Source organism: Oncorhynchus mykiss, chromosome 20 (assembly GCF_057628025.1).
Source record: "Oncorhynchus mykiss isolate SJ-2025 chromosome 20, ASM5762802v1, whole genome shotgun sequence".
In the NCBI taxonomy this organism is placed as follows: domain Eukaryota; kingdom Metazoa; phylum Chordata; class Actinopteri; order Salmoniformes; family Salmonidae; genus Oncorhynchus; species Oncorhynchus mykiss.
This window is the reverse complement of record NC_143041.1, coordinates 6,931,394-7,003,482: the sequence shown is the minus strand read 5'-3', so window position 1 is coordinate 7,003,482 and position 72,089 is coordinate 6,931,394. Positions and strand designations below refer to the sequence as shown.

Genomic DNA, 72,089 nt, shown 5'->3' with positions numbered 1-72,089 from the left:
CAGCTGTACAGTGGGAATAGAGGAATGATGGATGGAGGCACATCGAGAGAGATGGATTACACCACTGGTGACTTGAGGAATGGGTGGATGGGAGTAGCGGGCACTGAGCCCCGCTACTGATGTTAAGAAAGTATCATGCAGATTCACTTGGTAGCATACCGAGTGAGCCTGTCCCTAACCACATCAGTAGGACTACTCAGCTGTCCATATTACTAGTTACTATGGCACAGTTTTTCCTTGTCAGGAAAATACTCCTGGCGCTACGACAGATTAACTTTACCCTTCATATCGTCACTACGTCACTAGTGACATGAACTTTAAATGAACTCTGGTGTTGGCTGATGTTCTTGAGCACTCCATAAACGTCAAACTCCTAGGACGATGTATGGTTATTAGCACTTAGCCCTTATGGATTCTGGCAGCCATTACAAAAGCACACATGAAACATCCCATAATATTCCATCTTGTGAATCGTACCTACTGTCTTTTTATACGGTTGTATACCTCTCAAAGACAAGAGAGCATTATGGGAGATTTACAATATATGAATTGCATGATGTTTATATGGTTTGAATTACCTTGGATATAGCCAGATTATGTTTTACACTAACATATAGGCTTTTAAATTGGCTTTTCTATCGATTATATAATGACTACTTTCAGTCTCGTTTACCTCAGTTTTTTCATGTTTGATTACAACTCATCCAAAAACCTTCTTCTACTTCTTCTACTCTGCCAACAGATGAAGGCTTGTGGGATATCTTGATCAAGGACATCCCAAAGGAAGTGACATCATACACCTTCAACATGGACATTCTGAAGCAAGGGGTTAGTTATGACTTCCGGGTCATTGGTGTGAACGACTACGGCTACGGATCTCCTAGTCCACCCTCAGCCTCCATATCTGGTGAGTTATTTCATATATCTATGTCCCAAATGTCACCCTATTCCCTTGTGCACTGCTTTTGACCAGGGTCCATAGGGGGGACATTTGGGACACAATGATAATTGAGCGTTGGGTTTTCATGTTAATCAATGACAAAATCTTACCTAGTTTTATAGAATTTAAGAATAATCAGTGTAACAGAAAATATATGGTTTTCAGAAGCGACCTTTTTCGTCAGTGCTCCCTGCTCTGTCCTTGTGTTTAGTCCAGTTGTTATATTGCCTGTGTTCTTCTCCTCCAGCCAAAAAGGTAGCACCGTTCTATGAGGAGTGGTGGTTCCTTGTGGTGGTGGCTCTCGTGGGACTCATCTTCATCCTTCTACTGGTCTTCATCCTTATCATCAGAGGACAGAGCAAGAAGTACGCCAAGAAGTCTGAATCAGGTGAGAGGTCGAGCGGAAGACATGATCAGCATCCTATTACTAGACAACAAGGTCTTTGTTATGTTGCTTTTTATCTCAAAGATTCTGTATTTCTATTCTACAGTGGTCTACTTCTGGCATATAGCCTACGGGGGGGAGTAAAGGGGAGAGAGAGGGAGAAGTGGTGGATAGAGAGAGAGACAGGGAGAAATGAGAGAAAGAGACAGTGATCTGTAGAGGAGGAGCATAGTAGGGGGCCTATCTAGTTGTGCAGTCTGCTCCTCTCTGACATCAGCAGGTATTTCCTCTGCCTCAGCACTTCTCTCTGCAGTGTGGCGCTGCCAGTGCCAGGCTGCCAGGCTGGGGCAACCCACGGGTCTGAAACACAAGAGGTCCTTTCTTCTCTTCTCTCCCTTCTCTCTCGTCTCTCGCTTCCCTCCCTTCTCTGCTCTCTAACACAGAGATACTCTCACATGCCCCCTGTAACCCCCCTCATGGAATACTGGACTGGTGCAAGTTTACAAACCAGCTCGTTATAGTGACTAAATGTTTGCAGAACGGCAGCTTTGCCGCCAGATGCCCTTGGAGGGGTCTGCTGTGTAAGGGGGGTAGTATATGTTTGGACCCTTGGAATCTATGTTTAGATGCCTGGCTAAACTCACCTAATATACTGGTGATGACATCATTGTGGTATTTCCAGTCACTCTAGTTTCTATAGAACTCAGCAGTAACAGTAGTAGTGGTAGAGTACATAACATAGCATATGCATAACATCCATTCATGAGCCATCTTCTTGTGTTTCTATAGAACTCAAAGTGTGTGTCCCAAATGGCACTCTATTCCATATGTAGTGCACTACTTTTGATCAGGACCCATAGGGTGCCATTTGGGACACAATCATACATTAGTAACAGTACTAAAGCTGATCCACCCCCTAAAAATGTTTTTTTTTTTAAACAGTACTAGAGTGGGCTACTGTACATGACATACATAATACAACATCCCTGCATCCTCTTCACAGCATCACTAACCCCCACCTGCCTGTTCGTCCATCCCTCTGGCCTGTGGTCACACAGTGTCTCCCTATGTGTGTTCATCAGGGAACAACTCTAACTGTAATGCCCTGACCCATGGAGATATGGTCAGCCTGGACGAGGGACGCTTCCCCGCCCTCGAACTCAACAACCGCCGGCTGTCCGTCAAGAACTCTTTCTGCCGTAAGAACGGCGTCTACACCAGGTCAGTAACTAGTATGCTAGCTGTTCTAGTAGACTTCCAGGCATTGCGCTAACGCTAGTTAGCTATGGTTCGCAAAACTACCTTCAACTACCTTCAAACTGCACGCAAACATGAAAATGGTATCCATGAGTTCATCTGACTTATTGTCAAAATCCCATTAAATTGACTGGTTTGAATATGTTTATGGTACTGTATAGATACAGAATACTAATGATTATGGTTCTGTGTTTGTCATTATTGAGGAACACTATGACCTCATGCCTTGAGAAGTCCAACTGAGGCTGATGGCTGGATGGAAAGGACTTTATGCTGTGATGGATTGGAATGGATACTCCTATAAATCTCTGTTTCCACTGTAAAACAGTACACACAGAGAACTGCTGCTTTTTCTAATGAGGCAGTATATTACAGACCTGGGTTCAAGTACTATTTAAAATCTTTCAAAAACATTAAGCATTTGCTTTAGCTTGCCTAGTTTGCCAGATGGGCAGGATCTGTACTTGTGTGACTATTCTATTGGTTCCATTGCACCAGGCAAGCTCAATCAAGCCAAGCAAAAGTATATGAAATGATTTTTAAATAGTATTTGAACCCAGGTCTGGAATATTCCACTGTCCACAGCTTAACTGTTGATGAGTTCATTACCTTGTCTCTGTTAATCTCATTGTCTGGCACCTTGGACCAGTGATCTGAATGGCAACTGACCAAACTCACCAGGAGGGACTGAATATGGATTGAGTCACTGTTATAAACCCATGACCCTTTATTTTCCATTATATGATCACCCCAGTTGCAAAGCTGCTGTTAATTTACCAAAGTTACCAGAAATGTCTATAATTTTGGTAATTGATGGTAATTTTTACTTGGAAAGCATTCAAAAATAGTTTTTTTTTTAAAGAATATATATATATATATATATATATATGGATATCTGTGTCCATGAGTTTCTAGTGGACAGACCAACCATATGGTTCAAGAGAAAATAGACAAATTCATTTAAAAAGCATCTAATCAACAATGGTATTGATATTAACTCTGCAACTCTTCCAACTATCGACTTTTTTCACAATTGCCATCAGTTTGGCGCCAAAACATTTACATCAAAGACATAGTAACATAGTCAAAAAAGGGTTTAATAAAATATATAAAGGATAATTTCATGCTGAAACCCTCATATTAAACACCAATGGTATTCACTAATCTCGTGGTTTATATTTAGGATCATGTTTTACAGCTTTGTCAGTATTCTAAAATCATCTTATTTGATTATTTGCTGTATTTTACATGTGATAAGGCCCCACAGAGGGCCAGAGATAATTAAAGACACCTGTGACCATCTGAAGTACCCAACAAGGTACAAGTTACCAAAATCCTGGTAGTTTACTGGTAATGTTAGAAAGTTTCCAGCAGTAATATACCCTCCCTTTGCAACCGTACCCAGTGTGTACCCATATTGCCTTGCCATATTATGAGTGATCCCAACATTGCCACTATTGAAATTTGTCTTTTCACTGTTTCTTTCTGTGTTTTATCAGTACGTTAGGAATGACCACCACATTGCAGGCTCTGTGTGGAGTGTGTAATTGTGTGTGTAGCATTGCCAGCGCGATGGTATTAGGTTAGAGGAGATAGTATTAAGATGAGTGTGACTGACTGACTGTGAGCATCCCAAGTAGAGCACTAAATAGGGAATAGGGCTCCATTTGGGACTGACGGCGAGCGAGCTCACAACAACCAGCTGGAGAGCCAGGTGCCCTCTGCTCCGATGCTCTGATGCTCTGATGCTGTGCCCGGGGGAATTAGCCCTGTCCTTGATCCCCGGGAGGTGTGTGTGTGTTTGCCCTTGGGAAAGGATCAAAGGTGCCCTGGCCTTTGAGGAGCAGCCAGCTAGCCAAGTGAGAGGAGGGTTGAGAAGAATGGTGAGAAGAAGGAGTGAGAGGAGGGGTGAGAGGAGGAATGCTCAGATGTACCTCTGCTATCTTTGAACTCCCCATAGCTGAGGTGTAAGGAAGGGAATAACTGGTAATTGTCCTCTCGAGCTGCTAGATGTTTTTTTACCATTCGGCCATCAGATTTGCCACCAATGCTCCTTATAGAACACTCTATGCTCCTCTGTAAACTGGTCATCTCTGTATACCCATTGCAAGACCCACTGGTTGATGCTTATTTATAAAACCCTCTTAGGCCTCACTCCCTCCTATCTGAGATATCTACTGCAGCCCTCATCCTTCACATACAACACCAGTCAGATTCTGTTAAAGGTCCCCAAAACACACACATCCCTGGGTCGCTCCTCTTTTCAGTTCGCTGCAGCTAACGACTGGAATGAGCTGCAACAAACACATAAACTGGACAGTTTTATCTCAATCTCTTCATTCAAAGGCTCGATCATGGACACTCTTACTGACAGTTGTGGCTGCTTTGCGTGATGTATTGTTGTCTCTACCTTTTTGCCCTCTGTTCTGTTGTCTGTGCCCAATAATGTTTGTACCATGTTTTGTGCTGCTACCATGTTGGGCTGCTGCCATGTTGTGTTGCTACCATGTTGTTGTCATGTTGTGTTGCTACCATGCTGTGTTGTCATGTGTTGCTGCCTTGCTATGATGTTGTTTTAGGTTCCTCTTTGTGTAGTGTTGTCTCTCTTGTCGTGATGTGTGTTTTGTCCTATATATATATTTTTTTAACATTTTTAATCCCAGCCCCCATCTCCGTAGGAGGCCTTTTGCCTTTTGGTCGGCCGTCATTGTAAATAAGAATTTGTTCTTAATTGACTTGCCTAGTTTAATAAAGGATAAATAATGTTCATTTATTTTGGTGGTTTACGAGAGGGTAAAGAGTGTGCTACTACCCCTCTCTACATTTGAGAACTGTTAAATATTTCACACCTCACTCACTCAACAGTGGATGAGCGTCTGAGTGATGGGGGAAGAGAGAGAGAGAGGGAGGGAGGGAGGGAGGGAGGGAGGGAGGGAGGAGTGGGCCTGTTGAGCAGAGCTTCCTCTGAATTGTTAAACAGGCAGTTTATCATAATCTCCCACAGGGCCGACAATAACATTTCTTCACATTCACTCCTTAACCCTGTCTGCTCATAGCAGGGCTATCCCAGCCATGACTAATCTTGTGGAACTAGTCCTTTCTCACAGAAGAGACTATTGTGGAACCAGCCCAATGTGTATCTGCATCTTGTTGTAACATCTAGTGCGTGAGATTAGCCCAGGACCAATAAGCAATTTGAATTAGTAGTGGAGATTTGTATAGATCTACTGCAGAGGGGAGAATGTGATGGGACAAAGTTACAGGTTTGTCATTGAGAGTTTGTGTTGACATTTTATTACACAGTGAACTTCTTTTTATCTAAATGATGAAGGGAGACTTGTCTTGTCTATGTCAGTCTGGGGACTTTAAGGTCAACAGCAGACAGCCATCAGACTTGGGCCGGGCTGGGATAGGCTCTGATCCAACAGCAGACAGACATCAGACTTGGGCCGGGCTGGGATAGGTTCTGATCCAACAGCAGACAGACATCAGACTTTGGGCCGGGCTGGGATAGGTTCTGATCCAACAGCAGACAGACATCAGACTTGGGCCGGGCTGGGATAGGTTCTGATCCAACAGCAGACAGACATCAGACTTGGGCCGGGCTGGGATAGGTTCTGATCCAACAGCAGACAGATATCAGACTTGGGCTGGGATAGGTTCTGATCCAACAGCAGACAGACATCAGACTTGGGCCGGGCTGGGATAGGTTCTGATCCAACAGCGGACAGATATCAGACTTGGGCCGGGCTGGGATAGGCTCTGATCCAACAGCAAATGGACAGCAGACTTGCTCAGCAATTCCTCCAACGGCTCCAGGAAGATGGATGTTAGCGTTGTCCAGGTTCCAGACAGCTGGGATGTGACAGGGGAGACTTGAGCTAGCTCAACATGATCCGGACCTTATCTGGAGGAGCAAGGAGAATGTTGCAACTTATGTTGCAACTTGTATCGCTTATCAAGCGGTGCAGTCCTTCATTAGTGACTGTGTGTCCTCCTCTATCTAACAGGGCTGTCAGCAAGGTCACAGTGTTGGAGGTTATAGGATCAAGGATCTACTAACAGCCATTTATGGGCCAAAATTAAAGGTCATGAACTCCCCTTTCTGAAAAGTACTTTTACTCTCATGGCTAACTACCAGGAAGTTTGAAAAGACAGGCTGAGTTGGCGGGAGCTTATGTTCATGACAGCTCTTGTTAAACAACTTGGAGGCAGTGAGCGGTGTTGGAGTAAAATCATCTCAAGCAAATTTGGTGATACACAAAGCAACTCAAACAACATGGAAATTGCACGAATTATATCCTTTTTTTAAATGATTTTTTATATACATTTCACATTTTGCATGTCTCTTGTGATGCAGTTCACAGCAGCACTGACGGATGTGTTGACTTGACAACTGCCTCAGAGTTTTCAATGACCCTTCCCCCCTTTTGTTCCATGCTGGCTGAAGACCTAGCTAGCTAGTAACACCAGACACAGATGAAAGAGATGAAAGAGTAAACATTGAAGTATCTTTACCATAGATGAATGGGGTAAACTTGTAATTATATTTGCTGACAACTTAGTCAGATATTGGAGAGTAGAGTATCTAGCTATATAAACCACAACCCTCTGCAAACACGCCTTCTGTGATGTTGGTTATAAGGCTGTACTTATTTAAATTAGGGAAGAGATTATATCTTGTTACCGTTGGTGTATTCCAATGAGAGTTAAGGTGATGTCACCTTGTCCCCTTAATAATGAATGCAAGTGTTTGACATGCGGGAGGAGACCAGTAACTTTATGATCAAACTTTATCAATGTAGAAGCAACAGTCATTTTATATACTTTGATCTGGTTTCCTTCAAATATCATTCAATTTCAAGAAAAACATTATTTGGACTGTTCATGACCTTTAACTTATAGAAAATGTCAATAATACATGAATAGATTTCCATTGTGCTCATTTCACTCCTGTATCCAAGTGTATTAAATGTAATCTTGTTACAAATTATTAACAGTATTAGATGGAATTGAATTGCAGCTCTCTCCGTGATTTCTCCAAAGGGTTGGGATTTAGTTCAAATTTGTTAGCACCACGCTCGTGATTACCCCCCTCCCCCCTCCCCACGCGCACACACACACACACACACACACACACAATGTGTCAATTACAGAGCCCCTGATACAGAAGGACAAAAAATAAATAAATGTACATTGCTTTTCCGGGAGGGGGGGGGGCTCCCCAATTGTCAAATGTTGGGGAATAAGAGATTTGAAAGTCTAGGTTTCAAAGTTTGGTTTTGGGAATGCAATCAACCTCTAAACAAAATATTTGTGGAATAAATACTTATGCAAAATAAGGTTGATTTTGGACTGTAAAACTGAACAGTTTGGTGTGGCCTGAGGGAGAGAGAGAGACAGACAGCGAGGGAGAGAGAGAGTGAGAGAGGCTGTCCCGGCCAAACCAACCAGGGCCAGTCAACAAAAACAGATGTCTGATTGTTTAACAGGCTTAGGGACAGAGGGAGGACAATGTGGAGGAATTTATGCAGAACGCAAAGCCATCTTTTTTTCACCGAATTTTAAGAAGAACCCTTGAGTGTTTTGAGAGAGCTGTTCTGAGGGCACCACTTGTGGGTGTTGTGAGGTCTCTCTCTCTCCCCTTCTCGCTCTCATAACAAGCATTCTCAATACCCTCCCCTTGACCCTATCCACTACACTTATTCACTCACTCCACTGCTCATAAAGATCCCTCACTCCATACTCATAAATTGTGCCCTTGTAAACCTCCACTCCACACTTATCTATGAATAGAGAGGTTTTTAAAGTGTCACCCATGCTCCTTGAAACATGGCTGTTGACTCGTACATGGATTCATTTGGATGATAACTTTTACAAGAGAGCGAACAATAACCCAACCTACACATCCTGAGCCTTCCTATGTGAGACTGCATGGGGATTTCTGCCTATGCAGTGAGCTCCTCCACTCCATAAGGGTTCAATTCATGAGTTGGTCACAAGGCTAACTGTGCCTGCCATTGCAGCCCACAGTGTTTAATCAGAAGAGATGATTCATACTGAATGCAGGCAGGCTGGGATCTAATGGCTGTCCCATGATCCTGATAATAAACAACCCCACCATACCCCCCTGCCCCCTACCCACCACTACCCAAACAAAAAGTGAATGTAGTGTCTCCATCAGATATTAGAGGGAACAGTATTTTTATCCCTTGAAAGTAGACTATTAGTGTTAAGTGCCTGGAGACAGTTCAGTATATTTCACTGATCATCAGTGTGTATCCTTCAACTGTTTCCCTGGTTCCTTTCATGCAGTTTCTCTGTGCCATGTCACTCTGATGTGTGAACAGGATTTTTTTTGTGATTTAATACAAGTTGCTTAAGAGGATGGAACTTTCTGTTTCCAAAACGCTATATATCAATTTTCAGAAATGTTGGTAAATTAGCTGGTATTGTTTAAAAACTTATGAAAGAGATTGGTGTGTTTTTTCACTATCTAATCATGGCATGGGGTTATTCTATGACAGCATGTATTTGTTTAAAATCGATTACTTGATGGTTTCATTTTACGGTATATATATATAATATATATATGGTGGAAAATAAGTATTTGGTCAATAACAAAAGTTTATCTCAATACTTTGTTATATACCCTTTGTTGGCAATGACAGAGGTCAAACGTTTTCTGTAAGTCTTCACAAGGTTTTCACACACTGTTGCTGGTATTTTGGCCCATTCCTCCATGCAGATCTCCTCTAGAGCAGTGATGTTTTGGGGCTGTTGCTGGGCAACACGGACTTTCAACTCCATCCAAAGATTTTCTATGGGGTTGAGATCTGGAGACTGGCTAGGCCACTCCAGGACCTTGAAATGCTTCTTACGAAGCCACTCCTTCGTTGCCCGGGTGGTGTGTTTGGGATCATTGTTATGCTTCACAGTAGGTATGGTGTTCTTTGGATGCAACTCAGCATTCTTTGTCCTCCAAACACAACGAGTTGAGTTTTTACCAAAAATATCTATTTTGGTTTCATCTGACCATATGACATTCTCCCAATCTTCTTCTGGATCATCCATTGCTCTCTAGCAAACTTCAGACGGGCCTGGACATGTACTGGCTTAAGCAGGGGGACACGTCTGGCACTGCAGGATTTGAGTCCCTGGCGGCGTAGTGTGTTACTGATGGTAGGCTTTGTTACTTTGGTCCCAGCTCTCTGCAGGTCATTCACTAGGTCCCCCCGTGTGGTTCTGGGATTTTTGCTCACCGTTCTTGTGATCATTTTGACCCCACGGGGTGAGATCTTGCGTGGAGCCCCAGATCAAGGGAGATTATCAGTGGTCTTGTATGTCTTCCATTTCCTAATAATTGCTCCCACAGTTGATTTCTTCAAACCAAGCTGCTTACCTATTGCAGATTCAGTCTTCCCAGGCTGGTGCAGGTCTACAATTTTGTTTCTGGTGTCCTTTGACAGCTCTTTGGTCTTGGCCATAGTGGAGTTTGGAGTGTGACTGTTTGAGGTTGTGGACAGGTGTCTTTTATACTGATAACAAGTTCAAACAGGTGCCATTAATACAGGTAACGAGTGGAGGACAGAGGAGCCACTTAAAGAAGAAGTTACAGATCTGTGAGAGCCAGAACTCTTGCTTGTTTGTAGGTGACAAAATACTTATTTTCCACCATAATTTGCAAATAAATTCATTAAAAATCCTACAATGTGATTTTCTGGATTTTTTTTCCTCATTTTGTCTGTCATAGTTGAAGTGTACCTATGATGAAAATTACAGGCCTCTCTCATCTTTTTAAGTGGGAGAACTTGCACAATTGGTGGCTGACTAAATACTTTTTTGCCCCACGGTGTATATATATATATATATATAAATATGGTCCTGTCTCCTCAGGTCTCCTCCTCGGCCCAGCCCAGGCAGTCTAAACTACTCTGATGAGGATTTAAGCACCACCAAGTACAACGATCTGATCCCAGCTGAGACCAGCAGCCTGACCGAGAAACCATCTGAGATATCAGACTCTCAGGTACCAACAGTATGTACTACTACTCTTAACGTCTCCCATCTCACTGTCTGTCACACTGTCTGTCTGTCAATATATTGAATCCCTCTGCACCTCACCTTCACATTGATGCTATGCCCCTAGATGTGGATCTAGGGGTGGGGCATCAGAATTTCCCCCACTAATGGTTAAGATTAGGCCTGGGGGAGGAGCAGCTATATCCTAGATTTGTACCTAGAGGAAACAGCACGCCGGAGTGATTGGCTCAGTGCATTATCCAGGCGCCTGGTTGTGATCTAATGTAACCTTGTCTGTGAGCACACTCAGGGCATTGATAGGTTTGGATGTGAAATGTGTCCCATGTCTCTCCTGGTCTCTATGGGGCTGTCAGTCTGAGCTGGAGGCAGGTTCTGGGAGTAGGGCCAGTGGCCAGTGCCCAGCGCTGGTGGTGGTCGGAATCAAGCACAGAGGATGCACATGCACACATACACACACAGACTGGAGTGTCGGCTGCGTTCTCAGGCCCAGACTGGATTCCTTCCACAGCCCTGTCCTCGTCTTGGGCAACCGTTACCCATAATGCCCTTCAATACCGGTCCCAGTCTGCTGTTGGCATCTGCTGAATCAGAGGGACAGACAGGGCTGGGGCCCAATGAACAGCTTTCATCAATGGACTGGATGTCTCTCTCGCTTCCTCTCTCTCATCTTTCTCTCTCTCTCTGCTTCTCCTCTCTCTCTTTATCTCACTCTCTCTTTATCTCCCTCTCTCTTTATCCCTCAGATCTCAAATTACATTTTTATCTCGCTTTTCATTTTGATCTTTTTCCTGGCTGGCTCGTTTTCCCCTGTGTCTATACTGATCCCCTTGTTGCTGTTTTTGTTCACGCTCTTTCCCACCTGTACTCTGCTCTTGTAGTTTTATGAAAACCCTGTGGTCGGTAGTCTGGTTTTGATGGCAGTCAGATGAAAGTGACTGGGAAGCGGTTCTAAATTCCCCTGGTATCAGCCTTCCTTCTATGTTTTCTTTCATCTTGGAATTTTTTACTCTAGCTTTCCCAAATGATCTAGGATTCTATTCCCTATATAGTGCACTCCTTTTGACCAGAGCTCTATGTAGTAGTGCACTATAAAGAGAATAGGTTGCCATTTGGGATTCCGTTTCTACGAAATCCATTCCAGTGTGAATTCCAAAGAGCCAGAAGTCTCTCTCCACCTTATCAAGAGCTTAGCTTCTTTCACATCAATGGAGAAATCTCCCACCCAATGAACTGCTACGGACAGGATCTTTCCCTACAACCAAAACATCCTCCAATGTGAGCCATTTTTACATGTCATCATCGGGCTGACATATCTACTGTTCCACACCCCTGTATTGTCAAACAAGTTCAAATACAGTAGCCATATCTAGCCCTCCAGCCCTCCAACAACCCCTGCCACCACCCCAGACTTAAGGGGGCCAGACAGGAGTCACATTTGATGGGATTGGAGAGCCTGTTCCTCTTAGCCCCGCGGTTCCCCTGCCATCCCCTCTGACAGCATATCATCACCCAGATGACCAGGAATGTGATGCTCCTTTTGAAGTTTTATTGAGCGGATAACTCCAGGCCATCAGCTTACACACACACACACACACACAAACACAGACGCACACACACACACGCACACACACACACACACACACACACACACACACACACACACACACACACACACACACACACACACACACACACACAACCCCAGGCTATCAGCTCTGTTCAGTGTTGGGTTGGGGTTGGGGCTGTCTCCATTGAGCCCTATGGGCCTCCAGTGGCAGGTATAAGTTGGCTATTGTCTTCTTCTTAAGAAGGGATTTGGAAGAAGAAGAAGTTAATGTGGGGTTGTCGTGGCAACCAGGCCACCACAACTGTGCCTGGACTGTCTGCAGGTAGACAAGACAAACAGTCTCCAGAAGCCAGGAGACCGTGTTGACTTAGGCGGTTTGTTCAGTCAAGTGTCACCGTCTCTCTGTGTGTTTGTGTGTGTGACACTCTGGATAGAGACCAGCGGTAGAGAATGGAATGAGCTCATCTCTGAGGCGATGGGAGATGGTTTGAAGATAAGGGTTGCATCCCAAATGGCACCCTATTCCTTTTGTAGTGCCTTATTGCCCCATTTCAAAAGTAGTGCACTATAGAGGGAATAGAGTGCCATTTGGAACTCAGCCAGTGTGATGCTTCATCATGGGAGAGGAAAGAAAATATCTGTGTGTTCTCCACCCATAGACGTTGTGTGTTACTGGAGCTGAGACATAGACACCACATTGAAAAACGTCTGCTGTGTTATGATTGTCTCCCATAACAACGCAGATGATTGTTTTGACTACTCCGAGGGTTCGTCTGTAGCATTATTAAAATGCTATTAAGTCATATGATGTCACTTCCTGGAACCAAACAAAAATAGAATAGGATGTGAGTATGCTAGAGTCACTAAAACATAAAAAGATAGAGAAAGATTATATTAATTAAATGCAGTTTTGTGTCTTCTCACTTTTGTTTTGTATTTCACTTGCTTTGGCAATGTAAACACGTTTCCATGCCAATAACGCCCCTTTGAATTAAATTGAGAGAGAGAGAGAAAGAAACAGAGAAAATACTTGACAATAAAATACTATAATTCCTTACATATATTTCTGATGTTAAGACATTTATACTGAGACAGCAATGTTACATTTTCAGACAATAGCCCAGAGCCAAATCTGTCAGTACTCTCTGATGAATTATGTGCATCCTAAACAACAGCAGTGTGTGTGCAGAGGGGGATTAAAACTCTGTAGTCACGCTAAATCCCTGTCTCAAATGATGTACAGCTGGATTTTAGGGGATTCCGGAATCAACTTTTTATAATCATACACACACACGGACACACACTTATACGAGCGCATAAACACACACAAACATACCTCATCCTCCTCCCTCTGTACTGTCCTAGTGTTTGTCTGCTGCCCGGGGTTCCTGCTGTGCTCACTGTAACAGTGATGAGAGGGAAATAGTACACCCCCCATCCTCCCTTTCTGTTATCATCCATAACTACAGGACAAAGGGTGGTTACACGTGGTCTGCGGTTGTGAGGCCGGTTGGACGTATTGAGAAATTCTCTAAGACGAAGTTGGAGGTGGATATGGAAGAGCAATTAACATTCAATTATCTGGCAATAGTTCTGGTGGACATTCCTGCAGTCAGCATGCCAACTGCACACTCCGTCATTACATGAAACATCTGTGGCATTGTGTTGTGTGACAAAATTTCACATTTTAGAGTGGCCTTATTGTCCCCAGAACAGGTACACATGGAATAAACAAACGTACAGTCAATAACACAATAGAAAAAATTGATATACAGTGTGTGCAAATGAGGTAAGATTAGGGAGGTAAGGTAATAAATAGGCTGTAGTGGCGAAGTAATTACAATTTAACAATTAAACACTGGAGAGATAGATGTGCAGACGATGAATGTGCAAGTAGAGATACTGGGGTGCAAAGGAGCAAAAAAACAAAAACAATATGGGGATGAGGTATGGGCTTTTTACAGATGGGCTATGTACAGGTGCAATGATCTGTGAGCTTTTGATATTTGTTCCAGTCATTGGCAGCAGAGAACTGGAAGGAAAGGCAGCCAAAGGAGGAATTGGCTATGGGGTTGACCAGTAAAATATACCTGCTGGAGAGTGTGCTATGGGTGGGTGCTGCTATGGTGACCAGTGAGCTGAGATAAGGCGGGGTTTACCTAGCAAAGACTTATAGATGACCTGGAGCCAGTGGGTTTACAGTCTAACCAGACACCTAGGTATTTGTAATTGTCCACATACAGTGGGGCAAAAAAGTATTTAGTCAGCCACCAATTGTGCAAGTTCTCCCACTTAAAAAGATGAGAGAGGCCTGTCATTTTCATCATAGGTACACTTCAACTATGACAGACAAAATGAGAAAAAAAATCCAGAAAATCACATTGTAGGATTTTTTATTTATTTATTTGCAAATTATGGTGGCAGGCAGCGATCGGTTGAAGAGCATGCATTTAGTTTTACTTGCATTTAAGAGCAGTTGGAGGCCATGGAAGGAGAGTTGTATGGCATTGAAGCTCGTCTGGAGGTTAGTTAACACAGTGTACAAAGAAGGGCCAGAAGTATACAGATGATGTCGACAGCAGCATATTTTAGCCATTCATCAGCATAAAATGTCAACCTTATGTTGCTGTCAACGTGAAAATGAAAAACACCCCCCGCCAAAGAAAACGTCAGTCAGAAATATTCCACATGTTAATGAGATGAAGTCTTAATCTCTCTAGATACTCTAGTTACTTAACATAATAATTATGCAAAGAGCAGTCTTGGATCTGCCACTGGCTGGTATGGTGTCTCTCTCTTTTCCTTAGATAGAAGGGTAACTCCCCTGGGGACTGTGTAGAGCTGAGTTGCATGCCTAAAGCCTTGGCCCATTCATAGCATCTCCCCTAATTAGCCTTTAATGTGTTCGAATGACTCACCATTTCACAGGCTGTACCACCTCAAGGCATAATTTAACGCATCTTATTTTAGTGTAGATTCCACAATAGGACCCTTTAGTTTCTTTTGGACAAGGATGTGGAAAAGAGAGAATGAGGAAGGGAAAGGAGGGAGGGTGGAAGAGAGGGAGTGAGGAAGGGAAAGGAGGGAGGGTGGAAGAGAGGGAGGGAGGAAGAGAGGGAGGGTGGAAGAGAGGGAGGGTGGAAGAGAGGGAGTGAGGAAGGGAAAGGAGGGAGGGTGGAAGAGAGGGAGGGAGGAAGAGAGGGAGGGTGGAAGAGAGGGAGGGTGGAAGAGAGGGAGTGAGGAAGGGAAAGGAGGGAGGGTGGAAGAGAGGGAGGGAGGAAGAGAGGGAGGGTGGAAGAGAGGGAGGGTGGAAGAGAGGGAGTGAGGAAGGGAAAGGAGGGAGGGTGGAAGAGAGGGAGGGAGGAAGAGAGGGAGGGTGGAAGAGAGGGAGGGTGGAAGAGAGGGAGTGAGGAAGGGAAAGGAGGGAGGGTGGAAGAGAGGGAGGGAGGAAGAGAGGGAGGGTGGAAGAGAGGGAGGGTGGAAGAGAGGGAGTGAGGAAGGGAAAGGAGGGAGGGTGGAAGAGAGGGAGGGTGGAAGAGAGGGAGGGTGGAAGAGAGGGAGTGAGGAAGGGAAAGGAGGGAGGGTGGAAAAGAGGAAGTTAGGAAGGGAAAGGAGGGAGGGTGGAAGAGAGGGAGGGAGGAAGGGAAAGAAGGGAGGGTGGAAGAGAGGGAATGAGGAAGGGAAAGGAGAGAGGGTGGAAGAGAGGGAGTGAGGAAGGGAATGGAGGGAGGGTGGAAGAGAGGGAGTGAGGAAGGGAATGGAGGGAGGGTGGAAGAGAGGGAATGAGGAAGGGAAAGGAGGGAGGGTGGAAGAGAGGGAATGAGGAAGGGAAAGGAGGGAGGGTGGAAGAGAGGGAATGAGGAAGGGAAAGGAGGGAGGGTGGAAGAGAGGGAGTGAGGAAGGGAAAGGATGGAGGGTGGAAGAGAGGGAGTGAGGAAGGGAAAGGAGGGATGGTGGAAGAAACGGAATGAGGAAGGGAAAGGAGGGAGGGTGGAAGAGAGGGAGTGAGGAAGGGAAAGGAGGGAGGGTGGAAGAGAGGGAGGGTGGAAGAGAGGGAGTGAGGAAGGGAAAGGAGGGAGGGTGGAAGAGAGGGAGGGAGGGAGGGTGGAAGAGAGGGAGGGTGGAAGAGAGGGAGTGAGGAAGGGAAAGGAGGGTGAGTGGAAAAGAGGGAGTTAGGAAGGGAAAGGAGGGAGGGTGGAAGAGAGGGAGGGAGGGAGGGTGGAAGAGAGGGAGGGTGGAAGAGAGGGAGTGAGGAAGGGAAAGGAGGGAGGGTGGAAAAGAGGGAGTTAGGAAGGGAAAGGAGGGAGGGTGGAAGAGAGGGAGTGAGGAAGGGAAAGGAGGGAGGGTGGAAAAGAGGGAGTTAGGAAGGGAAAGGAGGGAGGGTGGAAGAGAGGGAGTGAGGAAGGGAAAGGAGGGAGGGTGGAAGAGAGGGAGGGAGGAAGAGAGGGAGGGTGGAAGAGAGGGAGGGTGGAAGAGAGGGAGGGTGGAAGAGAGGGAGGGTGGAAGAGAGGGAGTGAGGAAGGGAAAGGAGGGAGGGTGGAAGAGAGGGAGGGTGGAAGAGAGGGAGGGTGGAAGAGAGGGAGTGAGGAAGGGAAAGGAGGGAGGGTGGAAGAGAGGGAGGGAGGGAGGGTGGAAGAGAGGGAGGGTGGAAGAGAGGGAGTGAGGAAGGGAAAGGAGGGTGAGTGGAAAAGAGGGAGTTAGGAAGGGAAAGGAGGGAGGGTGGAAGAGAGGGAGGGAGGGTGGAAGAGAGGGAGGGTGGAAGAGAGGGAGTGAGGAAGGGAAAGGAGGGAGGGTGGAAAAGAGGGAGTTAGGAAGGGAAAGGAGGGAGGGTGGAAGAGAGGGAGGGAGGAAGGGAAAGAAGGGAGGGTGGAAGAGAGGGAATGAGGAAGGGAAAGGAGAGAGGGTGGAAGAGAGGGAGTGAGGAAGGGAATGGAGGGAGGGTGGAAGAGAGGGAGGGAGGAAGGGAAAGGAGGGAGGGTGGAAGAGAGGGAATGAGGAAGGGAAAGGAGGGAGGGTGGAAGAGAGGGAATGAGGAAGGGAAAGGAGGGAGGGTGGAAGAGAGGGAATGAGGAAGGGAAAGGAGGGAGGGTGGAAGAGAGGGAGTGAGGAAGGGAAAGGATGGAGGGTGGAAGAGAGGGAGTGAGGAAGGGAAAGGAGGGATGGTGGAAGAAACGGAATGAGGAAGGGAAAGGAGGGAGGGTGGAAGAGAGGGAGTGAGGAAGGGAAAGGAGGGAGGGTGGAAGAGAGGGAGGGTGGAAGAGAGGGAGTGAGGAAGGGAAAGGAGGGAGGGTGGAAGAGAGAGAGGTGGAAGAGAGGGAGGGTGGATGGTAACATTTCAGGAGAACGAAACATCTGTTCCCCACACACTCCAAAGCCCTAGTGAGGGTTTGCCGGAGTGGGATGCAATCCAGTGTGTCAACCAGCTACACACACACACATGCACATAACACAAACTTCCCACGCTCAAAGTCTGTACACAAACATGCACAGCAGCAGCATTTCAGGACACAGCATTAGCTAATACTTCTGGAGTGAGGTAATGTCACTTGACTTAGAGAGGCTTAATCTGTTCTGAGATCAGTGTGAGGGCTGCTTTGCTTGTTTGTCTCTTGTTGTGTTGCTGAAAGTGGAGGAAGCATGACAAGAATGCCTTTCATTCGGTCCCATCGCTGCCTAGTGGGGTTGAAGTGCTTACAATGAAGCTACAATGCTATAACGGGACACTCAGAGACCATTGATACTTCACATTGGATGATGCAAAACTTTTTATCGGGAATTTCCTCACTAGAGAGAAAAATGTTAATGTAACTAATAATATTACCACAAGATTTATTCGCTAAGCAACTCAAATTAAGTTGGGAAACTGTTAAACAGTGTGCTTTATTTTAAGCATCCCCCTCTACTGAAGTGGTTAAAAGCTGAGGACTTTTCTGTATGCAATATCTGTTTTTGATTCACTGTAGAAAGAAAAGAAGAGGAGAAAGAGAGCACAGAGGAGGAGGGGGATTTTTCTAGGAATCAGATAGCCGTGGCCTTTTACTGTGATTTATCGCTGTCGTCAGCTCCTCTGGCTGTTCTAAATTCTTTTGACATACATTAATATGGTAGTTTGGCATGAAAGCTGTAGTGGATGATGAGAGGTGGGGTATTGGGGGGCGATGAGGGGGCGGGGGCAGGGGAGGATGGAATATGAGCGTGGCCATGTGTAGCACAGGTGCAGTAGTACAATAGCATGAGAGCTGAGTGTGCTCTCTGCTTTGTCTGTGGAACATCAGGGGCCAATGCCAGTGCCCTGGGGGGAGGGGGGAGGGGGCAGGAGGACGGAGTAAAAGAGAGAGAGAGGAACATTTGTGAGTGTAATGTTTACTGTTTTTTATTGTTTATTTCACTTCTGTTTATTATCTATTTCGCTTACTTTGGAGTGTGAACATATGTTCCCAATGCCAATAAAGCCCTTAAATGTAATTTAATAGAGAGAGAGAGAGAGAGAGAGAGAGAGAGAGAGTACACAGTGGCAAAATACCTGACCACTGTGACTGACTCAAAATTACTATAAGCTTTGACTACGTACAGACTCAGTGAGCATAGCCTTGCTATTGAGAAAGGTCGCCGTAGACAGACTTGGCCCTCAAGAGAAGACAGGCACACTGCCTACAAAATGAGGTGAAAACTGAGCTGCACTTCCTAACCTCCTGCCAAATGTATGTATGAATTTGAAAACAAATCCAATTTTGATAAAGTCCCACATCTATTGGCTGAAATACCAGTATGCCATCACAGAAACAGTATTTGTGACCCGTTGCCACAAGAAAATGAGAGAGAGAGAGAGAGAGAGAGACTTAAACCACTCCAAATCAGCACCACCATCCCTGGGCTGCTGAAAGCTGACACTATCTGGAAAAGAAAAACTCTTTGTTACACTGTCTTTTGTTATATGCTGCCTTAACATTTTAGCTGAACATGATGAAAGCTCCTGCCTTTGGTATGAGATAGCATTTTTGTGAACCAGCTCATCAATCTTTGGCTGTGATTGGTCGATTGGCAGCTTTCTTTAGGGCCGATTGGGTGATCATGAACAGACCCCACAGAGTGGTAAAAGAGTTGTTTCTTGTTTGTTCATCTGGAATGTTGGGTGTCACGAAACAAAGGAGCATAGGCCACGCATCTAGCAAAGACACATGAAGGGTTCAGCGACTAGAATGTGCCTATTGGAAATACTCAAATCCCTGTTGTGATTGTTTGAATGAAATGGAGAGGAACATTGGGTGGCAGCCTACATCCTAAGGTTGGGCAGGAAGTTCACAGAATACATTCTATAATAATAATATCATTCTGTGGGTGTTTATAGTTGTCCTATTTCACACACGTACAAGTGTGTATCACACGCATGTAAATTGGAAATGTGTTTTTTGCATATCCCAACTCCCCAGACACCCTCGGAGAGTGGGGCCACAGGCTTGTTTGTCAGATCAGTTTTAGGTGGTGTGTGTCAGGTATGGCTGGTAGAACAAGGCTCAAGTGGTCCTCAGTTAGTAGAGCGTGACGCTTGCCAGTCTGGGTTGTGGTTTCGGTTCCCGCTAGGGTTACCAATCCGGAAATTGGATGCACACACTGCTGTACGTTGAGTTGGATAAAAGCGTCTCCTAAATGGCATATTTGATTCTGTTATTAAGGGAGGTGAGTTGACCGGTGTAGCGTCTCTGGAAGTGGGGGTGATGATGGTCCCGAAGAGGGATCTGAACCAAAGAGGTGTCATGGTGGCCGTCATACTGTACTGTGGTGTTTTAAACCATGCATGTCTTTGTCCATGTCACCCATAGGAGGCCCTCGTGTTCTCGTATGGGACGGGTGGTCTGCGTGTGCTTCCACTGAATTGGGTGAGGATATGTGGCTTTCTGCCTGCTTGTGTGTCTGTAGACTGGTAGTAGGAGACTGACTTATCCCTAGCCCCCATCCCCCTTGCTCCTCTCTTCCTCTTCTCCTCTCTTCTCCTTCCGTTAAACTCCTCTAGGATCCTCTCCTGTGTCTTCTTGGTGTCGTACTGTGTATGGTGGATGCCCATAGTCGATGTTAGCTCAACATGTGGCTGTTGTAGTGATGATGGTTAATGTAACGTGAAACCCAGTCAATCAACCCTTGTGTTAATGATCCGATTACTCTGCACGTCCAGTAACGAGTCACTTTCCTCTCCAATCATGATCATGCATAGACAACCTTGTGTGTTTGGTGGTGGGTGGGTGGGTGGGTGTGGGGGCGTGGGTGTTTGGTGGTGGGTGTGTATGTTATCGAAAGACACTTTGCTCTGAACATCCCAATAACACACATTGTCACATCTCTAACTTCTCAGGGAAATACAATGTCATCATAAAGTATTCACACCCCTTTTTCCACATTTTGTTGTATTACAGCCTGAATTGAAAATGAATTAAATTGAGATTTGTTTTGTCACTGATCTACACACAATAGCCCATAATGTCAAAGTGGAATTATGTTTTTTGAAATTTGTACAAATTAATACAAATGAAAAGCTGAAATGTCTTGAGTCAATAAGCATTTGCTGAACAAGTCAGATAATAAGACTTATGGACTCACTCTGTGTGCAATATTGGTGTTTAACATGGTTTTTGAATTACTACCCAATCTCTATATCCCACACATACAATTGCAGTGCCTTCGGAAAGTATTTAGACCTCTTCACTTTTTGCACATTTGGTTACATTTCAGCCTTATTCTAAAATGTATTAAATAAAAAAGATCCTAACCATCTACACACAAAACCCAATTATTACAAAGCACATTTTTGTTTTTTTTGCAAATGTATAAAAAAACAGAACAGAAATAGCTTATTCAGACCCTTTGATATTAGACTCAAAAATGAGCTCAGGTGCATCCTGTTTCCATGAGATGTTTCTACAACTTGATTGGAAACAACCTGTGGTAAATTCAATTGATTGGACATTATTTGGAAAAGCACACACCTGTCTATATAAGGCTCCACAGTTGTCAGAGCAAAAACCAAGCCCTGAGGTCGCAGGAATTTTCCGTAGAGCTCAGAGACAGAATTGTGTCGAGGCACAGATCTGGGGTTGGGTACCAAAAATTGTCTGCAGCATTTAAGGTCCCCAAGAACATAGTGGCCTCCATCATTCTTAAATGGAAGAAGGCAGGGACTGCAAGACTAATTAGGATCGAAGTGAAAGATGAATGGAGGAAAGTATAGAGAGAGATCCTTGATGAAAACCTGCTCTAGAGCGCTCAGGACCTCAGACTGGGGCGAAGGTTCACCTTCCAACAGGACAACGACCCTAAGCACACAGCCAAGACAGCGCAGGAGTTACTTTCTGGACAAATCTCTGAATGTCCTTGAGTGGCCCAACCAGAGCCTGGACTTCAACCCGATCGAACATCATTGACCTGAAAATAGCTGTGCAGCGACGTTCCCCATCCAACCTGACAGCGCTTGACAGGACCTGCAGAGAAGAATGGGAGAAACTCCCCAAATACGGTTGTGCCAAGCTTGTAGCGTCACACCCCAGAAGACTCGAGGCTGTAATCGCTGCCAAAGGTGCTTCAACAAAGTACTGAGTAAATGTGATATTTCAGTTATTTTTTAAAATTTGCAAACATTTCTAAAAAACAGTTTTTGCTTTGTCATTATGGGGTATTGTGTGTAGATTGATGGGGAAAAAACTATTTAATCATTTTTAGAACATGGCTGTAGCGTAACAAAATGTGGAATAAGTCAAGGGGTCTGATTATTTTCCAAATGCACTGTATCTGTAAGGTCCCTCAGTTGAGCTTGTCAATTTCAAGCACAAATTCAACGACAAAGACCAGGGAGGTTTTCCAGTGGCTCGCAAAGAAGGGAACCTATTGGTAGGGGGAAAAAAGCAGACATTGAATACCCTTTTGAGCATGGGGAAGTTATTAATTACACTTTGTATGGTGTATCAATACACCCAGTCACTCTAAAGATACAGGCGCCCTTACTCAGTTGATGGAGAGGAAGGAAACCGCCCAGATATTTCACCACAAGGCCATTTTGTTCTTGTCTCATTGCTACAACTCCCCAACGTGCTCGGGAGGCGAAGGTCGATTCATGCATCCTCTGAAACATGACCTGCTAAGCACCTGCCCGCTTAAACCAGAAGCCAGCCGCACCAATGTGTGCCCAGAAGCCAGCCTGCAGGTGCCCAGCGTTCCACAAGGAGTCGCTAGAGCGAGATGAGCCAAGTAAAGCCCCCGGCCAAACCCTCCCCTAACCTGGACGACCCTGGGCCAATTGTGCACCGCCCTATGGGACTCCCGATCACAGCCGGTTGGATACAGCCCGGGATCGAAAACCGGTCTGTAGTGATGCCTCTAGCACTGGGATGCAGTGCCTTAGACCGCTGTGCCACTCGGGAGACCCGCCTATGGTGATTTTAAACCAGTTACATAGTTAAATGGCTGTGGTAGGAGAAAACTGAGGATGGATTAACAACATTGTAGTTACTCCACATTACTAACCTAAATGATGGAGTGAGAAGAAGGAAGCCTATACAGAATAAAAAATATTCCAAAACATGCATCCTGTTTGCAATAAGGCACTAAAGTAATACTGCAAAGAAATGTGTCAAAGGAATTTACTTTTAGTCCTGAATACAAAGCATTATGTTTGGGGTAAATCCAAACAATACACATTTTGAAGGATGGTGGTGGTTGCATCATGTTATGGGTATGCTTGTCATCCACAAGGGCTAGGGAGTTGTTTAGGATACAAATAAATGGAATAGAGCTGAGCACAGGCAATGTCTTAGAGCAAAACCTGGTTCAGTCTGCTTTCCAACAGACACTGGGAGATAAATCCACCTTTCAGCAGGACTATAACCTAAAACACAAGGCCAAAATGTAATATACAATGGATTTACATACCAAGACGACATTGAATGTTCCTGAGGGGCCTAGTTACAGTTTTGACTTAAATTCGCTTGAAAATCTATGACAATACATGACAAAGCTTGAATACATTTTTTTTATCATGGGCAAAGAAAGACGTTGCTGTAATCACTGCCAAAGGTGATTCTCACATGTATTGATTCAGGGTGTTGAATACTCATCTAATCAAAATATATTAGTGTTTTATTTTCCATTTAAAAAATGATATTGTAATTTTAATTCCACTTTGACATTACAGAGTATTTTATGTAGATCGTTGACGAAAAAAACGACAATTAAAATATTTTAATTTCACTTTGTAACACAACAAAATGTGGAAAAGGTCAAGGGGTTTTAATTTTTTCTGAAGGCATTGTATGTGCTAGTATTCTGATAATAACTCCTCTCTTGCTCTTTTCCTCCCCCTGTCCCATCACCCCCACTCCTCTCCCCCTCTCCCCTCTCAGGGCAGTGACAGTGAGTATGAGGTGGACCAGAACAGACAGAAGACCCACTCTTTCGTGAGCCACTACATCAGTGACCCAACCTACTACAACTCCTGGCGCCGCCAACAGAAAGGCATTTCCAGGGCTCAAGCCTACAGCTACACTGAGTCAGAGTCGGGCGACCCAGAGCCCTGCGCCCCGCCACCACCCCTGCCCCCATTGCCACCCCAGCTCACCTCCACCACCCCTCCGCTTAAGCTCCAGACCCAGGGTCAAGCCCAGGGCCAACCCCAGGGCCTCCCACCCCAGGGCCAAGGTAGTCTCTTCAGGCCTAAAGGCAGCCGGACTCCCACCCCCTCTCAGCAGCTCTCCACCTCCAACCCCTCCAGCCATTCCAACACCCTGTCCTACTGGCCCCCCAGCAGCCCCAGCCCCGCCCCTGGATCTCGGGCCCCAATTGCCGGGTTCTCTTCCTTCGTTTGATGCAAAGAGAGGGATCCGTGCTCCCTTCTGAAAACAAAGCCCACCCCGCCGCCCAATGTGTGTTTGTTTAGAGAGTAAACACAAAACACACAACAAACAAACCCTCAAAGTCTATCATTTTCATTTTGGTTTCTGTCATGGCTGGTGTTATTCAAAACAATTCTTGCTTGTATTTCTATTTTCTTTTTATTGCTGAGTTATGTTTTAACGAACATACTGTATACAGACAGGACAGAAGTTACATACTTTCTTTCAGTACTTTTTTCCTCTTGTGTGCGTGTGCTGGTATAGTTTTATTTTCATTTTTTAATCACGACAGCTACTGAGACAGCTCCTTAGAACATGATAGTATCTATTCGCTTTTCTGTTAGTGTTGCTGCTTGATCAAGTTGCATGAGTTTTAAAAAAAATATTATTTATTTTTATTTTTCATTGTTACACTTCTACACACATTCAACAAGAGAATAATCTAGTTAGGTTCTGTAAAAAGTCAAGATATTCTTGTAAAAAAATATCTAGAAGACGATAAAAGTGTCATGGCGTCGATCCACACTCGGATAACAAGCACCAAGTGGGATCCCAAAATGGAGCCATACTAGCGAATTTGAATGATAGAGAGAGGCACAGGGTATAGAAAGGACAAAGTGATGAAAGTGAAAAACGAGGAGATGGGAAATTGAGGCTGAAATGAGCCCACCATTATTCTGGCGGTTTTGAGATGCCGGGGCCTGTCCAATTTGGCCAAAGGAAGTTTCTGTCTTCATGTGAGACATGTTAGTGACCTCTGCCCAAAGATCTATGGACCATGACCCTCCTTGGAATCAGCTCTCTGGCGTGGCATAGCCTATAGCACATGCACAATTGAGTCTGACAGCATTTCGATGTCACAGGCAAGTCACATCTCTGTGCCTCTGTGCTGTACGTACTATACAAGGGCCGGTCACCTGGCCAGGGAGGAGATGGGAAAGGAAGTGAAATGTACTATATGTCTAAAGAGAAAATGTTCAGGTTGGTCTTCAAGTTTTGTTTTTCAATGTCCTTCAGTGTATCAGACATGCATTGATTGATTATAACTAGGGATTAATATTTTCCGTAAAATCTACCACTTTTCCTTCCCGACAAAATTACAAGCCCTTCCCGGGAATCCTGTTATTCCCGTTCAAACCAGAAATGCTATTTTAAAGCATATATTACCAGCAAAAAAAATCTGACGGAGTTATACCACTGTAAATGGATAAATATACACAGGAATCTAACAGTTACTTGTTGTATTTGTCGCAATTAAACAAGTTCTCAGTCAATACACTATGTATGTGAACCCTTTGGAATGACCTGGATTTCTGCATAAATTGGTCTTAACATTTGATCTGATCTTCATCTAAATCACAACAATAGACAAACACAGCCTGCTTAAACTAATAACACACAAACAATTACACGTTTTAATGCCTTTATTGAACACACCGTGTAAACATTCAAATCCTTTGGCAACAATAAACTCAACCAAACGTTTTCTGTAGTTGCGGATCAGATCTGCACAACGGTCAGAAGACATCTTGGACCATTCCTCTTCACAAAACTGTTTCAGTTCAGCAATATTCTTGGGATGTCTGGTGTGAACCGCTCTCTTGAGGTCATGCCACATCATCTCAATCAGGTTGAGGTCAGGACTCTGACTGTGCCACTCCAGAAGGCTTATTTTCCTCTGTTGAAGCCATTCTGTTGTTGATTTACTTCTGTGTTTTGGGTCGTTGTCCTGTTGCATCACCCAACTTATGTTGAGCTTCAATTGGCGGACAAATAGCCTTACAATCTCCTGCAAAATGTCTTGATAAACTTGGGAATTCATTTTTCTGTCGATGATAGCAAGTTGTCCAGGCTCTGAGGCAGCAAAGCAGCCCCAAACCCTGATGCTCCCTCCACCATACTTTACAGTTGGGATGAGGTTTTGATGTTGGTGTGGTGTGCCTTTTTTTCTCCACACATAGTTTTGTGTGTTCCTTCCAAACAACTCAACTTTAGTTTCGTATGTCCACAGAATATTTTGCCAGTAGCGCTGTGGAACATCTAGGTGCTCTTTTGCGAACTTCAGACGTTCAGCAATGTTTTTTTTTGGACAGCAGTGGCTTGTTTCGTGGTGTCCTCCCATGAACACATTCTTGTTTGGTGTTATATGTATCGTAGACTCGTCAACAGAGATGTTAGCATGTTCCAGAGACTTCTGTAAGTCTTTAGCTGACACTAGAATTATTCTTAACCTCATTGAGCATTCTGCGCTGTGCTCTTGCAGTCATATTTGCAGGACGGCTACTCATAGGGAGAGTAGCAACAATGCGGAACTTTCTCCATTTATAGACAATTTGTCTTACCGTGAACTGATGAACGTCAAGGCTTTTAGAGATACATTTGCAACCCTTTCCAGCTTTATGCAAGTCGACAATTCTTAATCTCATGTCTTCTGAGATCTCTTTTGTTCAAGGCATGGTTCACATCAGGCAATGCTTCTTGTGAATAGCAAACTCACATTTTGAGAGTGTTTTTTATAGGGCAGGGCAGCTCTAACCAACATCTCCAATCTCGTCTCATTGATTGGACTCCAGGTTAGCTGACTCCTGAATCCAATTAGCTTTTGGAGAAGTCATTAGCCTAGGGGTTCACATACTTTTTTCCAACCTACACTGTGAAAGTTTACATGATGTACTCAATATCGACAAGAAAAGTTCAATAATTGGTATGCTATTAGATTAAGCACACAGTGTTTGTCTATTGCCGTGACTTAGATGAATGACCAATTTATCCAGGTAATTCTAAAGGTTCCACATACTGTTTGACACTGTATTTTAGTTGTAATATAGGCCAATGCAGCACTGTTGGCCTACTGGTAAAAATGTTATGAGCTTATACAGCCTAGTGAAAATTATATTCATTTTAGCCTACCATTTATATTTCAGCCAGCTTGTTGTTCCTTCCCTCTCCCCTTGCACCTGGCTATCAGTGGATTGCAGGAAGGTTGTGGCTGTTTTTACTTCATGGTAATCTGCTTATTGTGGTGACTTGGTCTCAGGGAACATATCTGATGCTGCACTAAACAAACAGATAAGCAAATGGCCGCAATAGCGGCGGAGATTCAGCACCATGGACGGACCCGCAGTTTATAAATTGCCCGCAAATCTGACTCTAAAGCCCGTGACCTCGCTTTTGTTAGTGTAACATCATGGGATAACGTTGCAAATGTCTATTTCCTCTTGAGCGCTATTGCAGACACAATGTATCAGTCGTTTTGTTAACAGTGAGAAGCAGTTTATATTTTGGAGCTTCTGCCAGTGCCACACAGCTAAAGTTAGGAGATTTGTGAATGTGAGATGGAGACTGCCTACCATAACTACATTGAGAGGTCGCGTGTAGCCTGCTACAGTTTCATGATAGTCAACAATGCCCGTTAAAAATGAAAAGGCATTTATTGGGGACTTGTGTTGAGTAGACTAAATTGGTAGGCTGCTTGTGTTGTGATCCCTAGACTAATGTGTGAATGAAGTTAGATAGTTAAAATCCATTTCATGCAGATATTCGCACATGAGTATTTTGTATTCTTCCAAAGAAATTATATATTATTGTTCCAGTGATCGTAATTTTCCTTCTCGAGAATCGGGAAAGAGCTTGGTCAGGAAATCCTGGGATCCTGGATTCCTGTGTTAATCCCTAATTATAACATAGTTATTGTGAGATCTGACACCACTTAAGAATACAGACTGCTGAATGGGACCTTACCAGGGTCTGCGGCACAAATGACAACCAATTCCCTACATAAATAAATAGTGCACATCCCAAATGTTATTACTACTACAGGGGCTCATCAGCCACTATGAGCCTTCCCTTGATCTGACAGGTGGTGGGTGGGAAGACATCTAAAAGCTCTACCTACCCTGATGATCTAACCTACCCTGTGGAGTCACGACTCACTCACAACCCTCATCAACACACCGCCACCGCACATGCCCAGTGGCCCACAACAACAACATCAGACAGTGACATTGTCCCGCTTCCACATCAAACTATAAAGAGTGGAAGTTATAAAAACACAGCCAGCATCTTAAGTGTTCTTGGAGTTCAATGGTTCCTACATGCGGGCTCACAGAGAGTAGCAGGCTCAGACACTGGGGCCATTTTTAAAAACAGACAGAAAATAGACAGTTCCGCTGGTCTCCACAGAGTTTTCAAACCAAGAGTAGATTCAAGGCAAGGTCTTAACATGTCATTACTCCCACCCTGTGAAAGTGATACTGACACTTTTTTTTATTTTAGTCAAAAAACGACTTTATATCGAAGGAGTGTTTCTGATTTGACGGCCCGCACGTGAGCATAGCTAGCTAACGTCGCCATGACATCGCCGACAAACGTGATCGGGGATTTCTATTGGAGAAGCAGTTTCTGGAGCTCTTCATCTCCAGGCCCTTTGGGATCTCTCTCATTTGGCTCAGGTGCTGCTCTCTGTCAGTGACATCATCATGGGAAGTCTTTGAGCTCGCGCAAAGAGATGTCATGGAATGGATTCTCCTCTCTCTCTCTCTCACGTTGTGTAACAATGATGATGATGAGGATGAAGATGATGATGAGCGAAAGGCACAATGCAGGTGTGACTGACTGTAAGTCCTATTTGAATATGAGACTATTGTCTGTGCTGATGTGTGATTATTGATGATAACACTTCTTCAACATTAGCATTATCCACTGTGTGTATGGATACAAGAGACTGTACAGGATTCCCAGGAGAAGAAGAGGGAGGGCAGGTAGGCACTGCCCACCTGGTGCCTGCCCTCCATGGCCAGCTGAAAAGTCACATACATACAAGTACAGACTCAGTGTTGGTAAAGTCACAGTTTTATCATAATTCCAAAATTCTCATCTGCTTTTTTCTCTGTGGGGTGTTTTCACTGTACGCAAAATAAGCCTATCATTATACAGAATCTGAATGGATATATGATCACGGTACATTTCCAAAATAAATTATTTTTCAATGGGTTTCCTGGTACTGTATGGATACTGTAAAGGATGGGAAGGGATGTAAGTAGTGGGGGGGTAGACAAATAGGGGAGGGATTGATATGAATGGAGAGGGGCCTTGAAATTGTATGAGTGTAACCCTGGTAAAATACACTGAGACAGCGTTAAGCGTTAACAGTGAATGTGTAATGATGTATAATATAATGTGTCATGATAAAAACACACCCTAGAGTGTTCTTTGAGTTCAATGGTTCCTACATGCGGGGTCACACAGACAGGAGCAGGCTCAGACACGGGGGCCATTTTGAAAAACAGACAGAGAATAGGCACATTTGCAGGTCTCTCACTTGGATCAGGTGCTACTCTCTGTTAGTGACATCATAATTGCGGGCAAGAAGCCTTTGAGTCGGCGCCAAGAGATGATGTCATGGAATGGATTCACCTCTTTCTCTCACGTTGTGTAACGACGATGATGGTGATGATGATGATGATGATGATGATGATGATGAAATGCACAATGCAGGTGTGACTGACTGTGAGTCCTATCTGAATAGGGGACTATTGTCTGTGCTAACATGTGATAATTAATGATAACAGTTCTTCAACATAAGCTTTATACAAAGCATCCACTGTGTGTATGGATACAAGAGACTGTACAGGATGCCCAGGAGAAGAAGAGGGAGGGTAGGTAGGCACTGGTGCCTGCCCTCCATGCCAAGCTGAAAGGGCACTTCACATATAGGTAACTGCCAAAATCATGGAAACACAAGTGAACGAGGGATACAAAGTATATTGAAAGCAGCATGCTTCCACACAGGTGTGGTTCTTGTGTTAATTAAACAATTAACATCCCATCATGCTTAGGGTCATGTATAAAAATGCTGGGCAGCCATTATTTTGGCTACCATGGTTATGCCCCTATAGGATGACAATGCCCCCATCCACAGGGCATGAGTGGTCACTGAATGGTTTGATGAGCGTGAAAACAGTGCAAACCATATGCCATGGCCATCTCAGTCACTTATGGGAGATTCTGGAGTGGCGCATGAGACAGCGTTTTTCACCACCATCAACAAAACACCAAATTATGGAATTTCTCATGAAAGAATGGTGTCGAATCCCTCCGATAGTAGAATCTATGCCAAGGCACATTGAAGCTGTTCTTGGGGATCGTGGTGGCCCAACACCCTTAAGACACTTTATGCTGGTGTTACCTTTATTTTGGCATTTACCTGTATATATACAGTACAGGTAAACATTTTGGACACACCTACTCATTCAAGAGTTTTCTTTATTTTACATTTTCTACATTACAGAATAATAGTGAAGACATCAAAATGATGAAATAACACATATGGAATCATGTAGTAACCAAACAAATCAAAATAGTTTTATATTTAAGATTCTTCAAAGTAGCCAACCTTTGCCTTGATGACAGCTTTGCACACTCTTTGCATTCTTTCAACCAGCTTCCTGAGGAATGCTTTTCCAACAGTTTTGAAGGAGTTCCCACATATGCTGAGCACTTGTTGGCTGCTTTTCCGTCATTCTGTGGTCCAACTCATCCCAAACCATCTCAATTGGGTTGAGGTTGGTTGATTGTGGAGGCCAGGTCATCTGATGCAGCACTCCATCACTCTCCTTGGTCAAATAGTCCTTACACAGCCTGGAGGTGTGTTGAGTCATTGTCCTGTTGAAAAACAAATGATAGTTCCACTTAGCCCAAACCAGATTGGATGGCGTATTGTTGCAGAATGCTGTGGTAGCCATGCTGGTTAAGTGTGCCTTGAATTCTACATAAATCCCTGACAGTGTCACCAGTAAAGCACCCTCACACCATCACACCTCCTCCTCCATGCTTCACGGTAGGAACCACACATGCAGAGATCATCCATTCACCTACTCTACGTTTCACAAAGAAACGGCAGTTGGAACCAAAAATCTAAAATTTGGACTCATCAGACCAAAGGACAGATTTCCATCGGTCTAATGTCCATTGCTCGTGGTTCTTGACCCAAGCAAGTCGCTTCTTTTTATTAGTGTCCTTTAGTAGTGGTTTCTTTCCTCCAATTCGACCATGAAGGCCTGATTCACACAGTCTCCTCTGAACAGTTAATGTTGAGATGTGTCTGTTACTTGAACTCTGTGAAGCATTTATTTGGTCTGCAATCTGAGGTGCAATTAACTCTAATGAAATTATCCTCTGCAGTAGAGGTAACTCTGGGTCTTCCTTTCCTGTGGCGGACCTCATGAGAGCCAGTTTTATCGTAGCGCTTGATGGTTTTTGCGACTGCACTTGAAGAAACTTTAAAAGTTTTTCAGATTTTCTGGATATACTGACCTTCATGTCTTATAATAATGATGGACTGTTGTTTCTCTTTTGCTTACTTAAGCTGTTCTTGCCAATATAGAAACTTGGTCTTTTATCCAATGGGGCTATATTCTGTATACCAACCCTACCTTGTCACAACACAACTGATTGGCTCAAATGCATTAAGAAGGAAAGAAATTCCACAATCAAGGCACACCTGTTCAATGAAATGCATTCGTGGTGAAGCTGGTTGAGAGAATGCCAAGAGAGTGCAAAGCTGTCATCAAGGCAAAGGGTGGCTACTTTGAAGAATCTCAAATATAAAATATATTTAAATGTTTTTAACACTTTTTGGTTAGTACATGATTCTATTGTGTTATTTCATAGTTTTGATGTCTTCACTATTATTCTACAATGTAGAAAATAGTAAAAACTTGAATGAGTAGGTGTGTCCAAACCTTTGACCTGTAATGTATATACACCTACAAGCACAGACTCAGGGCACATAGACATACAAGTACAGACTCAGTGTTGGTAAAGTCACAGTTTTATCATAATTCCAAAATTCTCATCTGCTTTTTTCTCTGTGGGGTGTTTTCACTGTACGCAAAATAAGCCTATCATTATACAGAATCTGAAGGGATATACATTATATATACAAAAGTATGTGGACCGTCTTCAAATTAGTGGATTCAGCTATATCAGCCACACCCGTTGCTGACCAGTTTATAAAATGAGGCACATGGCCATGCAATCTCCATAGACAAACATTGGCAGTAGAATGGCCTTACTGAAGAGTTCAGTGACGTTCAAAGTGAACGTTCAAAGTCAACAAGCCAGTTCCTAAAATGTCTGCCCTGCTAGAGCTGCCCCGGTCAACTGAAAGTGCTGTTATTGTGAAATGGAAACATCTAGGAGCAACAACGTCTCAGCTGTGAAGTGGTAGGCAATACAAGCTCACAGAATGGGACCACTGAGTGATGACGTGTGTAGCGTGTAAAGATGGTCTATTCTCAATTGCAACACTTACATCCGAGTGTCAAACTGCCTCTGGAAACAACGTCAGCACAAAAACTCTTCGTCGGGAGCTTCATGAAATGGATTTCCATGGCTGAGCAGCCGCACACAAGCCTAAGATCACCATACGCAATGCCAAGCGTTGACTTGAGTGGTGTAAAGCTCGTCGCCATTGGAGTCTGGGGCAGTGAAAACGCGTTCTCTGGACGGATGAATCACGCTTCACCATCTGGCAGTCTGACGGACTAATCTGGGTTTGGTGGCTGCCAGGAGAACACTACCTTCCCCAATGCATAGTGCCAACTGTAAAGTTTGGTGGAGGAGGAATAATGGTCTTGGGCTGTTTTTCATGGTTCGGGCTAGGCCCCCGTCCAGTGAAGGAAAATCTTAAAGCTACAGCTTACATACATTCTAGATTATTCTGTGCTTCCAACTTTGTGACAACAGTTTGGGGAAGGCCCTTTCCTGTTTCAGCATGACAATGCGCCCGTGCACAAAGCGATATCCATACAGAAATGGTTTGTTGAGATTGGTGTGGAAGAACTTGACTGGCCAGCACAGAGCCCTGACCTCAACCCCATCAAACACCGTTGGGGTGAATTGGAATGCCGACTGCGAGCCCGGCCTAATCGCCCAACATCAGTGTTTTACCTCATTAATGCTCTTGTGGCTGAATGGAAGCCCCCGCAGCAATGTTCCAACATCTAGTGGAAAGCCTTCCCAGAAGAGGGGAGGCTGTTATATATAGCAAGGGGGGGGGGGGGGGGGGGACCAACTCGTATTAATGCCCATGATTTTGGAATGAGCTGTTCGATGAGGAGGTGTCCATATACTTTTGGTCATGTAGTCTATGATCACTGTTTTTTTCTCTAAATAAATAAATGTTCAATAATGGTATGGATACTTTAAAGGGTATGGAGGAATGGTGTTGATGTGAATGCAGAGTGAAATTAAATTGTATGACTGTAACCATGGTAACATACGCTGAGACAATGTTTTTAGTAAACAGTGAATGTGTTGAGTAGGAACATCACATGAAATTATAACTAATAATAGCTCATTTGCTACAATGATTATCTAAGATTGTTTCCCTATAACGGCCCACAAGTCTTTCACATAGGAATATCCAACACTTCAGAGGAACACTGAGGAGGATGAAGTCAGTGTTTGTGTGACCCACCTGCCTTTCATCAGTGTGTAGGTGCTGTCTGTGTGTATGGTTAACGGGTAGTGATACATCGTATCAATAGGCCTGTGAAATGATTTTACATGGCTACAGCTGTCCCCTCCTGACCTTGCCCAGTCCACTCTGCTCCACTCGGACCGCTTTATCAAGGTGAAGGAACACAGAGCCTTATTACAGTACCTTATTTATGGCCTGGCTTGGTATGGTCTGTCAGCAAGCCTTAGTGCTCAAAGAAATACTTTCACTTTCTCTTGTTTTTTCCTGCTCTCTCTCCCTCCCTGTTTTCTCACCCCAATCCCACTGTAACCAGCTAGCCAAGCCAAACAGAGTAACACAGAGGCTACAGTGAAACGAGAGAGAGAGAGAGAGAGCGCGAGAGAGTAATGAGGGGAAATTACATAACTCAATGATCTCAATGAGAGGAGGGAGTTGAAAAACATCAATGACAGTAAATCATTCATCAGCTCATCACTATTTTAAGCAGACTGTCCAAACCCCATCCCTCTGTCCGAGTCGTAGACACAGGCAGACTCAGACTGTGCCATAATGTTGTTTGTAGAGGATGTGTGTCAGATGGTGTTGAAGCTAATGTGATCCCAGTCAACCTGATCCAGCACTAACCTACTAAAATGTCCAAGCCAGGGATATGATTGGTTAGGACAGAGGATAGAGAAGATATAGTACAGGGATTGGAATGGGCTGGCCTACACCCTTGGTTAATCCTTTTGTTGAAAACATATCTCTTGACGGTAGAGACGGGGGATAGAGGCAGGAGGCTATACCCATTAACTGGGGTTAGGGGACTCCTCAGAGGTACTGAAAAGCTTCACAGAGCCTCTCTGAGCCTCAGAGACAGACATACAGCCTGGAAAGGACATTAAAAGATATTGACAGAAGCAAAGTTCAAAGGACTTTGGAAGATGAAAAGCAGGGCCTGTTTAATCATGGGTAACCAGTTTGGGACTACTTCACTCATTTCCATCTGTGGCTTGGTGACTTTTCATAAAGCGATCCTCCATGATTGAATAGGGCTCTCCTTCTCCTAATGCCTGGCTGGGGGAGTTGGGACACATGGACCAGATTGTAGGCTGTGGCTTCTGACAGAACTACTGTGGGAACTAAGAGACTCCCCATAAGAGGGAAAAAGTTGCTTTTACAAATCACAGAAATTGAAATATATTTACTATTTTGCTGCTTCTCTCTGAATTGTATGTATTTTTTACAACATGCTGTAGTTGCACGTGTCCTGTGAAACAGCTGTCCACAAGTGTTTCCTTTTTTGGCTAAATCTGCCCATTATAAATTAATTAGCCAGGTTATTGCTTTTCCAGACCCTTTTGGGGTAATTGACAGCATGTGGAACAATCTGGGTGAGATGTGTTCTACTTAAGAAATTACAGGTCCCCTCCCTCTGGGTCATTAAAGTCCCTGTACCCCCTACGCATGCACACACACACACACAGTCCATGTTTGATTAGATAACACAAGGGGGCACACAAGGAAGTAATCATAAATCCCTGGGCCCCCTGGGTAGAGGGGTATTGGTACCACTATCAAAGCATTGTATTTAGGCACCGTCCCATTGAAGTTCTGACGGACCCCGACTTCAAGAGCCAGCCATAAAATCCTGGACCCCTAATTGGCCTATTATGATATCTAATGATCCCTGATGATGTTATCGACTGGGCGAGGGACCAAAAGGAGAGGTGGGATATTTAAGCAATAAAGCATGAGGGGGTGTGATATATGGTCAATATACCATGGCTAAGGGCTGTTCTTGCGCACAACGCAACACGGAGTGCCTGGATACAGCCCATAGCCGTGATATATTGGCAATACACCATTAACCCCCGAGGTGCCTTATAGCTATTATAAACTGGTTACCAACATAATTAAATCAAATCAAATCAAATCAAATTTTATTTGTCACATACATATGGTTAGAACTGTAAACAAGTAGATTTGCATCATGCATCCTGCCAATGTTATATTGTCTCATATACCACGGCTTTCAGCCAATCAGCATCCAGGGCTCGAACGATTTCTATAAAAAAAATTGATAGAGAACAGCTAAAACATTCCATCACTATGGGTGTGGCTTATTAAGATGATATATGTTTTTCAGTGTCCAACATGAAAAAGTAATTATTTCAATATAAAAATTGATTAAACCAACAGTGCCACATTTTGTTTTTGCTTTAGTGTTTTCCTCTTATGTCCACCAAATGTTTTTTATTTTTTATTTTTTATCATTCACGTACGATTGATTTAAACGAATGATGCTGATTGATTTGACAGAAGGTTATGGAACAATAGAACAGTAATAGCTTTGGTGATATCAAGCCTTCCCAGAGATGATCAATATTCTCTCAGAATATCTTTATGTTATCATGATCTCATACCGTGCCACTGGAAAAGCCATTTCAACCAGTTACTAGACACAGTGGTGGAGCTGACTGTGGGACCTTCAGAATGACAGTGTGCATTCCAAATGGGAAACCTTTAGTATCTACCAGGATTTATTGTAATATACTGAGTATGTATTCTGTGTGATGAAATATATTCTTTATGATACTATGATGAGAAAAATAAAATAATTTGAAGGCACCCTAATGCTTTGCTGGCTCTGGGCATGACATTGAGGTGACCTGATCTGAATCTGATGATGACAAAAATACATTATTGCCGAAATAAAAAAAATATTTAAAAAACTACAAAGTGTTGTTGTCGCCTGCTTTCTCTAAGTTACTGTTTTATACTGTGTTAAAGCTGCAATATGCACCTTTTTAGGCAAACCCACCAAATTCACATAGAAATGTGAGTTATATATCTGTCATTCTCATTGAAAGCAAGTCTAAGAAGTGGTAGATCTGTTCTATTTGCACTATTTCTATGCTTCCCGTGCTTAAGTATCATTTTTGTATTTTGTACACCAGCTTCAAACAGCTGAAAAGACAATATTTTTAGTTATGGTTTAGGAGGTACACAATGACTTCTTGTTTTGTCACATAAACTGAAATTAGGGGAACTTTTAGAATTTTTGTGACCAGGAAATAGCAGATCGATTTCTGCATATTGCACCTTTCATATGATCATTATGATGGTGATAATGATGATGATGGTGATTATGAAGATGATGACTTGTAGAAACTGAATGTGAAACTTCACAAATGAAAAAGAAGCCAACTTAATCTATCAAGTAAGATGTAATTAGTCAAAACGTGTACACAGCTATTCCTTTTTGACTCAGCATATAAATTGTTACTGGCCCTTTAATAAACCGCGGCAGGAGGTGGGAGAGGTGGTGCTCAGAGAAAGGAGTGGGAAGGACTGTTTTGTGCGCCACTGCACTACAAACTTGACGGACGTACATGAGGACAGCGCACCGATAACTTATCTTGTTGCTGGGCTGGTGGGAAATTCATAACACTTTGGAGGTGAAGTACTCAGATTTAAAAACTATTTTTAACGATATTTGATTCTGTGAAAGGATGAGATCCATTGTCCTTTAACAGCGGTTGTGTCCTCTCTACTAACGTGACATGTAATCCTTCTCTGTTCAAGAGCACAATTGTGAAATTCAACTTTCTCTTATCTAATTGGAATTTTGTTAACCTCCCTGTCAGGAAGTGAAAGTAGCATTATAATTGTGGATCTATTTGTATGGTTTGAACTGCTGAACAGCTTGAATACTGATTTTTCTGTTTATTTTTTACACTTTTCATATTTTATTATTGAGGATCATAACATCTTTCATTTTACTTTCAAATAGGTTCACTGTTGAATCGGAGAACAACGTTGGTAGATTATACTTTTTCCTTTTACATTTCATTTGAATGTCAAATATGTTTGCGGGAAATCCCAGCGACTTGCAGCTTGTTCAGTTTGACTGGCTGGTTCGTTTATGGGAGACGGTAGTCCATTGTGCGTTAACTATGAACCAACCACACAGGCTAGGATTCCCCCTTTTCTCTTTATCAATGTCTGTAACTCCACCCACCGCAGAGTATGTTCAAAATATATTATCATCTCGGTTAGTTTTGATAAGACCCCCATCAGTACAACAATTGAACCTCACCTTGGGTGATCTGGTTGTCTGAAAGTTGTTTTCTGCCACTTTAAATTAATGACCTACAGGATTAATGTATGTGTTGCGTAGGCCCAGCTTTGTTACTTCTATAGTACAGTAGCGTGTGCTGGCTGCATTCATTGAAGCGGGAGATATGTGACTAGCAGGCCCAGGTGCAACATTGCTCAGCATGTTGTTTACAAGGCGTTTTGAAGTCTTGGATGGACAGATCTGTGAGAAGATCAAAGTAATGTGAGGTACTTGATTCCTCCTTTTTTATTGTATGAACTTTATTTGAGCATAAGAGGATATGGAGAGGCTTAAATGTTTATTTGAGATGATGAAGTAGTTTATTTTGAGTGAAAAAAAACATTAATACTCCAAATGACTAGTTTGTTAATATTGTAGACGGAATGTCCTGTAGGACTTGGCTATATGCTTGGCTTAATCTGAAAATGGACGATGTGGTATAGTGCATCACTGATCCATTAGTATGACCGGTTACACAAAAATTACTCTACGTGGGGAAACGATGAGCATCATCATCTGATGCCATTTTGAACACGATTAGAAATGTACAAAAAGCGAAACAAACTAGCCTGGAGTCGTTCTGAGTTGATGCTTGTGTTTATTATTCAAAGTTTTCCCTGAGTGTCTCTCTCCTCTTCCACAGCCAAAATGCATGTTTTTCCAGTTCATTATATGTGCCCTGAGGCAACTTGGCCCCCCTCTTGTTCCTCAGTGGATGGGTATCACATCAGCTGAGTGATTTCGATTAGCCCTGATGGATAATTACAGGAACTGGTATTGCGTTGTGTTTGAGTCATCATGTACTGTAAGTATTTAGGGGAATTATCAGCTGTAAACAGTATCAGCCATAACATAGCCCCCACTTGACCACGTATTTTCTCAATACAAGTTCAATAAGTATGCATCTACGCCTCCCTTCTCGTAGCAACTGTTATTCTAAACAAAAGTATTGAGACGTGTTGACAAATGAGCTGGGTTTTGGTGTTGGGTTGCACTGCTTTATTTGAAGCTGTGTGATTGATGGTGTCTGGGTCTCTTGGTAACCCCTCTCTACTCAGCTGTACTGGATTCTAAGGTCAGTGTTTGGCATTTAGCAGACAACCTCACCCCATGACACCTGGAGAGGAGATGCGCAAGAATGGGGAACTGAAAGTGATGCAGTGTGGGTGTTCTAGCTCATGGACAGACAGACCGACGCTGAACTAGAGGAGCTGTGTGCCTGTCCTGTCCTCGCAGGCTTTCTAGCTGAGCTTTAGGGAGAGTGACACTGCATTGATGTTCACACTTCTCTCTCCCGTTCTCTTTATATCACTCTCTACTAACCAACCCTAACCTACTATCGATCTCTTCCTCCCCTGCTCTCCTCTTACAATTTGGTGTGCTGTTTTGACAGTTGGCACACACTGCAGACCCCTCCTCAACTCTGCCTCAAAAGTCTCTCTGGGTCTCCCAGTGATCGTTCCATCCCAATCTATTGTGTGTCTATTAGTGTGTGTCATCTCTCCCGGAGTCTAGCTGCTTTATAGCTGCATGGGACCTGCTGCCCACTGGTCTGTGTTGTGAAGGCTGAGGCTCCTGCACAGTAAAGGGGCTCAGCTGGCTACCTGCCCAGTTCTGCTCTGCACTTCTCTGAGGTCATGCTTTCCCTACAGTCTGCACCACTGGAGAATGAGGGAGGGAGGATTCAGACGCATTGACCACGGCTGCTTTTCATAAAACCGCTGACTTCAGGTGTCTTTCAGTCAAATTCTGTACATTTTCTTGAGTTGCCAAACAAATTCCCCAGTGATCTCACTGTGAGTCAACGAGTTCAGTGGAAGTTGCATTGTCCTCAAAGTGATTCTTAGGGCTGTAGACCGATACTATTGGCCCATAAGACCAATTTGAGTAATGATTTTTTTTTGTGTGCACTTGTTTGTGTAGCCTACTTGTGTTTTATTGATTCATGTTTTGGTCAAACATATCTGTTTGGGCTTCTTGTGGTCAATTTGCAGTCTACAAATAATTTGTCATTATGTTCCGGCACGGGGCTGAATCTAGTTGATGATCCCTGTCCTAGGGTAAGATGGGAATACCCCTGCTATAGGCCCTGCTAGTGTGTGCACAAGTTCTTGTGGTTGATAACAGGTTACTCGTCTTGGTTATATTCCCTCCTGTTGATCTTGGACAGTACTGGAGTCCCAGACCAGGGATATTGTGTCTTGCACAGTTACAGGAACTACCTTTCTCCTGAAAGGGAAGCAGATGCCTTTGAACTTCGATGTCTTGTCGAGGGCACATAACCGTTGAACCCTTTTCCACATTGAAGTAAGAAACCGTTTAACTTGAAAATGGACGTCTTTGTACTTTTGGGGTGTTTGAACTTTACCTGTTTGAACTGAATTTTTATGGGCCTTAGCCATCTTCACCTGCTGCTACTTGAATGAGTATGAAATGTTTCTGAAATTGCAAGGTGCCTCATTTCTAAACCATGTGCCAGTTTTAACACAAGTTGGCATTTATAAAAATGTAACTCAACTTGAGAATGTGCTCACCTCCCTGCAGACTTTAGACCATGCGTACGCACATCTGCGAGTTGCTGCAATATTGCAAGTAAGTATCTTGTGCAAATGGGGGAAATTATGAAAAGCATCCATAATAATTAACAGGGAAAGGTATTAACAAGAATGCAACAATTTGCTGTTTACTGAGAAGAGAACAAACAATTACACATAGGAATCTTATAATTAGACATACAAATAATTTTCTAGTGTAATTGCATTTTGTATTTTATTTGCCTGCCCTACAATGTTTCAGAATTCGCGCTCAGTCCATCATATTTCGGTTTGGGGAGAAAAGTCCGCTGAATGTTTGAATTCAATTTTTTTTTTTGTCATGGACAAGTCCACAACAATTTGCCATTGTTTTCTCTTTCAGAAATTGACCATCCTTTTCCAGGTGCAGCTAAAGATTAAAACATTCTGCTAATACAGTAAATAGACCCGTAGCTTATTCAAACTATTTAACAGTATGGGTAGGTCACAGTATTGCTGGGAGATAGGAGCGCGACATCGTTGCCTATTTAATCTTAGAGCCTAAACAAAAGCAGGACATATAAACACAATCTGTTGATAAACTAAATATTGAACAACGATCCTTCTTTTGCATGCTGTGGCCTAGTGCCAATAGTTCCAAATTATACAGCAAATAAAGGGCATTATTGTCACCATAAGGTGACTGAGTTTCCCGGGCAGAGTTTTAATGCTCGTTCACTCATGCAGTTTTACGGCAGGTCTGATGTATAACGGGAAACATGCGTATTTATGGCGTGAGTCTTTTACAAATGTATTTACTGTAATGGACCCTGTCAACTGAGATTGTAGTTAGCTAGCTAACCCTTGGGAAAAAGGCAACCACATTCCAGCTCTTGTCGTCACTAGGCTGTAATCCTATGACCCTCCTCTGAGCTACTTACAGGGTTCTCCTGTGGCTCTGTAGCTCTAGTGCAGTGGGTTACTACAAGTGGCAATTTAGTCAACAAAAATATTGGTAATGTCCGAATACCCATACTTCCGTTCTAAATAGGCCATTTGATTATGCGGAAAAGGAAAGTGTAATAAATGCGATATTTAGACATTTTAAAGTATATAGTTGATTTTCTAACTAGTTTAGGTTCTCCTTAATAAAATGACTGCGTTTTGCATCGTAGGTTACATCTTTGAAAACGGAAGTATTTTTTTGGATGGGGGGGGGATTTCTGTTTTCTCACTGAAAAGTGTTTCTTGTTCTCTTGGCCTTCGTCAGCGCTTTTAAAGTAAATACTAAACCATTTGTTTTTATTTCTGAATGTGACGGGACTGGGGCTGCAGCTGCGTTATTCATTGCCATGTTAATCTTTTTACTTGAACATGGATTGTTTTAGTTTACAAACTAAAACAATCTCGGGGCTCCTGAGTGACGCAGAGGTCTAAGGCACTGCATCTCAGTGCTAGAGGCGTCACTACAGATACCCTGGTTCGAACCACTTCAAAGTGGACTCGACATTTTTATTTTATTTTTTAAAAGATTCAGTGATCAGCACAATTTTAATATTAGCAGCACAATTTAAAATGAGCAGTACAGATGCGAAGTACAGTTCTGTACAGCAGTGGGAAGGATGCGCTGAACTTGTACATCCTACATCAGCTGGTGAGCTGCGGGGGAGCAAGCAATGAGGCACATCGCGCAGGCAACTCTTGCTTTCCCGTAGCTAACCAGTCACCAGCCTTCTAGTTTAGGAGCCACATTTAGTTGCAAAACATTCTCTAGTTAACTACCCTTGGTTAAGAAACAGAAGCTGCTTTACGAAATAAAAACAATAACAGCATTGAGTTTTTAAAGATAAAACCACAGTTTAGCTATGTTTTTTTTTCTTTCCCTTGAGTATAGAAAAATAGGCTGTCTTTGAATATGTAGTCTTGCTCAACTCTCCCACTTTCTCCACTGCATTGCATAGCCAGGTTCTGTAGCCAAGTCTATCCTTTTCGTCAGAGAAACGGCTTGATTCTAGCCCTTACCGTTCAGCATTTTTGTTCTTTCTATTGAGCATTTTGTTGGCAGGATTTTACATTGATAAAGCATATCATGGGCCATTTTAAGGTGAGGCTACTCGCGGACCGGACCGTAAACCATTTGTTCAGGCTACACCATGTTCAGTTATCTTACTTCATTAGCTAGCTATGGCTAACAACCTTGGGCAAGTTCAGCAGGACGCAACTTTTTTTAAACTTTCAAGTAGAACAAAATATGTTAAGGAATAATGTTGGCGCTATTCATAGATTTCTATCTGCAACGTTTGAGACTGTCTTGCAACTGAACGTGGCCCTGGTAACATTACCAGTAGCTTATATGCAAACATTTGGTGGCACAGAAAGGAAAAGGGATAGCAAACAATTTATTGAAAAATGCATCTTGCCACTACAATAAACATTATCTTACTGGGTAAATAACTTAGTTATTAGTTCATGGGGACCCAGTGACTCCGACTTGAGCACCTGGACCACAGAATTCAAGGACTCTGACTTCAACCATGGACTCATGACTCGGACGTGGACTCGTGCACAGGGGACTTGGGACTTGATTCGGACTCTAGGTTTAGTGACTTGACTACATCACTGGGCGAAACAGTCATTAGCTCCCGTTCTACTTTTGGACAGCAATGTGGCTGAGGCGTCTGTCAACATTGTTAACAATTGTGTGACTGAAGTGCAAACCATTCTACTTTGCCAATACTTGTGTCTGTTCTGTATTTAATGTACAATGTCTATGTAGGCTGAATTTACATGGCAAGATAATTCTTATGTTTGTCATATTTCTGCGGTTGGGAAGAGAATAGGATGTCATGCAGAAAGATGTTGGTAGAACAAGGCTATGTATGGAAGTCAGTGATGTTATGTTGACTATAGGTTCATGATGCAATACAAATGTGATGACTAAAATGGCCCACTGTTTGTCATTTTGACAACCGCACTAAAATCATTATTCAAATGTGACCTAATGATATTTTAGTCAAAACGACGTTGACTGTTACGGTGACCGTATTACCGCCACGAATCATGGCGGCAGTCAAATTCCACGTGACCGTTTTAGTCACTGTAATTGGGCTCCTTCAAGCTCTGATGCTGCTGATGGTCTTTTACTAGCCTACCAAACTTGCTAACTGCCTGGTACTCCACACTATTGTCCCTCTAATCACTCTGACATCAATGCAAATGTATTTAAAAATTGAATCAAACACTTCATGGAAGCCCATGAGGTCATGTTGCGCCACATTTCTGTAGACTGTGAAATTGCGTGCAAGGTTTTGATGGAATCTATTAGAAAGCGGAAGATCCCCATCTGCTTTCTATTGGCTAGGCCTACTATAATTATTTCTCAACTTTCTTAATATTAAGCACATTGCTTATATTTACAACAGGAGTATAGCCTACTTGGCTGGCATTAAAATGAACCATGGGAAAAGCATCCTCCATTCGCTATATAAATGCATAGATGACATGTATCCCCCCTGCTCCTTTCTTGAGACCGGTGCAGGATGTGGTCCATTGTAAATCAAAACTAATTTCACACGTGTATATGAAAAGACAAGATTAAATCAAGAATAGTCTCATGAGTGACAATATTAGCCTATCACTTGTGAATGATACATTATCACTTGTGAATGATACATTATCACTTGTGAATGATACATTATCACTTGTGAATGATACATTATCACCTGTGAATGATACATTATCACTTGTGAATGATACATTATCACTTGTGAATGATACATTATCACTTGTGAATGATTCCCAGCTTGTGTAGTAAGGCAAAAAACAGCGTATGCCTTTTTTGGAGACTTTTTCTAATCATAGTCACACAACTCATGTAACTATCCCCATAGGCCTATATGTTTTAATACGGTTTGTATCACAACTAAAGTGGCCAAATTACCAAATAAAAACAAGCACAATCTGCTTTACAAGGGGTGTAGAGCCTAACTGTTTTTTAGGGGGCATTAAGGCCACATAAAGGGGATGCCTCCGGGAAATTCGAGGCATTATCAAGTACTTGTCAAATTGTAAATGAGAGACTGATGAAGTGTGTGCAAACTGTGCAAAAAAACAACAAAGCAGAGCTCATGTCTTTCATGCAACTTATTTCAAGTTATTGATCATATTATGCAGCCTTAGAATGTATTAAAAATCAGAACTAAAGTGTCATAAATAACTCTAAATGAAGCATAATAATAATAACCTGTTTCTTTTGTTAACCGCTCGACACACTCCCTCAAATCGACTGGAGAAAATATCCTTTCTATTTTGTTCAGCTAGGTTCTGTTGTTCTGTTGTATTCTTCATACTAAACTGCTCAAAAAAATAAAGGGAACACTAAAAGAATACATCCTAGATCTGAATGAATGAAATATTCTTATTAAATACTTTTTTCTTTACACAGTTGAATGTGCTGACACCAAAATCACACAAATTATCAATGGAAATGAAATGTATCAACCCAAAATTAAAGTGGAAAACCACACTACAGGCTGATCCAACTTTGATGTAATGTCCTTAAAACAAGTCAAAATGAGGCTCAGTAGTGTGTGTTGCCTCCACGTGCCTGTATGACCTCCCTACAACGCCTGGGCATGCTCCTGATGAGGTGGCGGATGGTCTCCTGAGGGATCTCCTCCCAGACCTGGACTAAAGCATCCGCCAACTCCTGGACAGTCTGGTGCAACGTGGCATTGGTGGATGGAGCGAGACATGATGCCCCAGATGTGCTCAATTGGATTCAGGTCTGGAGAACGGGCAGGCCCGTCCATAGCATCAATGCCTTGCTCTTGCAGGAACTGCTGACACACTCCAGCCACATGAGGTCTAGCATTGTCTTGCATTAGGAGGAACCCAGGCCAACTGCACCAGCAGTTGGCCTGGGGGGTCTGAGGATCTCATCTCAAGGGGTCTGAGGATCTCATCTCAGTACCTAATGGCAGTCAGGCTACCTCTGGCGAGCACATGGAGGGCTGTGCGGCCCCCCAAAGAAATGCCACCCCACACCATGACTGACCCACCGCCAAACCGGTCATGCTGGAGGATGTTGCAGGCAGCAGAACGTTCTCCACGGCTTCTCCAGACTCTGTCACGTCTGTCACATGTGCTCAGTGTGAACCTGCTTTCATCTGTGAAGAGCGCAGGGCGCCAGTGGCGAATTTGCCAATCTTGGTGTTCTCTGGCAAATGCCAAACGTCCTGCACGGTGTTGGGCTGTAAGCACAACCCCCACCTGTGGACATCGGGCCCTCGTACCACCCTCATGGAGTCTGGTTCTGACCGTTTGAGCAGACGCATGCACATTTGTGACCTGTTGGAGTTCATTTTGCAGGGCTCTGGCAGTGCTCCTCCTACTCCTCCTTGCACAAAGGCGGAGGTAGCGGTCCTGCTGCTGGGTTGTTGGCCTCCTCCACGTCTCCTGTACTGGCCTGTCTCCTGGTGGCGCCTCCATGCTCTGGACACTACGCTGACAGACACAGCAAACCTTCTTGCCACAGCTCGCATTGATGTTCCATCCTGGATGAGCTGCACTACCTGAGCCACTTGTGTGGGTTGTAGACTCCATCTTATGCTACCACTAGAGTGAAAGCACCGCCAGCATTCAAAAGTGACCAAAACATCAGCCAGGAAGCATAGGAAAGGAGAAGTGGTCTGTGGTCACCACCTGCAGAACCACTCCTTTATTGGGGGTGTCTTGCTAATTGCCTATAATTTCCACCTGTTGTCTATTCCATTTGCACAACAGCATGTGAAATGTATTGTCAATCAGTGTTGCTTCCTAAGTGGACAGTTTGAATTCACAGAGGTGTGATTGACTTGGAGTTACATTGTGTTGTTTAAGTGTTCCCTTTATTTTTTTGAGCAGTGTATAAGATAATGCCACATAATTCTAAGCAAATCTTGTCTGCTAAATGAACTAGTGTAGCCCACAGCCTTATGGCATTATGTTCTTCTGAAATAAAACATTTCTTCATATCATGCTTCTATAGACCTCTCCTTAAACGAATAATGGATTTAATGTGATGGTGTAGGCTATATTAAATGGATTGATTTAGATTTTTTTTATGTAGATGTTCCAAAGGTCTGCATCAGTGGCTTGTAGGCTGTGTGTGGAAGCCATGAGATGCAAAATGTGTTTGTTAATTAACGGTCAATTACCGTGAGACAGGCAGTTATTTGCTTGACAATCACCGACTGACAATTTTCATGGCTTCCACAGCCCTACTATGACTAAACAAAATGAACACTGGTTACAACCCCATCAAATGCTCTGGGCCTTGCCGTAAAGGACAGAGTTTAGCCAGGGATAGGTAGGATGATACTCAGAAGCTAGCTGGCTCTTAATGCTGTGTCGAGATGCACCTGATTTCTATACAGTGCATTCCAAAAACCCTACCTGCGTTTGGTTACGGTCAATGTAATTTGACAAGCATTTAGATACATTTCCAGCCAAACCGGCTATGTATGAATCTGTGGTTCAACACTACTCCGGGCTGCTGTATTCAGTTTCTGCTTGAAGATTGATTGTGATCTAATGGTTGTTGGACTACTGGTTATACTGTAGCACTTGACCATCAGCTATTTTACACACAGCTTCTACAGTACAGTTTTTAGCCTGAAGTCTAGGTTTGAATGAAGCTGTGAAATTTCTGATAATACTACCTTATTAGCATGTCCTGAGCTCAAAAGAAAAGACAAAAAGTTATAATTTTCCCAGGGTGAGTCACGTCCTGAGGCATCATTAGTAGTTTGTGGGACTGTCACTTGTCACAGTACAATACATTCCTTGCTTCACCATGAAATGACACAACTCGACACACCTGTCCTACTCTGCTCTACCCATTCACTGGAATCTGTCACCGAACACCTGACCCTCCCAACATGTTTTGAAACATTTGTCACAGCCACCCAGTGATTTGAGCATTCCAGCGAAGATCCACCTGAAAGGAGATGCATACCTACAGCTGGAGTCATGAAACCCAACCTCGACCGTACCTCACCAACACACTCTTGGGAAAGAGAACCCTGAGTCTTTATGCCATCTCATTTTTGTCTCCATAAATTGGCTCTATAGTCCAAAAATGGTTGACTTTGGTGGGGGGGACATCAGTGTCTCTTCAACCAAATTGAACAGTGTTTTAGAGTTGTGTTTGTGTTCTCACGGTCATTACAATATGTAATTGATGCAGCAGTGTTTACACTTTTTGTAGATTCCAAGTTGAATTGTCCCTCCTTATGGTGGGACTCGGTTGTCTGTGTCCTGATTTGATAAAAGGTCTCTATGGAGACGAGGTTAACCATTAACCCTGACCGGGTTAACTCCCTTCAACTCTGACACACCGCCACTGCTTTGACTGGCCTAGTAGCCGGGCAGCTGAGCAATAAAGTGTAGGCTAGACGCTAGAGGAGTCCTATGTATTCAAAACACACATTGTGCTGAGTAGTGTGCATCTGGTCTGTCCATCAGTGCAATGCTATGGTCTGTTCACAGTTCAGTGGTTCTCCATTGTTCCCTCTCATCGTTCTCTCCCTCCGTATGGGCTTAGAAACCGGAGGTGTCTCTCAAGCGTAGGCTTCAGCTGCTGAAAAGACAAAGGAATGCCGTCATCTCTCCCCAGTGGTCTCCTCTGTGCTAGCCTTGGACACTCCATTAGAGGGCTTATCCATCCCATGACTCCTAGACCACTGAGCCCCTAGGCCTGTCTATATAGGCAGGAGTAACACTACCCTGATGAATTAATATCTCTAATAGTCCTTTGTCTGTCAGCAGTATCCTTGTCATGCATTTCCTTTTTACTCTGTGTGAATATGAATAGAGGGTGTTCTGGGCTGGATTGGCCGGGTATGTCCACTGGGTTGGTTCTCAGGAGATGGCCGTGTGTGTGTGTGTCCTGTATGTGGAACCCTGTTAAGGTTTGGCTCCCGTCTCCCTTTACACTGGAAGCACTGCTTTGTTTCTTGTTGATCTGGGTCCATTGTGATCTGTGACTTTGTCGGTTCGTCAGTTCCACTGGCTTTGTGGTAGCCTATAGGGACAGACTGGGGCAGTGTTTGCGTGTGCTTGTTAGCCGTGAGAGAGCGTGTGTTTACATCTTAGTCTGACTGTGAAGAATCACTTCAAATCACCTTGCAATGCACCCCAAATAACTATTTTTATTTTTTATTTTTTTAAATGTATCCCCAATTTCGTGATATCCAATTGCGATCCAGTTAGGATCTTGTCTCATCGCTGCACCTCCCCAACGGGCTCGGGAGAGGTGAAGGTCGAGTCTTGCCTCCTCCGAAACATGACCCGCCAAACTGCACTCCTTAACACCCGCACGCTTAACCCTGGGATCAAACCCGGGTCTGTAGTGACGCCTCAAGCACTGCATTAGACTGCTGCACCTCTCGGGAAAGCCCAACTAGCTACTCATTATGTGATCAAGATTAGCGATTCTACCTCTCGCTTTGCTCAAACACAGTAACACTCAGTGCTGTGTGTGTATGCGTGCGCACTGTGCAAAGTCTTTATGACCCTTGACCTCCATATGGGGCTGTGTGAGTAAGGAGCTGTTGATGGACTGCGTTTAATGCACACACACACACACACACACACACACACACACACACACACACTCTTATAGCCTGCGGACTAGTGAACATACATGAAGACATTCTCCCAGGGCTCTACTGCATGTGGTCTCACTGTCGTCAAACAGATCATTTATAGTTTTCTAGGAAATCAGACCTGCTTGTTAGTTGAATGCCAAATCCACACAGAGAAAGATGGTGAGGATAGTTACAGTACAAGGAAACCGAATGAGACTGTGTGATAGGAGTGGTATGTGGGTAGAAGAGGGACTTGTCTGGCTGATCATGTGCTGCCCACTGATTTTGTGATTAAGTGCCACAGTGGCTCAAAGTATTTGTCTCTATCCATTAGATGTGACACTCGTGGCGTATTTCCAATGAGTATTTACCCCAGTGTTTTATCTATGTCTCACTGGGCCATGGCTCCGGCAGACCTGCTCTAACTTGGGGCAGAAGTAAGGCCACTGGTACTTTTCAGCTCTCAGCCATTGTTAAGTAGTTAACTGTCAACTTAAAGGAAAAACACTCAGACACTGAAATATTATTTAAGTTTGAATGTTTTTTTAATTTATTTTATAAATCGAGGCAGAGGTCAGAACAAACGGACGCCACAAGTTTTTAGTGTCTCACTCCTGATGGAAACACAACACTAGAGTGTACATTAAAGTAAAACACTGTTGTGGGGTAAGTCTTAATGGAAAACACCATCCGTCTGAGTATCTGTTCAGCAGGACCTGGCTGGACCAATGCCACTGGTTTGCATCACATTGATCATATTCCACTATCCTCCCCTGGAAAACGTGTCCTTTTACCCAGTCCTCCCCTGGCAAACGTGTCCTTTTACCCAGTCCTCCCCTGGCAAACGTGTCCTTTTACCCAGTCCTCCCCTGGCAAACGTGTCCTTTTACCCAGTCCTCCCCTGGCAAACGTGTCCTTTTACCCAGTCCTCCCCTGGCAAACGTGTCCTTTTACCCAGTCCTCCCCTGGCAAACGTGTCCTTTTACCCAGTCCTCCCCTGGCAAACGTGTCCTTTTACCCAGTCCTCCCCTGGCAAACGTGTCCTTTTACCCAGTCCTCCCCTGGCAAACGTGTCCTTTTACCCAGTCCTCCCCTGGCAAACGTGTCCTTTTACCCAGTCCTCCCCTGGCAAACGTGTCCTATTACCCAGTCCACCCCTGGCAAACGTGTCCTATTACCCAGTCCACCCCTGGCAAACGTGTCCTATTACCCAGTCCACCCCTGGCAAACGTGTCCTATTACCCAGTCCACCCCTGGCAAACGTGTCCTATTACCCAGTCCACCCCTGGCAAACGTGTCCTATTACCCAGTCCACCCCTGGCAAACGTGTCCTATTACCCAGTCCACCCCTGGCAAACGTGTCCTATTACCCAGTCCACCCCTGGCAAACGTGTCCTATTACCCAGTCCACCCCTGGCAAACGTGTCCTATTCCTCCATCCTCCCCTGGCAAACGTGTCCTATTACCCAGTCCTCCCCTGGCAAACGTGTCCTTTTACCCAGTCCTCCCCTGGCAAACGTGTCCTATTACCCAGTCCTCCCCTGGCAAACGTGTCCTATTACCCAGTCCACCCCTGGCAAATGTGTCCTATTCCTCCATCCTCCCCTGGCAAACGTGTCCTATTAACCAGTCCTCAACTGGCAAACGTGTCCTATTACCCAGTCCTCCCCTGGCAAACGTGTCCTATTACCCAGTCCTCCCCTGGCAAACGTGTCCTTTTACCCAGTCCTCCCCTGGCAAACGTGTCCTATTACCCAGTCCTCCCCTGGCAAACGTGTCCTATTACCCAGTCCACCCCTGGCAAATGTGTCCTATTCCTCCATCCTCCCCTGGCAAATGTCACATCCCTATCATCCAGCTGTCACTTTCCCAGGAGAAGGCTGTCTGGCGTGTGTGGGTGAGGCCGGTAACCCATCCCCATCTGCTGGGCCTGAACTGGGCATTCCTGCAAAGTTGCATGGAATAAAACGTGTGTGTGTGTGTGTGTGTGTACGTGCGCGCACACACAGTATGCCACTCAATTTAGTCAGGTTCAATTAAATCAACCCAACGATGTGTGTTATGGTGCTTTGTAGTGTTTGTGGCAGACTCTCACTCAGACCAGCCTATTTACTGATTTTTCAGCTTGTCAAACTGCTGTGAATCTGTATTATGGCTGTAGTAAAGAGATATCTGTGAGGCTGTCTGTGTTGTCTTTGGGGCCAGGTTTTGTTGACATCTGCTGGTGTTTTGAAAGAGCGCACCTTGCCGTTTTTTTTATTATCTCATTTTTGTAAGTGAGGGAGCGAGCTACTCAGTTGGAACTCCATGAGTTTCACTGTAACCGTGTGTTAATCAGCAGTAGCTGCTGCGTTGACTGGATTATGCACTGTACAACGCTGGTATCTGCTTATCTTTCTGGTGATTTGGCAACGAAAAAATCAGCTGCTGCTCCGCTCATTCTGGGGCACAGGCAGAGCAATCGAGCTGGCATGGGTGAGCACTCTGTGCGTGGCTCTCCCATTTGGATGGAGAGCCAATCAGTGTTCCATTGTCCAGTAACGTTGTAGTAATAACTTCACCTGAGTTTTGATGAAATGGCACATTGTCATGGTCTTTTTCCTACTACAAGGGAAACTGTAGCCCAATTCTCTCAGTAGTATGGGCATCTTTTCCAATCTAATAAAGTTTGGGTTCCAGTCTCTCCTTTTATGCAAAAAAGGTTCTATTTAAGGACCAATGTTCGTCCATAATGAAGCAGCTGTTACCCTGTTGAGTGAGTCCATCCCCCTGGTCTGTATCCTCTTAGCTGCTGCTTAGGCCTCTCTGACAGAGGGAGGGGTTCAGATCAAATCTACATTTTATACGTCACATGCTTGGTAAACACCAGGTGTGGACTAACAGTGAAATGCTTACGGGCCCTTCCCAACAATACAGAGAGAAAGAAAAATTAAGAAATAATAGAAAAGTGAAACGCGTACTATTAGATACACTTATTAATCTCTCACACACTCAATCCCCTTCTGTGCCCCTCTATGGGGATAATGACAGCAAGCGCTGCATGCAAGACTTGGAGGACAGTGTAAAAGCATGTGTTCATTAACTGTTGGCATGCATTCCTCCTGGGCAGGGGGGGGGGTAAAGTGGTAACATACCACACCCCTATTGTGTTTGTCTTTGGTGCCCCCGTCTGTCTTTCCTTTAGAAAAGTCCTTGTTACTCCACAAGGACAGGGTGGTATGCCTCCTATCCTGGCTGGCCTCCGGCCCTCTGTTGGCTTGGCCCTTAAGGCTTCCGCATGCTTTGGTTCGGCTGGCGCCTAGCCGCGAACGAGTGTGCTCGCATACTCCCTCGAAATACCTTCACTTGGAAAAAGTGTTGAATGACAAACGCTTCATTGAAGAATGAATTTGGCCGATGAACGGGCGTGGACTTCGACTCCGAAGTCTTCGACTTGCCTTGAGAAATAATTTGCGCACGAACAGCCAATAAAACCGTTGTTCAAGACCAAAACGTACCAAAATGTGGTCATAATATATGTTCTGGATGGGAAGCGTGCGACTCCTTTAGGAGGGAATGAGCGGTGGCGGCGTTTCTCACACAGGATGCTATTCATAGAGGTACAACGGAGGGGAATCCAGAGGGAACGCCTCAGGGGATCATCTTCTACAGAGGGAGATTTTGACAAGACTGCAACATCATGTTCATCATCCATTTGATTGCTGGTTATGGCTGAGATCACTTCACACACTGCCCACCCAGGTTTGAACCACACACTGTTTGTCCAACCATGCAAGAGTAGCAGGTTTCTAAAAGCAGTCAACTAGCGCAGCGGGGGGAGGCAGGCGGACTAGTAGTGAGTCTGTTTTTTTTGGAAGCCCCTAGCTGCTGACTGATGGCAGGATATGGAAAGATTAAAAACATCTCTCTCCTGCAGTCCGCCACAGGAACACGTGGCTGAAATGTGTTACATGAGATCAACAGTTAACGGTTAGCTAGCAGTGCAGTGGTGAGGATATAACAAGGGATGAACAACAATAAGCTAACCGCAAGTTACATGAGATGGATTTGAACTATGACACTGGGGGAAATGGATAGTGGGTAGGGTGTGTGTGCTGGAGAGGGGGCCACACAGAGTAGAGTAACACACTGCTGGCTAGTTGCTGGTTGAGGCACGCTGAAGTTATGTTCCCTTGTTGAACATGCTCCTGTGGGTTGTTTCTGTGTGCATGCGGCCCGTTAGGTGGGTTTAGACACACACTTCCTATAGTGTTCCTGCTGAGGTGTGTCTATTTACCCAGTCAGCTGTCCAGGCTTGCCTTGCAGAACTCTCTACATCACTTCACCATGCTGTCCACCAACCTCCTGTGTTAATCAGGTAGCCCACACAGACAGGGATAATGTTACTATACCGCTCTCATGCCGTCAGCCTGACCCCCATGCTATAGGCTAAAGTTGTTGAGTGTTTTGTATTTGCCACAGGCTATTGACCTTTTCAAGTGTTTTATTCTACAGGTCATCAGGGTCAGAATAGCCGCTGTTAAAGTTGTCAATTCTGAAGAAAAAAAAACTAGTGTAAACATTGCTCTAGTTCAGACTTTTCTCACTCGCTTCGACTTTAAACGCATTGAGTGAGCGTTGTTGTAAACAAGCTTAGCTGTGGCTTAGCTATGGACAAGCCCTACAGGGATTGACCCTAGTAATTATTTACACATTCTGTTTGCTGATAGTTAGTGATGCCTGAGTCAGTACGGACCAGGAGCTGACGACACCATTTCGCCATATAGGGAGGGATAGTTCTCTCGCTCTTTATTTCCATAGTTCTTTCTCTCTCATTAGTCATATGAAGGCTAGCCTCAGATAACATACCAACACATTTGGTTGTGAAGATAAACTAGAACAGGTTATGGTGACAATGACAAGTAACTACTCTGAGAACAATGGGACATTACGTAGACAGAACACTCTGTGTACATGTGACACTGTGCCCAGAATAACTATTGTTTACATGGCCATTGTCAGATTATACTTGATATGATATTGACATCATGCCTACGTTCATCGCCCTGAATTCACCATGTAAGAATACTGTTAGATATTTCCTGGAAACGTATCCAGGTCGCAATATTGGTCCAAAATTGTTTGGCTTAGATTCAATGGTTTGTATTTAAGTTACAGGAAGGTACAGGTCTATCCATCAAAACATGAAAAACAAGCAATATCAGGTCTACCTGTTATTACCCATCTAGGTTGGGTTACATGTCTGCTTCACTGCTGACCTACAGTAATGTCCTTAATGATGCAGTTCCATTTAGGAGTTACGCCAGTGTTTTATCCAAAAGGCCCAGACTTTTCTGTTTCCATCTAAGCGGGCCGACACCCAGTGTCTCACTTGGGCCAAAGCCAGGCCACGGATACTTTTCAGCTTTCATTTACTGAACAATGGCTTAACAACTGAACACCTTCTCACAAAGCAACTGTTTTGATGATTTACATTTTAGTCATTTAGCAGACACTCTTATCCAGAGCAACTTAGTGGATACTTTTATTTCTTTTTTATTCTCCAGTACTGGACCCCCGTGGGAATCGAACCCACAACCCTGACGTTGCCAGCGCCATGCTCTACCAACTGAGCCACACTGTGATTTTTAAGTGGAAAGGGGGGTACCTAGTCAGTTGCCCAGCTGAATGTAATTGAACTGAAATGTGTTTTCCGCATTTAACCCAATTATGCAGATGTTGTTGATTCTGCTCTTCACAAGTTCTCACACTGTCAGCCCTAGCTATAGACACACAATTTCCTTAGTTTAACATAAGGGTGTACAGAGCAGCATGTTGTGATATGTGTGGACCTGCAGGGCCCATTAAGGTCCCTGATGGCACCGGAGTTGTGAACTTGTTACCTTTGTTTTAATTAATTTGTCATTTTATTGATGGGCCGTAACAGCTTGCAGCAGCCCCATCCTCCTAATGACATTATCACCTCTATGGGTTGTTTCTCAAGGCAGGTCAGTGATGGGGAGGGATGGGGGTAGGGGAGATGAGGGATTTACCAGTTCAAGGTAAACAAAACAGGAATACTCTCATTGGTTAAATGGATTAGGCCCCTAGTAGTAAGAATGTGGCCTCAGTATTCCAAATTACCACAATTTTAAGTAAGTAGCCTTAAATGTTTTTGCCAAATCGACAGTAATGATCTCATGGGCTTGCGTGTACAAGGCATCGTCCAGATGTGATATTAACTAAACATGGGTAATGTAATATACCATGTCTAACATAATTACTGTGTTAGGCCATGAAATAGCTTACCTGAACATGGCTGACACATGTTGGGAGCATGTAGTATGAGCAATGGTTGTGGAACCCTAAAAGGAAACAACATTTTTGTTGTTGTTGATTGAGCAAGAATGTCATCTTTTTCTTATTAACAGCTAACAGCCTATAACAATGTTAACTAAAATGTGACTATGCCCCGTCAGAATTCAATATTTAACAGGGCATAAAGTATGTTACAGTGACTCTGCAGTTGCGTAAGATCCACTAACTGTTCACAATACACCAGCAGCGCCTTCCCTTCCGCCTCGTGAAAAAGTCATGTTCTCTCTCTTTCTGTTGAAAAATGTAAAGGGCCCAAAAATAGAAGTCGCAGCCCACAACTATGCTAGGTGTGCTTGTTTCTCTCCAAGGTGGTCCAGCTGTGAAAGGAGAGACGGAAGATTGACTTGATGACATTTCTTCTAAAGAGGGATAGTAATCGGTGCGGAACATGATTGGAACATGGTTGTTGGATTGTGGCCTAGCTGGTAAACCAGGAGGATTATCAGAGTAAGAGGTTGATTGTGTGTGATATAGAAGTTAATGGGGACGTTCCTGATTAGCAGCACAAGCTAAGCTGTACTGGGCTGGCCGCTTTACACGTCCACCGTAGTTCTAGGAACCAAGGAAAATATGGAGAGAAAAATATCCAAGTTAGCACAGTGTGGGTCGGGTTAGCCTTTTAGTATGAATGGGGCATTTGATGACGTCATCCTCTGTGTTGGTGCCCTGGCGCGAGGGCGACCATAACGATCTGTTAATCATTCATAGACCTTTCTGTCAGTTGAATCTGCTATCATGTGATGCTTTGAGTGCTTAAAGATGCACTATGCAGAAGTCACTCCGCCATTTCCTGGTTGCTAAAACTCGAATAGTTCGCATAATTTCAGTTTGTGACAAAATCAGATAGCCTAGTGTAGAGAATCATTGTACCATCTAAAACGCAGTGAAATATTTTCCATAGCCAAACATTTTGTTTCAGCTGTTTTGAAGCTGGTGTACAAAACCTAAACTAAAAGACGAAAAAATGACACTTAAGAACGGGAAGCATAGAAATGCTTTTTAGACTTTGCTTTCAAGTAGAATGATCGATCTATAACTCCCATTTCTATGTGAATTTGGTCGGGTGGCTCCAAAGTGTGTTACATAAAGTCACCATCGCTGGCTAATGCTTTGGCATGACGCTCAGATTCAAAACGCAGATTGAAAAAGAGCACACATTCCACTCATTCTCGTCTCCACCCAGTTTATCTAGTTACTGAAATGAATCTGGACACCATATTGGAAGTTGAACAAAGATTTGTGATGTCATATGTGTTTCTCTAAGTCTGGAGTGTAGCTAGCAGGGCCTGCTCCACTAGTCCAGCTCTGGGCAGCATTTGAAAGATTACTGAGATGGAATCCAGACCCCGGCTGTGTTTTTAGAACGTGTGGGTGTGGGGAGCAGCATATTTTGGGACATACAGCTTGGTTGTCGATTCCCAAGTGACTACTCTTACCCATCCATGCATGACGTACTAGGCAAAGAATCAAATTGCCTGGCTTTTGCTTTTTAGTAGTATTTTTATAGTTGTCTGGACTTTTCACTGCGTTGAAATGGTGCTCAAAGTTAACTGCCCAGCTTTGTCGCCCCTGGCCTGCAACGAAGGGGCTACAAATAGGCAATCCATTTGGAATGTTTTGAGCTTGATGTGGAATGTCTGTGGCTTCGTATAGCTTGCATGATTTATGTAAACTCATATTGAAAGGATGTAATTGAAGATGACAGTGCTGCCTGGAGTCTTCTCCTCTCCTTTTGTCATGCATGTGATAATGGGACCAAGTGGTAAAACTGTTGCGATAAGACACTGCTCCCGAACACACACGGGGGGGGGGGATTATGGGCCATTTCTTATAAGGACCCAAGGTGTGAGGTTCGGCCCTTTTGATATTTGAGGAGAACCGACTGATCTTTTATCCAGAGTATGAATATCTTCTAATGATGAATCACATCAAACGCATTCCATTGCCTCTAGTTTAGCAGTCCTATTGTGGTATTCTACCTCTTATTCCACTCTGAGCCCAACTGGTAGGGACTGAGGCATGGCATGCATCCCATATGACACCCTATTCCCTCTATAGTACTCTGCTTTTGACCAGAACCCATAAGGGATAGGATTCCATTTGAGACTGAGATGGTTCTATGGCAGGCAGCCATGAGTAAAAGGTGATGTCACCCTGGAGGGGATAAGGGCCACTATATGAGGCTTACGGGCAGGAAGTTAGCTAGCTGGGCAGCCAAGCAGTACTTGGCCTAAGGTCGCCATGGAGACATGGGCAGAGAACTAGTTAAGGGCAGGGAGGGACACATGAGGAGTCTTGACTGAAATCCAGGACAGGGCACTCTCTGTTGTCAATCCATGTTGCCAAGTCTCTCTAGTTGGCTGCTTCCTCCTGGCCTGGCAAACATGGGCATGGGCACTCTGTGTAGGCTATTACCAGGTAGTAAACTTAACTGCTGTTGCTGACAGTGACATATTGTCTATTGGGAGTCATTTCTTGCTTTTTCTTTTTCAGCCTTATTGAAAATGTCAACCTATTAAATCTTACACTACAATTGGCAAGCAATGTGTTGTTGTATTAAAGTGTTATGATTATATAAGTGGGTTGTCCTTTGCCTGCAGTGGTACACTACACAGCTAAGGTCATAGGCCTGCACATTAAATGAGACCGAGACGTTGACATGTGGAGGAGAAGCAGGCCGGCTGGAGGATTGCGTTCTCATGCATAGTGAGTTGTGTAATAATGTGTCTGGATAATAATGGGTAATGATGGATCACCCTGCAGTAATGTAAGCTAGGCCTACTTAAGAGACTCTTAGCCACAATAGCACACTGTGAGGTTTCACAATTGTGTCCCTTGAAAGCTGTCATGACCAAGCTAATTCGTTTGGTTGTTTTTGAAACAATTTGCGCTTTCATAATGGCTAAAGTGTTTCAGTTGTTGGTGAAGACTTAATAGTTTGTATTAAGTTTCTACTTTTGCAAACCTCTTGTGCAGTCATTCATGCTCAGTTTTTGTCTCCTTGCTCATATAGTTTTCATTGTGTTTGTCTAAATGGGAATTCTTTCTTGAGGGGGCTAAACCTCTACACCCTGAGTCCTAATGACTGAGGAACGATTATTGAATAAAAAGGTTCATCCATGGTAGGCAGACAAGAAGATAATTGAGTTGTCCTTAGGGATGTTCTGTCCTTTTGAAAGGCGAAGAACTGGGTTAACACGGCTATCAAAAAGCTGTCTGTTCTCTCTGCTGCTACAGTTGCCTTTTCAGTCGAATCGGCCCTTGTTGTCTTAGATGTAAAAGTTTGAAGGAGACACTGTTTTTGGAATATTGTTACCAGAGGCCCCATTCATCCAGAGGTATGAACACACGAGACCAGAGAGGAGGCCTGTGAAGTGTGTGTGCGCATGCATGCGCTCTGGTTTGAAAACACAAGAGAATGCTTGGATGGCGCCTAGCAGCCACACTTGAGACCGCTGACATCACCTAGGCCTACTCATTTGCCTAGTCGGCCCTATTGCAAGCTGTTGCCCTACTTGAGGGAAAAGACGAAAAGCCACCAACTTTGCTGATCTGTCCACTCACACCATTATGTTTTGGGATCGTGTCACCATTGAGCCAGCAATGAAACACTAAGACCGATTGGCCAGGGTAAGCAGATACTCCCCACCAGGTTCTGAAACGGCCCATATTGTCTGGCTTATTGAGTAATAGGCCGGGTTGCAGATCAAAGTATCTGCTGTGAAATCCAGAGCACTTAAGCAGTACATCTCCCAATGGCAGTGCTGTAGGCTTATCAGGGTCCCTGACTCTAATCACAATTTAAGTTCTGAACACAGTGATCAGTCACACCAGGCTTTCAGTAATGCAGGTCACCTTTGCCCATATGGACGATGTGGCGGTGGGAGTAAGCTTTAAACAACCTCTTAAAGGTGTCTGAACTGAGAGCCACACACGGGGGGAGAGAAAAAGCCAAGACCGAGTTCATCTGCCAGTGACAGAAGGGTGCGAGCAGAACAATAGTCAGTCGGTGACAGTCTGATCTGTTGCTCTAAATTAATCCAAGCTGCTGAAGAAATGATGTTCCTCTCCATTCCTTTTTCCATCCTGTCTTTATCCCTGGCAGCTGGAGCCACTGGGCTCTCAGTATCCTGGGATCATAGGGTCATGTAACAAAGGGAGGCATGCAGGGGCCCAAATGGGAACTGCAGCAGTGGAGCAGAGTACTGTATTGGCAGCGCGGACTTCAGACGACAGACAGCCGCCTCCTAAAAATTGAAAAGCCAAACTGATTAATATTCCGGCTGCCGCTTTTAAACAATATTTCAACATTTTTGGGAACTTGGAAGTGCCATTTTTAAGAAATCAAGTATGGTCATGAATACCAATGTATTACAATCAAGGACTTGTGTGTTTCCCCGTTTTTTAAACTTGGAAGGTTAACGAGTTTCAGTTAAGTGAGAAAGAAATGAACCACTCAACTGGAGGTTTTATTTAAAAGCCCCGGCCTGGCAACAAAAGTTTCCACATTTGAGGCACAGCGGCATAGATTAAGAAAGTTGTCTTGATTCTGTGCCTCAGATGCAATCAGCAGCGATTGGAAATAGTTGCTGTTTACTGTCATTTCCAGTTTGCTTCCAGTCCAAAGGAATAAATGACAAAGCCACTCTGTGTTAAGTTAGTTTCCATGTTCCCTGCCAACTTTGAGGATCTGAGTTGGTTTGCATAGGTCTTGTAATGTGGTTTTAATGTGTCCTCTCTTCTGTTATTCCCTTAGGTTGATTTTGTGGATTATCTGCACCAGACCTCAACATAGCTGTTTGCCAGACCACAATGGCTGTGTACTCCAGACACCTGGATTTCTCCTTGCCTTGACAATACAGTTTACAATTAAACGTGAGAAAGACACAAACATCTCATAATACTTAGCATCAACCAGGAGTTTCTTAGTTGAACTGTTTCTGTTCCTGTTGAGTATTATATCACTGAGTGACTTCATCAGACATCACCATGCCTATCCTCAAGCAGCTAACCTCGAACCAGTCCAAGCGTCGCTCCCGAGTCGACCTGACTGCAGAGATGATCAGCGCCCCTCTCGGGGACTTCAGACACACCATGCATGTGGGTCGTGGCGGAGATGCCTTTGGGGACACCTCATTCCTCAGTACCCGGTCTGGGGAGCCCCCTAAAGAACCAGCTCCAGAGGTGCAGCAGAGCTCCCCTGGACCTGTCCCCAAACCAGGCCTGCTGTCCCGAACCTTCAGGAGCAGTAAGCGCTCCCAGTCGGTGAACCGTGGCGAGAACGCGTTGGCTCCCCCTGGTGGCTCGCCAAACTTTGTGAAAAATGCCATCTCCCTGCCCTACCTCAACGACGAGGACGCGGGCAGGACGGGCGGTGGTCCCCCGATGCCCAAGAGCGTCTCCTCCAGCCCACTGAAGAAGCTGCCCGAGGTCGAAGGAATCAGAAAACCGGTCAACGGTGCCGCGGCCATGGACCTGGAGTTCGATGAGCGGAACTTCGGCGAACTGACTGACCTGCCACCGTCCCATCTTCGAGGTGGTGGGATGAAGCATGCGGAATCCATCATGTCGTTCCACATCGACCTGGGTCCCTCTATGCTGGGGGACATCCTCAGCGTCATGGAGAAGAAGGGCTGGGAGGAAGACGACCTAGGATACGAGGAGGGGAAGGGCAGCGAGGGCCGTGGGTCACCCCCCCTCAGTCCTCCCACCACGGAGGACAATGTTGAGGACCAGGTGGATCTACAGCCGCCAGTCAGGCCCCCACGCAGCACCTATCCACAGCAGAAAATCATGGCAGACCCCCCCTACACTCCTCCCAGGAACTACCACAGCCACCTGGACAGCTGCTCTTTTTCCTCTTCCGGCTCCGCCGCTCTTGAGGAGAAACCACTCCACCACCTGCAGGAGGGGGACACGGACAGCGCCAAGTACAGCTCTCCAGGTGTTGGGGGGGAGGATGACAAAGATTTCTCCTTTATGGACGAGGACGAAGATGAAATCAGGGTGTGAAACAGAACAGGGCTGTAACGCCACCGACACAGAACGTGATTTATAAAGACACCAGAACATGGTTTACGAGGACACGGATGGAGACTAGTATTCTTCATGAGTTTTGAAGCTAGTACAAGCCTGGGAGGGAAGGGTTGGTGCACCTACATTTTTACATATGGATCTATCCAGAGAATCTCTAATTGCACACCTTATTCTGCTTTACTTCCTGTATTAAGATTCAATCACTCACCATCTGTTACTGAGCCTTATTCACTCCAGTGTGTGTGTGTGTGTGTTCTACAGTTCATGGAAACAAAATGCCTGTCCTATGAGTCCTTTTACTCTAGCCATTACGGAATTCCACACACACACACACACACACACACACACACCGGGTATTGGTTTGAGGGTTTCCTTTTGTAGAAATACGATCTGTCATTATGATGATCTAATCCCACAGTTCCAATATGTCATCAGTGTGTTAATGCTTTAAGGGGGCACATCTCAAGGATCTCAACCCTCATATCCACTTATATCCAACATGAACATATCCCACCCACGCCCCCATTGTCTTTTCATCCAGAGGATTTCCCTTCCCTAACATTCCTTACAGTGCATTAATAAGGAAGGGAAAGCCAACCACCCAACCAGCGGTCACTGATTGTCACACTGATCGTCACATTCTTTAACAGCGGAAGTATGGAGGTTGACCGAGGGTCACTTTTGATCAAACGGCAGTCCTCCTCGAGGGAGGTGTGATGCGTTAGGTGGAGGCCGGGTCATATGATGTAATGGGATGAACGGTATGTTTCTCACACAGCTTTGGAGGGGGGAAATAAAATGAAGAACAGAAAAGTATCCCAGGGTTTAGCTAGCGTAGCCGCATAGCCTTGGGGCCTTGAATTAATTGTGTGTGTGTTGAGTGAAGTGAGAATCGTGAGATGCAGTTAAAATATTGGTTTGTTAATGTTCCGTTTTTTTTCCCGTTTTTTTTTTCCCTCTACGTTTATACATTGTATGCACATACATAATTGATAAGTTGGTCTTCTAGCAGGTTCTAAATCAATGTCACAACTTGGTGGTTCATTATTCTAACCATTAGTCAGCTTTAGTGTCAACTGTTCACTTACAATGGACCAGTTTTCTAAACACGCTCTATACAGACCCAGCACACTCTGATGTCATAAATGAGGCAAAAGTTTCATTTGTTAGAAACTACTTATTGGATGTGCCCCGTTTTAAGTCACCATCATTTTGATTTATAGGGAGCTTTGTTAAAGTTAGGCTTGGATGAACTAAAGATCTCCCAAATCCTCCCTAAGGTACTATCCAACCCAGTGAGCCAATTTAGGCCTTAGCTTTGGAGTTGTTTTGTTAGGCCATGAGTCCATGACACTTTGTTAGCTCAGATCAATGGACTCAGTAGAAACATAGAAACACACACAACACTGATCTGTCATATATCCCCTGCTAGCACTGCCAAGGTATAGCAAGATGGCTCACTCCCTAAAACACTATTGTACATAAAGAATCACTTTTATTTTATTTTCATGTACATTTTTCTTCTCTTTTTTGTTTTGCTTGACTTATTATTAAGGACAAATGTACATTTTGCGAAGAAAATTTGCCCTTTTTGTTGCCGCTATCATGTCCAGTAGCACTTTTTATTGTACATATGTTTTAGAAACTGATTTTTAAAAGACAATTTTACAGGAGCAGAGAAAGTGGTTGTGAACAAGCGTGGTGACCGTGCAGTAGTAGACTGTCATGTCTACAGATGTAGGATCTTAATTTGAGCCAGTTTGCTACAAATAATCCTGCAGCAACAGGAAATGGGAATTGCATTAGGAAATGTGGATTATAGTTCATCTACATTTTTGTAAGGGTTGAATCATTTTTCATAAGGGTAAATCAAGTCTGACATTTCAAAGTGGAAATTAAACTTCAAAGCCTTTTTAAACCTTGAATACACTACAACTTTTACATGTTCTGCAACAGGGTGATCTAATTAAGATACTATATCTGTATGTGGTCATCTCTTGCCCCACACATACCACAGGCTTGTAGGATCAGCAGGTTAGGAGCAAGAGGAGAGACGTCTGAAGGGAGGAGGATATAAGTAATAAGAGAACACTAGTGACAAGTGACTGTTACCCACCTCTCTCCATTGCGCCATGCAGGCCTGGGCTACTGTAGGAGAAGATTGAATCAACACCATCTGGCTTCGCTCCACCCTCTCATTCATAAACATATTTGGCTGATTGGTCGGTAACTGACCCAACGACTCATCCATTCATGAGTCACATGTCTGGGAAAGGACAGGTGCACCTGTTTAGTTTCTCCTACAGTTGTGCATCCCAAATGGCACCCTATTCCCTATATAGAGCACTACTTTTGACCAAGGCCCATATAGCAAATAGGGTTCCTTTTGAGATGCATGCAGTGTGACTAGGTCCCTACCCCTCACTCACATTCATTAATTTGGTCAGATTATGATCTCATCTGTTATGGTAAAACAGGAAGTACCTGCTCAATCCTTCCTGGATCCCTGAGTAATCTATTGCCTTTATGCCTGTGAAAGGAAATTATATTTGTGACACTGGGGGAGCACTGTTCTTGTTTCCTGTTATGGCGTTGGTTGGGCGAGGGAGGGGGGGCACACATTATCCTATGGTGTTGAAGTGAGGGTAGGGACAATTCCAGGATGTGACATCACTCAGCCATGCGTTCATGCTATGTATGTCAGTTCCATGTGTACATGTCTGTATTAAAGAGATCAGTCAAGTTCATTGATTTAAAATGACCAGATGTAAATGTGCCAATTATGTAATAGTCAACCTTTTTGACATTTTGATTTTTGAATGACACATTTACAGGCTACAGCAGTATAGGCTACTTACGATAATTCTCAGGCCTCTCGCGCTGTTAATTTGTAAATGGGTCAAATTTGGGATTGCTTTGTTATTTGAAACTCTGTTGCTTGTTCCATTTGTTGTAGAATTTGTCCATGGAAAGTGGGTTGAGCTGCTGTAATCTCTTATCTGTTCTTACCCAATATGGGGATATTTTCATCTGTCAAAACACTCCTTCCTATTCACCACCATGTTATTTGCTGCTGATGAGAAGTAGTTAAATACTAATTGTATCATCTATGACAAATGGTGACTATTGCTATGTTTCGTTATAGGCATTATGGCATAGTGACGCTAATGTAAGAGCCATCAGAAGGTAACGTGGCTTTCAACTGCAAGCGGATTTCAGTGTCCTGGCCTGATGCCTGTGGTAAAAAGGGGAAAGGATTGTTCTTTTTCAGTCTCAGCTGTAGAATGTTACATTTTATTTTCCTTCTGTGGCTACAGTTTTTATGCCAAGTATGTGCTATTTTTCTTCTTTCTCTCGTTCTACTGTATATTAATATATATTTACCTCCCTCACTCTTCCTCTTCTGAAATAACAGCTATATTTTTCAATAAAAAGAGAAAGCTGGTAATCTTTACCAGGAGCAGTGTTGTGGCTTATTTCACATTCTATGTTGTCTGTCACTACAGGAGCTTTTTCAGTGGGAAAATACTTATGAGTCAGTTCACGTTTTATTTACCCAATTTAAGATTTACACGCATAAGGAGCCTGAGGTGACTTGTTAGACACTGGTATTCACACAAAGCAGTGTTAGATGCTCCTCTCCAAAAATCCCACACAGTTAAGCATAGAAAGACAGCCAATCTGTTTTTTTCCCCAAGTTAATGTCACGTGCACATGTACAATGAAATGCCTTTTTGCAAGCTCTGAACCCAACAATGCAGTAATCAATAACATAATACTAAAAAAACTGTGCATTTGGAAAGTATTCAGTATCCTTGACTTTTCCCACATTTTGTTACGTTATAGCCTTATTTTAAAATGGATTAAATAGCTTTTGTTCCCCTCATCAATCTACATACAATACCCCATAATGACAAAGCAAAAACAGTTTTTTTAGATTATTTTTTTTGCCAGCTACAAATTTGGAGCACCTGTATTTGGGGAGTTTCTCCCATTCTTCTCTGAAGACCCTCTCAAGCTCTCAGAATGCATGGGGAGCGTCGCTGCATAGCTATTTTCAGGTCTCTCAAAAGGTTTTCGATCGTGTTCAAGTACAGGCTCTTGCTGGGTCACTCAAGGACATTGAGACTTGTCACAAAACCACTCCACCACTGTCTTGGCTGTGTGCTTAGGGTTGTTGTCCTGTTGGAAGGTGAACCTTCACCCCAGTCTGAGGTCCTGAGCACTCTGGAGCAGGTTTTCTTCAAGGATCTCTCTGTACTTTGCTCCGTTCATCTTTTCCTCAATCCTGACTAGTTTCCCAGTCCCTGCCTCTCAAAAATATCCCCAGAGCATGGCATGATGCTTCCACCACCATGCTTCACCGTAGGGATGGTGCTATGTTTCCTCCAGATGTGACGCTTGGCATTCAGACCAAAGAGTCCAATCTTGGTTTCCCATGGTCAGAGTCCTTTAGATTATTTTTGTTAAACTCCAAGTGGGCTGTCATGCCTTTCACTGAGGAGTGGCTTCCATCTGGCCACTCTACCATAAAGGCCTGAATGGATGGAATGCAGAGATGGTTGTCCTTCTGGAAGGTTCTCATCTCCACAGAGGAACTCTGGAGCTCTGTCAGAGTGACCATCAGCTTCTTGGTCACCTCCCTGACCAAGGCCCATCTCCCCCGATTGCTCAGTTTGGCCGGGCGGCCAGCTCTAGGAATAGTCTTGGTTGTTCAAACCTTGTTAACATTTAAGAACGATGGAGGCCAGTGTGTTCTTGGGGACCTTCAATGCTGCCGAAATGTTTTGGTACCCCTCCCCAGATCTGTGCCTCGACACAGTCCTGTCTCGGAGCTCTATGGACAATTCCTTCGACTTCATGGCTTGGTTTTTGTTCTGACATGCACTGTCAACTGTGGGACCTTTATATAGACAGACAGGTGTGTGTCTTTCTAAATCGTGTCCAATCAATTGCATTTACCACAGGTGGACTCCAATCAAGTTGTAGAAACATGTCAAGAATGATCAATAAAAACAGGATGCACTTGAGCTCAATTTCGAGTCTCATCGCAATGGGTCTTTCTAAAAACCTGTTTTTACTTTGTCAGTATTGTGTGTAGATTGCTGAAATTTTCAAAAATCCTTTCAGAATAAGGCTGTAACGTAACAAAATGTGGAAAAAGAGAAGGGGCCTGAATGCTTTCCAAATGCACTGTAAGGTAGAAAAAGAATACGAGAAAGTAAGCATACTATATACAGAGCCAGTTACATACACCTTAGCCAAATACATTTAAACTCAGTTTTTCATAATTCCTGTCATTTAATCTGAGTAAAAATTCCCTGTCTTTGTTCAGTTAGGATCACCAATTTATTTTAACAATGTGAAATGTCAGAATAATAGTAGAGAGAATTATTTATTTCAGCTTTTATTTCTTTCATCACATTCCCAGTGGGTCAGAAGTTTACATACACTCAATTAGTATTTGGTAGCATTGCCTTTAATTGTTTAACTTGGGTCAAACGTTTCAGGTAGCCTTCCACAATAAGTTGGGTGGAATTTGGCCCATTCCTCCTGACAGAGCTGGTGTAACTGAGTCAGGTTTGTCGGCCTCCTTGCTCGCACACGCATTTTCAGTACTGCCCACAAATGTTCTATAGGATTGAGGTCAGGGCTTTGTGATGCCACTCCAATACCTTGACTTTGTTGTCCTTAAGCCATTTTGCCACAACTTTGGAAGTATGCTTGAGGTCATTGTCCATTTGGAAGACCCATTTGCCATCAAGCTTTAACTTGCTGACTGATGACTTGAGATGTTGCTTCAATATATCCACATAATTTTCTTCCCTCATGATGCCATCTATTTTGTGAAGTGCACCAGTCCCTCCTGCAGCAAAGCACCCCCACAACATGATGCTGCCACCCCTGTGCTTCATGGTTGGGATGATGTTCTTCGGCTTGCAAGCCCCCTCTTTTTCCTCCAAACATAATGATGGTCATTATGGCCAAACAGGTATTTTTTTATTTCATCAGACCAGAGGACATTTCTCCAAAAAGTACAATCTTTGTCCCCATGTGCAGTTGCAAACCGTAGGTTTTGGAGCAGTGGCTTCTTCCTTGCTGAGTGGCCTTTCAGGTTATGTCGATATAGGACTCATTTTTGCTGTGGATATGGATACCTTTGTACCTGTTTCCTCCAGGATTTTCTCAAGGTCCTTTGCTGTTGTTCTGGGATTGATTGCACTTTTCGCACCAGAACGCGTCTCCTTCCTGAGCGGTATGACGGCTGCATGGTCCCATGGTATTTATACCTGCGTACTATTGTTTGTACAGATGAACATGGTACCTTCAGGTGTTTGGAAATTGCTGCCAAGGATGAAACAGACTTGTGGAGGTCTACAATTTTTTGTCTGAGATCCTGGCTGATTTCTTTTGATTTTCCCATGATGTAAAGCAAAGAGGCACTGAGTTTGAAGGTAGGCCTTGAAATACATCCACAGGCACACCTCCAATTGACTCAAATGATGTCAATTAGCCTAGCAGAAGCTTCTAAAGCCATGACATCATTTTCTATAATTTTCCAAGCTGTTTAAAGGCACAGTCAACTTCTGACCCACTGGAATTGTGATACAGTGAAATATAAGTGAAATAATCTGTCTGTAAACAATTGTTGGAAAAATTACTTGTGTCATGTACAAAGTAGATGTCCTAACCGACTTGAAATTTGTGGAGTGGTTGAAAAACAAGTTTTAATGACTCCAACCTCAGTGTATGTAAACTTCCGACTTCAACTGTGTATGCATATTATGTGTGTTTGAGCAAATTATGAAGTGAGTGTTTGTATTTGTAGCAGCTACTCTTCCTGGGGGTCCAGCAAAATTAAGGCATATATACACATTCGAAACAGATTTCACAACACACCAAGTGTGTGCCCTCCACTACTGTGTGTGTATACTGTGTATGTTATCGTGTGTGTGTGCATGTGTCTGTTCCTGTGTTTGTGTTGCTTCACAGTCCCGTTGTAATATAAGGTGCATTTTTATCTGTTATTAAAATCTAATTGTACTGCTTCCATGAGTTACTTGATGTGAAATAGAGTTCCATCTAGTCATGGCTCGATGTAGTACTGTGCGCCTCCCATAGTCTTTTCTGGACTTGGGGACTGTGAAGTGACATCTTGTGGGGTATGCATGGGTGTTTTGGCTGTGTGCCAGTAGTTAAAACAGACAGCTCGGTGCATTCAACATATCAATGCCTCTCACAAGTACAAGTACTGTAGTGATGAAGTCAATCTGTCCTCTACTTTGAGCCAGGAGAGATTGACATGCATACATGATGCACTGGGTTGTCAGCACCACCCTCTATAGCCTACCCTCACCACCTGGGGTCGGCCCGTCAGGAAGTTAAGGATCCAGTTGCAGAGGGATGTGTTCAGTCCCAGGGTCCTAAGCTTAGTGGCGAGTTTGGAGAATACAATGGTGTTGAACTCTGAGCTGTAGTCAATGAAAAGCATTCTCATATAGATATTCCTCTTGACTTGGTGGATGAGGGCAGTGTGGAGCACAGTTGAGATTGCGTTGTCAATGGATCTGTGTGCAAACTGGAGTGGGTCTGGGATGATAGAGTTGATGTGTGCCATAACCAGCCTTTCAAAACACTTGATGATTACAGATGTGAGTGCTACAGGGCGGTAGTCATTGTGGCATGATACCTTAATAGTTATTGGGTAAAGGAATGATGGTAGTCATTTTAAAACCTGGGGATTACAGACTGGGACAAGGAGAGGTTGAAAATGACCGTGAATATGCCTGCTAGATGTTTTGCACATACTCTGAGAATGCTCCATGGAATACCATCAGGCCCTGCGGGTGATTACCTGATTAAAGACCTTACTCGTGTTGGCCTAGGAGAGCGAGATCATCCAGTCCTCTGGGTCCGTGATGGCCCTCACACCCGGCATGATGTTGATATTGTCAGAGCGTGCATTAAGTTCGTCTGGTAGAGAGATATCGTTGAGAAGATCACGACTGGTATTCCTTTATAATCCATAATAGACTGCAGCCCCTGCCACATGCGGTGGGTGTCGGAACCTGCGTAATATGATTCCACCTTAATCCTATATTGTTCCTTGGCTCGTTAGATGGCTCTGTTTTCTTACCAAATCAACCTCATACATGTACAATGCACTCCATACCAATACAGCTATTCTAGCTCGTCTATGCTTACAGGATGTCATTATTAATGATCTGTTTAGTTGTTAGTTTAAAGAATAAGTCAAATGTATTGTGTTGGCTCTCTCAGACAGATACAGTAGGGTACAGATGATTAATTCCAGAGAATTGTCAAGCTTACTTTCCCTTGCTGACAAGGAAAAATACGAGGCACCTACACAGTCAGATTGGGATTGGGTTGATAAGCATTGTACTCCATATTTAGCAACTCTGATTTAGGTCTAAATGATTTAGGCTGATTGGAGGGCACAGAATAAGTGCGACAAAATGCCTACATGAAGCCTGTTGCATAAATCACAATTTCTACTTTTGGATCATAGCAATGGACTGGATAATATAACATTAATTTTTAATGTAAGTAAGTATTAAATAGAAGACTATTGCTGAATTCAAGTGCATAGGCTACTGTTAGATTTGGATGCAGTCTGCTGCTATTGAAATGACTGAACGTTTATTAAGAAGTGATCTCATTCCCTGTGTGATCCCATGGCGTGATTGAACCCATGAGTTGTTCAAGTGTGGCAACGCCAATCAGCCCAGCCCCAGTCACACAATGGCTGCTTTGAGGCAGTGGAGTGCCCAGAACTATCCTGCTGAGAGAGTATGGCATAATATGAGTGTACTTATTAGGAAGAGGAGGTACCAGGAGTTTATACAGAGAGAGTATGGCATAATTACAATGATGTTCAAGACTGAAGCTGCATGGGTCTTGGTGACAATGACAACATGATTGTGTTAATAAATACAGTATCAAACCAAATTAAACATATTTTCTCCACAACATAAGAAGTGAATACAGTTGTATTTCTTTGAATGAAAGGCATAAACTCAGGGAAGCTGAATGTCAATAGGATTGAATGCACACAAACTGGAAGAGTTAGATAGGCTACTGATGATGAGACCCACCTGCCTTATTTGCTATATAGGGAATTAAAATCTTCCTGCATCCCTGTCTGTGTTGTTTGCACCGCCTTGCCGGTCCAAATACAATATTAAAATATTGATTGTTGATTAAAATATGTTTTTGACAGAGGCGCACGTCAACAGAAAGACACATCAATCGCATCAATCGTATTCAGTTGGTAAGAGACAGACATTCAGTCAATACTAGGAATAGGTTGTCTACCATATAAACTACAATCTATCCCTTTTTCAGGACCCTGTCTTTCAAAGATAATTCGTAAAAATCCAAATAACTTCACAGATCTTCATGGTAAAGGGTTTAAATACTGTTTCCCAGTTATGAAAACTTAGGACACTAAAGAGGCCTTTCTACGGACTCTGAAAAACACCAAAAGAAAGATGCCCAGGGTCCCTGTTAATCTGTGTGAACGTGCCTTAGGCATGCTGCAAGGAGACATTAGGACTGCAGATGTGGCCAGGGCAATAAATTGCAATAAACGTAATGTGAGATGCCTAAGACAGGGAGACAGGGCGGAGAGCTGATCATCCTCGTAGTGTAACAACACCTGCACAGGATCTGTACATCCGAACATCACACCTGCGGCACAGGTACAGAATGGCAACAACAACTGACCGAGTTACATCAGGAATGCACAATCCCTCCATCGGTGCTCAGACTGTCCGCAATAGGCTGAGAGAGGCTGGACTGAGGGCTTGTAGGCCTGTTGTAAGGCAGGTCCTCACCAGACATCACCGGTAACAACGTTGCCTATGGGCACAAACCCACCATCGCTGGACCAGACAGGACTGGCTAAAAGTGCTCTTCACTGGCGAGTCACGGTTTTGTCTCACCAGGGGTGATGGTCGGATTTGCGTTTGTTGTCGAAGGAATGAGCATTACACTAACGCCTGTACTCTGGAGCGGGATCGATTTGGTGGTGGAGGGTCCATCATGGTGTCACAGCATCATCAGACTGAGCTTGTTGTCATTGCAGGCAATCTCAATGCTGTGTGTTACAGGGAAGACATCCTCCTCCCTCATGTGGTACTCTTCCTGCAGGCTCATCCTGACATGACCCTCCAGCATAACAATGCCACCAGCCACCAGCTTGTTCAGTGCGTGATTTCCTGTGAGACAGGAATGTCAGTGTTCTGCCATGGCCAGTGAAGAGCCCAGATCTTAATCCCATTGAGCACGTCTGGGACCTGTTGGATCGAAGGGTGAGGGCTAGGGCCATTCCCCCCAGAAATGTCTGGGAACTTGCAGGTGCCTTGGTGGAAGAGTGGGGTAACATCTCACAGCAAGAACTGGCAAATCTGGTGCAGTCCATGAGGAGGAGATGCACTGCAGTAGTTACTTTTGATTTTGACAACCCCCCCTTTGTTCAGGGACACATTATTCAATTTCTGTTAGTCACATGTCTGTGGAACTTGTTCAGTTCATGTCTCAGTTGTTGAATCTTGTTACGATCATACAAATATTTACACATGTTAAGTTTGCTGAAAATAAACGCAGTTGACAGTGAGAGGTTGTTTTTTTCATGTGTTATCCCAGCAGAAAAGAGAAATCGGCAAAATAACATTTAGATTCAGAGCAACAAAGAACTGTAATAATTTATCTGAGCAAATCAGAAACCTTTCAATATATAAATTCAAACAATACTTTAAAACCATTTAAATATAAATTGGAAGGTTGTGCAGGACTATGGTAGATGAAGGAACTCATCTATCTGTTTAGACTGTTAGATTGTTTATCTGGTCAATATGTCAGTGTATTATGTCTGTTTGT

The 72,089-nt window shown here is 43.9% G+C and overlaps 2 protein-coding genes across 4 annotated transcripts in view; both read left to right on the top strand.

The window, feature by feature from the left end:
- sdk2b (sidekick cell adhesion molecule 2b) overlaps positions 1-29,056 on the top strand; it is a 468,680-nt gene extending 439,624 nt beyond the window's left edge. Inside the window, exons 41-46 of one of the 3 annotated variants that reach the window (XM_090212049.1) lie at positions 743-907; positions 1,188-1,328; positions 2,408-2,546; positions 10,479-10,611; positions 20,013-20,069; positions 23,577-29,056. In XM_090212049.1, coding sequence (XP_090068175.1) covers positions 743-907; positions 1,188-1,328; positions 2,408-2,546; positions 10,479-10,611; positions 20,013-20,069; positions 23,577-24,038 — 1,097 coding nt within the window. In that variant the 3' untranslated portion in view covers positions 24,039-29,056. Of the gene's footprint in view, positions 1-742; positions 908-1,187; positions 1,329-2,383; positions 2,547-10,478; positions 10,621-20,012; positions 20,070-23,576 lie in introns of all 3 variants that reach the window. The other 2 variants (XM_090212048.1, XM_090212047.1) reach the window with 2 other exon arrangements.
- Positions 29,057-36,837: 7,781 nt separating this feature from the next.
- Positions 36,838-64,647, top strand: LOC149974314 (cdc42 effector protein 4-like). Its single transcript, XM_090212046.1, has 2 exons — positions 36,838-36,989; positions 59,908-64,647. The coding sequence occupies exon 2, from the start codon at positions 60,141-60,143 to the stop codon at positions 61,161-61,163; it is 1,023 nt and encodes a 340-aa protein (XP_090068172.1). The 5' UTR covers positions 36,838-36,989; positions 59,908-60,140; the 3' UTR covers positions 61,164-64,647.
- The last annotated feature ends 7,442 nt before the right edge of the window (positions 64,648-72,089 follow it).

Bases quoted from the DNA above. Each gene is read 5' to 3' on its own strand.
- LOC149974314 (XM_090212046.1), top strand. From the start codon at position 60,141: ATGCCTATCCTCAAGCAGCTAACCTCGAACCAGTCCAAGCGTCGCTCC.